Source organism: Gossypium raimondii, chromosome 12 (genome assembly GCF_025698545.1).
Source record: "Gossypium raimondii isolate GPD5lz chromosome 12, ASM2569854v1, whole genome shotgun sequence".
Classification (NCBI taxonomy): domain Eukaryota; kingdom Viridiplantae; phylum Streptophyta; class Magnoliopsida; order Malvales; family Malvaceae; genus Gossypium; species Gossypium raimondii.
Window position 1 is genome coordinate 6,880,673 of NC_068576.1, and position 72,089 is coordinate 6,952,761.

Here is a 72,089-nt window from a genome sequence, read left to right on the forward strand (position 1 = left end):
TCATAATGTAAATTCAGCATTTATAAAATTATAGTCTAGTAATTCTATACACAAATGTTTAGCTTATTAATAATATTCTTCTCTTTTCCATGAAAAACTTAATAAAATTTATTTTATTAAAATTACTCAATGGAGCTTGATTGAGATGCTTCTCCGAATCTGAAGAAAATCAACCAACTTCCAAAATGATGATGGAGGATAATATATTTATATCCATTCACTACCCCAGAGAGGGGTTAATTTAAGAAGTTTAGTTATTTCAATAATTGCTGTTTATTGAGATGAAAATCCTTCTGGGCCCATTTATGATTTGAGAATAGAATATTTGGGAAGCATATTCCAATTTTAAGACGAAGAAGAATTCCCCACATATTTGAATGGAATTGGATGCTGTGCTTTTATCTAGTTTTTGCTTTCTGCCCTTCTCCATCAATCCCATTGCCGACGTCTGGTTTTTCAAATTTTACCTCAAATATATCTTAACTTTATTAACCCATCAAGTTTATGTATATTTTAGTCTATGACTTTGTCATTTTACACTTAAATTGTTAATTAAATTAGTATGCCATTAATTTTTTTTATTTTTATTTGATATCATTGATGAGTATATTAAAACAAAACAAAACCTTACTTGAATTGCATCACATGTAATAAATAAATCAACACAATTTTCCTCCTACTTTGAATTTATCAATTAAAGTATATTACAAATAAATCATACCTCATTTTAACTTTTAATCAACTTTTTAATTAATTAAATATATTAAAATAAATGACATCGTCACTTTTACCAATCTATCATTTAAAACTTAGGGTCCATTTGTTTTCATGTAAAAGGCTTTATGAAAAATATTTTATGTATTTTCCTGTATTTATTTCACAAAACACAGCTTGGTCAACGGAAAATGTCTTACACATCAACATAAAATAAGCCTTTTTATTTTTGAAAAGCTTAAGTCCTTTTTTGAAAAAACGCTCCTATGTAGGTAATTTTATTTTTATATAAAATTAACTTAAATCAAATTTAATATTATTATATTGATAACAAAATTTATTTTTATTTTTAAAAACATTTAAAATTATTAAAATGTTAATATATAATATTATATTTTTCAATATTATTAAACATATGTATTTAATTATTTATATTTAGTCATATAATTTATTATTAATATAATTAATATAATTATCATTTTAACAAATTATTTAATATTTCAATTTTATTTTAATAATAAATTTTAAAAATAATAATTTTAAAAATATTCTTCACATATTATTGAAAATATTTCATATTAATATTTCAATAACATATATTTATTACAATTATAAATATATTAATAATAAATGTTTTGTAGTATAAATGTTAAAATATGTCATCAGTCTATTACTCTTCACAAATTTGTAATATAGTCTCTATACTTTTATTTCAAGAATTTAGTCTCTTTACTTTTCAAATTTGAAAATCAAGTCCAATTGTTGATATTGTTAAATTTTTTTGTCAATTTTGTTGATGGCACATTTTAAATAAAAAATACTCACTTGGCGTTATGTAACTAAAAATGATGTTGTAATGAACCTGAATTTAACAAAATATTTTTAATATATGCAAAAACAATGTAAAATATAAATTTATAGATATAAAATAAACTCAACTAAACAATGAAACGATAAAAAAATCTCAAATGTATGTTTGTTTCATTGAAAATAGCTTTATGAAATATTTTTAAGAAATCTATCAAATAAAATAAAATATTTTACACAAATTCATCTAAACACAAGAAAATATTAACTTTTCTAGGAAAGTAAGTGATTTTCCATAAATTATTTCTCGGAAGCCATTTTCAGTGAAACAAACAGACTCATAATTTCGCTCTTTAATTTGGGAAATTGAAACCAAATTAAAAATCTAATACAAAAATAGAATCTTCTAAAAACTTCCATTGAAAACCTTAATTCCTTCTCACTCGAGTGCGATTTGCCAATCTATTACCAGTATTGCTCTTACTATTGAAACCTTTTTTAAGAATTACAATGGTAGTTAATCCAAAAGTGAGAAAAGACAATCAAAGTAAGATTGATAGTTATTACACCTTATGTAGTTGACTTTGCGAACCTCACAGTGTCTTTCAATGAAGCTAACAACACGACGAACTTCGGGTTCACTTGTTAACCTCATGCTGGCAAACCTCTGGTTAGACATCTCCACCAAAATTACATGAACCAAATGGAGGTTCAGGGTAATTGATTGACGGTCATTCTGAAACATCTTATCCTATGACATAGCATTACCGTCACTGCCAAGAGTATCAAATCAAACTTCATTGTCAGTGGCCTTAGGGCACATAACTAAGATTGTCCCCTACTATAAAAAGGCCATGCAAATAGCTCATACATACTACATACTCATTCTTCCTTCTCTAACTATCAAACTCTTCCATAAACAAAGCTTTTCCCCAACTTTCACCTATTTTCTCTCAATTCATTCACTGCCTTCCTCCTTTGTTCACCTGACTGGTTAACAATTGGTGCGATGAACGTGGATAGATATGTCGAACCCAAGTGTCAATTATCCTCCCAGTACCAAGTTTGTTCCCATCCATGACCAAGTTATAAACCCCACTAGTTGTAACACGGGAGAAAATATCGATCAAATTAGAACAACCTAACATCTAGACCCCTTACATAAAAACTAGAATACATACCCACAAAATCAACAAAATTCATACCAAAGAAGCCCATACCAATAATTCTACCAATACCCCCATGGTATTACAGTCCTAGAATCAACATCACGCTGAAGCATCACCAACCGATCAAGGGTTTTGGCATCATCAACTTAATGGTTAACAACATTTTAACATTTAAAAGAGATTAAGAGTTATGGAGGAACAAATGTTTTCCCAACAAAATAGATATGAAGAGCAATAGAGGTTTATCCAAGAGTAAATGGGTAGACAAAGGCAAGCAGATGAAATGAATGAAAAGCTCATCGAAGAGCTAAGGGCAAATAGGAGGGATTGTGATAAAAACCCAATATGCGGAAGGGGTGAATCTATACATTTCGGTCGTGATCGTCAACATACAAACCAAGGTAATGAAAATATGATAGATGATATTAACATGGATGATAGCTATGATGAAGACTATGATGATAATTATAGCTATTCTAGTTAGAATAAATTGAAGTAGTTCACGGTACGAGAATATAGAAGAAGGATGTTCATTTGAAAGCCGAGAACAACAAGGATCCGTCTATCCAAAAACACAGGTGTGAATTTGGTTTAGGTTTTATTACTATAAATATCACAAACTGGTTCAGTTTTCAAAATTTTAATTTTTCGTAGTGCAAGAAAACTATTTTTAAACTATTTTTTCCCAACAATTCATGCTTAGAGTAATTGCGTTCATGCAGTTTTAAACGTCGATACATGCACACTATCACTTTACCATCCTACGACAACACACAACCCAAAGGGCACTACCAAAAATTTTATAGTGACCACACCACGTACAAAGGCTGCTTTTGGCATGTCACTATCCTTCATCTTTTATTGATAATATCTCGGTCTCAAATAAATCTGAGGGAAGAATAAGACATCCTTTAACTAATTGAACAGATCATCAATATGCGATAATGTATATTGGTTCTTGATTGTCAGTTTATTGAGCTGTCAATAATCAATGCAGAGTCGCATCGATTTATTTTTATTCTTAACAAATTGTACTAGAGTTTTTCCTTGAGGAAATATACTAAGACGTATAAAGCCACGGTCCAAGAGATCCTGCAATTGAAATTTTCAAATCTTTTGGCTTTATTGGAGCCATACGGTACGAAGCAATTGGCATATGAGTTGTACCTAAGTAAAGTTCAATTTAAAAATCAACCTCACGACCAGGAGGCAATCCTGGCAATTCCACAGGGAATATATTTGAGAAGTTGCATATTATCTAAATCTTGCTTATTTGGATTTCATCCAAGTTCAAGTTAATAATATAGATTAAATATGTTTCACAGTATGGATTCAGGAGTTTATGAACTCAAAATGATGAAACAATACGAGTTGAACCACTCATTATAGTGCCTTTCAATTTTACAATTACACATTTTGGGCTTTGGATAGAAAAAATTCTTTTTACGATATTCTAGGATCACACTATGCTCGGTCAACCAATCCATTTCCAAAATTAAATCAATATTACAAAACTGCATGATCAACGGATCAGCGGGAAACAATCTATTTTGGATTTCTAATGGACACCTTCTACATACTTGATCAACAAGCATAGTTCGTCTTAAAGGTCTAAAAACAAGTATCACTACCTTCAACATTTCAAGTTTCAAAATTTTTTATTTATGAAACTAGAGTATATATATAAATGCATAGTGTTAGGGTCAATTAAATCATGAACAAGTGTAGAATATAAAAGAAATTTACCTAGTACAACTTCAATAACATCATCCTCTTTTCTAGATCAAACCTTATAGGCTCGCTCAGGAACTTCAGCTTTAGAAATATTAAACTGCTGAATTAATTTCTCTTTCCTAACTACCCCTCAGATTTGGTTTACTGATAACAATCCCTCGACTTCTAACTACAGGGTTAGATCTCTGATTAACAACAAGAAGTTTGTAATAGCTCGTTTTTTAATTGTGTCAAAAACGGTGGTTTCGGAGCCCTATTTCCAATTATCGAGTTTGTAAATAATATTTACAAAGGTTAGTAAAAAGTTTAATTAAAGTTTGGTACTTTAATTTTGTCAATTGGATAGTTAATTAAGGTACAATGACTAAATTGTAAAAGTGGTAAAGGTTAATCTTTATAGATTTTTAATTGTTAAAGGACTTATTTAGTAATAAGACAATGTTTTAAATGGAAATTTTACCACTTTGGTTTATGGTGGAAGATTGGGTGATGTTTTGTGAGTACTAAAATTAAAATTTTACAAATTTTAAAACATAAAAATAAAAGAACAAATTGGACTGAAAGAGAAAACATTTATCTTTTCATCATCTAGCACTGAAATCACCATTGTTGAAAGGAAGGAAATTTACCATTGAGCTCCAAGTTTAGGTCCTTCAATTGGTGAGTTCAATTTAATTTGTTTCTTGTAATTTTTATGTTTTTGATATCCCGAAAGCTTGATTTACCTAACCTGTGTACTACTTTTCAAAACTGTTAAAGTTTTAAAAAGTTTTCATTGTTGAATACTTGAAGAAATTGGTGTTATTTTGTTAGATTTTAAGCTTAGATGTGGAAAAAGACTAGTTTGTAAAGTAAAAATGTTAGTTTTGAATATAGGGACTAAAGTCTAAATATTTCAAAATTGGTATGAAATTTATGTCATTATAAATAGTAGATGGCCTTAGAAGGTGTAATTAAGATCAATTTTGAAACTGAAGCTCAAATTCAAATGTTATAGCAATTTTGATTTTAAGGACTAAATTGAATAAAATGGAAAATAAACTTAGGGATTGTATAATAAATTAATTTTAAAAGGTTCATGCATACCATATAATGTTATAAAATTTTTATATTTATAAATTGAGTTGAATTATCATATAGATAGAGATTTAAACCAATCGAAGATAATAGCAAAAGGAAAAAAAATGCAGATTGGTCTCTAGCACATTGTTTGTTGTAGTTTTTGCCGTGTAAGTTCATAAGTAACTTACTATGTTTTTTAGTTATGTTTGATATATATTGTAATGTCTTTTAGTTTAGGTTAAATGTAATTTGGTGATTTTGACACCTAAAGATTAAATTGTAAAGTACAAAAATTATAGTTATTATGAATGAATACATCGATGGATGTGGAATGTTTATATACTTGAATGATATGTATTACTACATTACGGTAAATTGAATTATTGATATTTTGTAATAGTGCTCGTATGAACTGAATAAAGAATTAGAATACAAATGGCTTGCCATTAGGGTGCAAAAAGGAATCGGGTGTTTGATTAGAGATTTTATGATCGATAGCTTGAGATCCAACATGTGTTACTCATTCTCAGAAGCTTGTGTGAGCAACATCTAATCATTATTTATCGATGTCTTAAGATCTAGCACGTGTTGCAGATTCTATAAAGCTTGTGTGAGAAACATCAAATTATTCTTTACAGATGGCTTGAGATTCAACACTTGTTTCAAAATCTCTGAAGCTTGTGTGAGTAGCATCGAGTAAAGCTTGTATACTAACCTTGATTTGAAGCTTGTGTGATTAGCACAAATATGAAAATGATAATTAAGCGAAAATGAAATGGTTGAAAAGATTGTATATTAAATCAATTGGTATGTTTACAAAATGAGCAAAATTGAATAGCATATAAGAACATAGTATGGTTGTACTTGTATATGAATTGAGTACTATGATATTGTTTTGTCAATGAACTAACCTATTGATTATTTTGTGAAGTTGTATATGTATGTATAAGCATATAATAACATAGCACTCAATATACTTTCCATTATTTTTCTACTTTTTTTAGATTTTTCCCACTTGCGGAATGTGTCCATTGGATCAACTTGAAGACCACACTATCCCACTATCGATTCAGTAGACTTTTTCTCGATTTAAGTTCGGTTATGTAACATGTTTATAGGAGTTCACACAAGTGTTAGTTTTAAACCACTAGTTGGTCTAAATTTAACTAATGTTGATGTTTTGGATGTTGTGTCAACTTTAGTTTATGACTTGATAATAGGTTGTGATATGTGAACGGCATATATAATTGCATAGTTGAATATGTTATGGCATGGAAATGGTGTGGTTAGGTGCTTATTTGATGAATGGATGTTTTGGTTGATTGAGAAATGGTTGAATTGAAATGTTAAGTATGTTTTGAATTGGTTTTTGCAGGTTTTAAGTATGCATTTAGGCACCAATTGAGTATGTTTTGGTTTGGATATGAAACGGGTACCAAAATGGAAGATTTTGACTTATTTGGCATTAAGGTATCAATACCCTGGTAAAGGTATTGGTACTTGGTATTTTCCAATCAATTTTTCGAAAACAGAATCCCAAAATGGTATCGATACCAAACTAAAGTATTGGTACTTTATATTGGAGTACTGATACTTTACAAGGGTATTGATATGTTTTGTTTTTGTTTATTTTTTTTTGCAAAACATCAAACCTTATAACGGTGTCAATACCAAGGTATTTGTATCGATACCTAGAAGAAAGTATTAGTACTATAAACCTAATATCAATACCTTTTGATTTAAATTGATTTTTTTGAAACATTGAAACTAAAAATGGTATCGGTACCTATCAAAGGTATGGAAACCTGTTATGAAACTTTGAAAAATTTTCAATTTGGTCCTATTTCATGTTCAGATTAGCAATTGAGTTGTCATAAGCTTCTTGAGTCTTAGGAAAGTTTTTTTAGCGTATAATGACTATATTTATAAAATTTTTGAATGTTTAAATGATTTATTTACAGTGTTTCTGATGGTAGTTTCTCCGACAATAACTATAGCATCTTGTAACTCGAACCCGATATCAGGTTGGGTGAAGGGTGGTACAAATATTCTTACAATTTTTCAAGCAAAATGCTCTAGGGATCCACATTGAAGACATGCACCTGTCTTTTTCCAACATTCACTTCTATGTTTCCTCCCACAATGTTTGTAACAGCCCGTTTTCAGTGAAATCGAAACAGTGGATTTGGGATCACAAATCTGAAGTCAAAAAATTTATTTTAATATTATTTTAATATCTACAGCATGTTAGAATTATGGTATAAAAATTTTGTTAAGAAATTTTACCATTTGTATGCTCAATTTGTGAAAAAGGACTAAATCGTGTAAAATGCGAAAGTTGTGTTCTATTAGTTAAAAGTATTAAATAGCTATAGAACTTTAAAGTGGAGGTCCTTATATGGTAACTAGACCATTATTTGAGTTAGTGGATGTGCATGGCATGGTATTTATGAAAATTTTAAAGGTTGGTAATGGTAAAATGGTAAAAAGGCAATTAATGATAAAAATAAAATAAAACAAAATAGTTATCATCTTCACACATGCATGAGTTGAAAATTCCAGCAAAGAAAACAAGCTGAAAATTCTAGTAAATAAAACACCATTAGAGGAGCTTTGAGGTTTGGCCAAGCACTCCCTTGCATGGTGAGTGATTTTCGTTCCGTTTTTAATGATTTTTATGTTTCCGGGATCGTTGTAGCTTAACCTAGCTAGCCCGATGACTAATTTGCAAAATGGTTGAAAGTCTAGGGTTTTACCATGAGTATAATCTATTTGTTTTCTAAGTTTAATGGAAGAAAATGAACCCTTGTGGTTAGTTAAATAACATTTGTTAAGTGAGTTTTGATGAAATTGTTAATTAGGGGTTAAATTGGGAAATATGAAAATTATGTGTTAAATTTGTGAATTTGTGGAATACATGGGCTGCTATAAGCACATATGATATTTGGCTAGGCATAGGTGCATTTGAAATTGCATGAATTTCATTTTACGAGCCTAGGGACTAAATTGTAAAGATGTTAAAAGTATAGGGGCAAAATGGTAATTTTGTCATAACATGAATTTTTGATTGAATTGAATATATTGATGATTAAAATGGTTAAATTTAATTATATAGATCAAGAAAAACAACGTATGGAATTAGATTGGGGGAAAGATAAAGTCATAGGTTAAGCGATAGTATTTCCGTCGTACGAGTTTAAGGTAAGTCCGTGTAATTAAATTGCATATTGATATGATTTAATTAAAATGTATGTATGTGAATGGTATAACTATTATGTATAATTATCGAGCGCATAACCAACGACATATGAAGAATACCAAGCCCCGTTTGAACCTTAAAAATTTTGTAGGATATAAATGACATGTCATTAGGGTTACCGATTTCAGCTCTTATGAGCATATCGATACTCAGCTTGTATGAGCTTACTGTTATTCAGCTCGGAGGAGCTTACCGTTTATCGCTCGTATGAGCATACATGTACAAGAATTGACGGATTACAGTTCAGTACACCACATGTGTACCACCCACGTATCTAACGATATTCTAAGTGGTTCAACGGGCATAGTGTTATTACGAGATTATACAAGTTTGATACGAACTAGTACAGGTATTTACATGGAAATGGTTTATATATGATATAAGGTATAGATGCTACATGTACATGAAATTTTATTAATTGTTGAATTCATACATGATTTTCGATTATTATATGGATACATGACTAACTTAGTGAATGGTTATGTGTTAAGCTTTAGCCAAATTGAATTGAGTTATGCTTTGAGTTACTTACCTAAATTTATGTTAAAATGGTAAGTTAATTCTATATTTTACGAACTTACTAAGCTTAATTGCTTACTCTGTTTATTTTTCCGTGTTTTATAGTGCTTCAGAAGCTCACTCGGTTTTGAAGTTGTCGGAGATTGCGTCACACTATCAGACATTCATTTTGGTACTTTGGACTATTTATATTTTGGTTAAATGGCATGTATAAGTGTTTTGGATAATGTGGCCTATATGTCTTGTTGTGATAGCTATTTGATTTGGCTTGAATTTGATATATTTTGTTATGTAAATATGTAAATAGCCTTATTGTACATGATGTATGGTTTCCATGTGAATGTCTTGGATGTGAGTTGGTATTTGGTTACCAAATGGTAGACATTTATAAGTGGTATACATGTTAAGCTTTAGGCACAAAGATTTCATATATGTGTTTGACTAATTAGGTAGATTTGGAAGCATAGTTTGCATGATTGTAAATTGCCAATTGAGGTGCATATATGTATCATGATTGTGTGTGATATTATAACATGTTATGAACTTGATATTGGTTGGTTTTGAATGCCTATTTATGCCATGGTTCTATGTACATTGTTGAGCTTAGGTTGGTACCAAATTGGGTGAGAAATGTGGCTTGGAAAATGACCTATTTTTGAATACCACCGTGTCTTTGCCGTGTGTGATACACGGCCAGGTGGCACGGCCGTATGTCCCCTGATACTTTTATAGAAATCAAGTCAGTACCTTAACACGGCCTACCACACAGGCGTGTGGCTTTGCCGTTTGGCACAAGCCAATATACCCTCCAGTTTTCACACGGCCTGACACACGGGCGTGTGAGGCCATTTTGAAAGGTACACAGCCTAGCACAAGGGCATGTGTGTTGGCCGTGTAACCCAAGTCAGTGAGTTACACGGGGTCAGACACGGGCTGGGACATGGCTGTGTGTCCCTATTTTGAAGGCCCACATGGCCTGGCCACACGGGCGTGTGTCCCCTGCACTTAGAAAAATTTCAATGTTTTTCTAAAAATTCCTTGAGTACTCAGTTAAGTCCCGAACCACTTTTAATGTCTATTTGGCACATTGAGAGCTCGTATTAGGGACTATATAAATGATTTTGAAGGGTTTTTAATTTGGATGAGAAATGAATATGAAATGTATAATTGTTTGATCTTATAAGTCTGGAAATACTCCGTAAACCTGTTCTGATGTCGGATACGGGTTAGGGGTGTCATAATGTTCACATGATAGAATGATCACATTTTTTGACGGACCCTTAGTATTGCCAAAAAAAATCGTGAACTTGTTGATTTGGTCTTTTTCTGATCTATTATTCAACGGAGTTATCTCTATAACCCTCAAGACTCCTTAATTCGCTTAGGCAAATGTTGTGAACTAATGGCCCCGATTCTCTTTTTGAATGCTCAGAAATTCTCAGCAGAGGAATTGCAGCCTTTGATATATTCTGTGAAGTAACTTCCACCATTCCTTAAAGCAAATCTGCTATAATGTGAAGTACGCCCTCAACACCTCGATTCTCATGAAAAAGTCTATCCTCTTTATTCCTATATCATGTACTGATTTGATCAATACTATGTACTTCATTCATCGCTTGATTTTCATTCTCAACAATATGATCATTTTTGAGATTTTAATCATCTTTCGCATTTCTCAATTCTTCAGACATCTTTAGCTATAAAATAAATGAATTTATAATCAACTTTCAAATTTCGACTCAGACTTGACTCAACCTTGGCATTTACCTCTAGATTCAATTCTGAGCTCGATTTAGTCTGAGAATCGACTAAACCTATAGCTCTAATACTACTAAATATAACACCCCATACTTGACCTGGTCGTAGGGTCCGAGCAACAATATGTCACATTCTTTGCCAGAGAAACAAAAACCAATAATATTCAATCCAATGTTATTATTCATTTAAACATAAGTAAATCATGCCTATCAAATGATACATAATGATTTTCGGGTCTTGTACGAGCTTTCGAAAGCTCTATTGCTAACTCGGGGTCGAAATGGATCAACTTGTAAATATTATAAAAACTTTGAATTGACGTTGCGGCTTTGAGGGTTTTCTTGTCGCGACGTGACTCTTTGACTAGGGTTCGTTTTGACTTCGGGCTACGCTGTTGCAGCATAGACCCTGCTTTATTTCTCGTCGTGACGCTAGGGGTTCGTTGTCGCCACGTAACAACTTGTTACTTGCAAATTTAGTCTACTATAAGTTAAAATGACCTGAAATCACATATATGTATTTCCATACAACCCAAATCAACAACCTACCAAATTGTATCAAGTAAATATATGTGAAAATGATAGACTCCAAAACATTTCATATCAAATCTAACTTCAACTATTTATATTCCAAAAACTAACCAAAATCTCATTCAAAGGCATCACCTTTAACCTTAAGGCTTCAAACTAACTATATGAACACATCCAAACATAACTTTCTAATCATTTGAATAAGATTATATCATATACAACTTAACCATTTGAACATTTAGCTAAGTGACACCTATATACATGCTACAAGACCAAAACGAACGAACTAAACAAACTTGTTAAGTTAAAATAGACTATCTAGATGTTGACTTCACTTCCCGGGGCTTCAAGAAATACATGTACCTACACATGGAACAAACAATCGTACAAGTAATAAAGCTCAGTGGTACTTTGTAACACCCTATACCTGACTTGATTTACCAGACCCAGATATAGGATGTCATAATATAAAAATACTTAACAAAAATTTTACAATAGCGAAAACCATACTGAACATACTTCTTATTTATTTATATTCTTTCTAAGCCAAAGGATTTTAAAAGAGGTGTTTACTAAGTCCAACGGATTGTAGAAGTAGTTTAATATATTACAACTTAAACTTTGTTAAAACCCACTTAATCATGGCGTAGAGTATTGTCACCATATACCAAAAATGCCCCTATGTAGACATAATATCGCTCTTTGAACTGCCACCCTGACACATTCCTATCTTGGTCCCTCTTAATGAACTAGTTCAATTCCCAGAATCTTTATAACAAATAGACGTCTGTAAGTTCAATGGAACTTAGTGAGTTTCAACCAATATTACCTTTAAACGATGTCTGGTAGATACCTTAAAGATTTCGGGCTTCCTTTTAAACCTTGGTAGATACCTTTCTGATTCCTGGTGGATAATTATATGCCAACCTCTACACTTGACCCCCTTATACGCATTTCATCGGTTGGCGGATCACAGACTTCACACCATATTGTGGATCTTCTTTCACAATCTCTTTGAAAATAGAAGTTGGATATATTTCTCAGAATGATATGCATATAAATTATTAGGCTAGCTTTGGCGACTGTCAAAAGGCCAATCACCACGTATCATCAAGTCAATCCAGACAGTGAACTTATTGCAATGAATGCATTATTTTGGAACATCCATTAGAACCCAGATGACATCGATATAACGAGAGATTTCCCAAGTTTGGCGAACACTTACATCTACCCATAAATCTGGATATGCCAAGCTCTCTGTCCTAAAAAAGTATTATGGTGGATTCACCATTCTGGTATACTGTCAAGAACCTTTTCAGAAAATGTCGTAAAGGGATACCCAGGTCTCGCCACAAAGGGGGACTAACATCTCGCACTTAGGTGTTACAGAATTCTCCATACATATTTTCTAGATGACTCACCACAAAAGGCTTCCTAGAAAACATCGCCACTAAGGCTTTCCGAATAATACACAACATAGACCTTTCAGATAATTTGCCACAGAGGCTTTACAAATAACTCGCTGCAAAGGCTAGGTTTAGTTTGCCACCAAAGTACTACATAAAACTATCATGTTTGGTGATATGGAGTTGCTTAAACTCAACGTTGGCTAAGGTTTACCCATCATCGCCTAGGGACACGGAGAAACCCTAGTAGGAAAATGCGGCTTTTCTGCCATTTCTAAAATCTGCCATGGCCATGGTCTTTCCACATATTCGCCATGCTAGCCTTTTTTCGTGTTTACTATTCCAGTCAACCTCATGTTTATAGTCCCGACGGACTACAGTCTTGTCATATTGGCTTTCGTGTTTACTGTCCTGGGGGACATCATCAAACCTCAATTGTAGGGTCCATAATCACATCATATATTTTCTCGACACTCCGTCCAAACTCCCTTATCACCAACCATACATTGTCATGCATCACTCTTTTAACATAATGGACACATTTACACATATTTCACACATACCCTTAATGGAATCATACTTCCCAACAAATAATTTCTCATACATGCCTACGACACATCGTAATTTTCATGCAGTATATCGTGCACTTTAGTATATACATACAGATGCTTCATAGAAAACACATAGACATACATACATACTTTAACTCCTCAAGAAGATATGCTCATTTATATGGACATCGACCATACAAAGAATCATCATAAGATAATGTGCAAGAGACGGGTCTAAAAACTCACTAGAGACCTACCTTTACCTCAGTCTGGAGCTTCTATTTCAATTGTCCTTACCAATCCAGCAATAGCACCTACTTAAAAGATCATAGACTTTCTATTAGAATCCTCACTTATAGATAGTTTACTATCGTTTCAACTACATGCGACCCCCATGTAGGGCCTTCCACTCACACCCTACTATTCTTACATCTTTTAACATCTTTACTCTTTAACAATCATAACATATAAAACTATAAGACTTAATAGAAGGTTGAATCATTCACTGATTAAACGAAATCTTAGTTCTACCTTAACGAAGAAGAAGAGAACATTTAGGTTAAAAAGAAATACCAGAACATCTAGCAGAAAGAAAAACCACTTAGAATGTCCTCCTTCTTTCACTTTTTATACTCTCAGTCCCTCTAATTTTCCTACCAAATCCAAGGGTAGGTAAAAGAAAATTCGGCGAAGATCTACGCTACTACTTGACTAGTTATGGGAAGGATCAAATCAATCAAATTAACTCTCAACTAATCCAATTACAAGAACCCATGGTGCTTAAGAAAACTGAGCATACTATACCCTGGTGATGACTCGCGTATGGCGTGCTCTTAAGGACAATTAAGTCTTTTATGGCTTCCTTATACACTTGGTAAGCTCTTCATGCTCAGCCAAAACTCTAGGGCGTATTCTTTCCTCACTTGAAGACGCCATGTGATGAAATCCTTAAATACCACTAACGGGCGGATACTTTAACGCTAGTTTGCACCAATACTCTAATTTGTAAGCAAGTCAGCAGGGTGGTGAGTTGTGCTACCATGGTGCGCCAAAACAGTTAACATGCATGCCTGACTTATAACATAAATTAACTTTTAGAACATGCTATGATACTTATAATCCTAATGCCTACTAATACATATTAGATATTGTAGCATAAGCATATAATCAATGACCTAAGAAAGTATACAATTATCAACGCAAACTAATTTAACTATTTTGGTAAAAGAATGATAAAATCCAATTGCATATACAAAAATCTATCTTAAAGCCTTTAGCTTTCAATACCAACTCACAATTTAAAACATTCTTAATCCATTCATTATGACATTCAATATCAAGTTCATTTCATACCAAAATTCGTTTAACATATAGTCCAAATCTCATTATGGAGTCTATCAACTCCTTCATACTCATTTCGCTACTACATTCTATTATTAACCTATTTATTACATTTCTAAGCTTTCTAATTCCAATTATAATTGTTGGGAATCAACCCGATTAAGCAATGGACAAGTAAAAAATAGTGGAAGAAATTGAGAAATTGAACACATAAATTTAATATGGAAAAACCCCTCTAAAGAGGATAAAAAAACGCTAGCAAAGATAATTTTAATATAATGGCAAAAGAACGTGAATATAAAAAGATGGAGATAAAAACTAAACCCTGAAAATAAAGAACCCTCAAAATGTAAACACAAAATTCTCCAAAAATGTTATGAATTCTAATATTTTAATGGGTGTCTTTTCTAAGGTTGTAAAAGAATCTATTTATAGGCTAAATTCGAAGGTCAAATAATTATAAAATAATCTAGACTAATTAGTGTTCGACTGAAACAAATAAACAAAGTTTAACTAGGAGATTATCTCTCAAATTTGACTGAAATATAAGTCATACTCAACAAATCTCCACCTTGACTCGTATTTCCACAACGCCATCTTTCTGAAATCCTGCCACGGGCCTATCTTAAACTATGCAGGGAATTAATTGAGTCGAATTTGTGCTTAGAAGCTAGAGTGTGAACTGCCAAACCAAAACTAACCCGGGTATGTTTTTCACGAACACAATTCCCTAACTTTTTAAAACCTATATCCAATAGAGAACCACTCTTCAACGAAATGATCATAATTTTTTCCCTCCTATGACCAAGTTGTCTTCGCTCCAAATGAGTTTACTTCAATTCCGTAACAGACGAGGGACATCCGATTTCACCAGTCACTATAGAACCTTCTAAAATATAAAGACTGTCGGTCTTTTTACCTTTTAATAAAACGAGATCCCCATGAGACACCTTAATGTCACTCAACTCGATATTGATTCTATAACCTTTTGAGTCTAAAATACTTAATGAGATTAGATTCTTTTATAAATCAAGTACGTACCTAACATCTAAGAGTGCCCTAATCATCCTATTATGCATCCTAATTTTAACAGTAGCAATATTGATTACCTTAGTGGATGAATCGTTTCCTATGTCCAAAACTTCACCTTCAACTGAACTGTATGTGGAGAACCATTCTTTGTTGGGACAAATGTGGAAAGAACATCTCGAATCTAGGATGCACTCGGAACTAAGCTTGGAGCTATCGCTCCTTGACACTAACAAGAAATCATCACCGCTTTCGTCGGCCAAATTAACACCAGCTACATTATCCTCATTACTCTCAACAACCCTTTTATCTCACAGTTTATAACAATCTTCTTTGCGTGACCTAACTTCTGACAATAGTGACACCTTTTGTCTCTCTTGATGCTACTAAAATGGGAGCTTGCTATCTGTCTTACTATCTGAACCAAGCTCATTGTTGAGCTTGTCTTCACTCAACAAATGACCCTTCACTTCCTCGAACGAGAGTTTGTCTCTGTCATAAATTAGGGTCTCCCTAAAAGACTTGAATGAAAAGGGTAAAGAGCACAATAATAACACAGTTTGATCTTCATCGTCAATCTTAACCTCAACATTCTTTAAATCATTCAGAAGAGTAATAAATTAACTAATATGATCTATAAGAAACTCACATTAATTCATGCGAAATGTAAATAGAAGTTGTTTCAACACTAAACGGTTAGGAAGAGACTTAGTCGCATAAAGAGTTTCTAACCTTTTCCACAACGCGAATAATGTTTTCTTCATCAATACCTCATACAATACCCTATTCACGAAGGACAACTGGATTGCAGTCAATGCCTTTTCATCAAGCTCTTCCTATTCTATCTAATCTAGATTCTCAGGCTTTTTCCCAATAATGATTTTTTTCAAACCAATCTGAACTAGAATTGTCATCATCCGAACTTTCCACAGATTAAAATTTGTGACACCATCGAACTTCTCAATGTCAAACCTTGTTGCTGTCATCTCTGAACGGATTGATCTACAAAAATTAAACTAGCTCTGATACCACTTGTTGGGGATCGACCCGTTTAAGCAACGAACAAGTAAAAAATAGCAGAAGAAATTGATAAATTAAACACACAAATTTAACGTGAAAAATCCTTCCAAAGAGGATAAAAAACTATGGGTAAAGTTAATTTTACTATAATGGAAAAAGAACGAAGAGTACAAAAAAATTAAACCCCAAAACCCGAAAACAAAAAACACTCAAAACGTAAACACAAAATTCTCTAAAAGTGTTATAACTTCTAATCTTTTAATGGGTGTCTTTTCTAAAGTTGTAAAAGAGACTATTTATAGGCTAAATTCATAGGTGAAATAATAATAAAATAATCTAGACTAATAAGAGTTCGACTGAAACAAATAAATATAGTTTAACTGAGAGATTATCTCTCAAATTTGACTGTAATATGAGTCCTACTCAACAATAATATTATGCCGGATGAAACTCTAGTAAAACAGACTCGGATACACGAGTTAGTACACCACACTAGACAACTTGTATGAGCTTAAACTACACACACCAGGGCAGTGAAGTTCAAAGCCCGAAGGCATCATATGCAAATACATCCCTCCACCACACTATATTATACTTGATGATCCACAACAAATGTTAGATCATGGTATAACCTATAATGATCTCCGTATAATCACATATCCTGTACAAACGCGCATAAAACCCTATTGGCATGCCAATCGTATCCTAAAATTTAACTAAGTTTACATGGGCATCAATTATATATATAAGTATTTTCATACCTGTAATCATTTAACTCGCATATTCATACCTTATGTTCGGTCACATATGCATTTTCGTACCTCGTACATTATTCTATCGCATGACAATTATTTTGCAATTTAGTACACATATCGTTTCTCGGTCGAATTCATAATCACAATCCCATTTCATCATCAAACACACATATTTCATATTATAAGATACATGTCAATATAATTTTCATATCACAAATCATAATTTTTAGTACTTCATATCATTTCCCATTTTATTCATTTTAGTCCTCTATCTCGATGTTCTATATCAAATTCAATCGAAACGTTCCATAGTATCATAATAGACTCACATCAATGATTCAAAAATCAATAAATATGCATATAAAATAAAACATTTCTATCCCAAATCATAAAGTACAAATTGAGGTTTCGCGCGTCACTCGTCAACAAATTTCGCTTTTCCTTTCCCTCTTGACGGTTCGGTGTCGTCGTTAGCTACGAATAATCACAAAACATATTTTACAATCATTTTCTAGAAAAATCAAAATTAAATGCCACTTTATAAAGATTTTTCAATTTATTCAATTTAGTCCCAAAAAAATTAGGACAAGCTTAACTTTCAATTTAGGGCCTCAAATTAAATTTTGATTTCACCAAAACTCATTAGAGACCTATTTTCCACCCCTAAAAATATTACATGACATTTTTGCATTTCATTCAATTTGGTCTCTAATATATGAAACTAACAATTAAGTCTTACAATTTAGTCCTTTTTTATATACTAAGCTTAACTTCTATCAATTTCACACCTAAATCTTCAAGAAATCAACAATGAAAACTTTCAAAACTTTAATAGTTTTAAAAATTGATACATGGGCTAGCTAAATCAAGCTCTCATAATCTCAAATCTATAAAAATTAGAAGAAAATGACTCGAAATTCTCAGCTAATTGTATGGCTGAATACTGCAAAACCCTAAGTTTTTTTTCTTTTTCTTCTTTGGTTGCTACGATTTTTAGGGAAGAAGATGACCACCTTTAATCTTTCTTCCCACTTTATTTTCTATTTATATTATTTTTAAGCTTTAATTAATTTTTAGTTAACAAATTTAATTAAATTTTCTTTTAATTTATTTATTACTAAACCAAGTTAATTATTATCATCATTTTTATCACCCATTAATGCATGTTACCTTTGGTTTATTTACTATTTTGATCCTTTGGATAATTGTTATCTAGTTCCCCGAGCCTTTTTCTAGTTAAAAATTTATAGCTATTAAACTTTTACGATTTAATCCCTATGCTTAATTAATCACAATTTCAGCTAAATTACTTATCCAAAATTCAATTCGTCTATACACTAACTCTATAAATATCCTTATTTAATATTTATGGACTCAGCTTATGAAAATGGGGTCTCGAAATCGCATTTTCTAACATCACTAGAAATCGGGTCGTTACAGATATAGTAGAGGATTCCATGTTACTCACAATTAAACTCCCAACACCAGTCTTTTTGTGAGCAACAGTCTTACATTTTTTCTACTATTATTGATCCTTAGTAAGGATAGGAGGTCTTTGATTTATAAGTTTACCTCCTAAAGCCTTGAGACTCTAACTCATTGACTCATTAATAGTTTAGTCTAAATTTACTAAAGTTTGTGACCTAGAGAAATTTGAGTTCTTGGAGGAATGAGAGTAGTAGCACTACTCATAATAACAGTGTCAAAGTTCACAGAAGTACCTTCGTTACCTTATACATACGAACCTTCACCTTTGCATAGTAAATGAACAATTATTATAAAAACTTGACAATTCAATAAACAAGACAAAACAACACACACCAAAACTACCACTAGAAGACCAGTTAAGAGTTTCAAGGAGAGCATAAAAAAAATCACAGCCTGATGAAACACTCAAGGGACGAATCTTTGTCCTACATTCCTCACTTTTATTACTCATCTTTAATGTGAGTGATTCACTTTGATATAATAGTTTGCTTACTTAGAAAATACAAAAACTTGCCAAAGTAAATACAAAAAATTAGAAAGTTCGAATAATACCTCTAATATTAAAGTCTGTATTAGAGTCTGCATGAGATTCATAGTCCATCATATCCCCACTTGATGGACCCTCGCTAACAGAAGGAAGAGAACGTGCATCTTTCTTCCTATTTTTGTAAACCTCCAAAGTAAGCCCTTCACTTTCACCAGAAGGTTATTGGGCAACGTCAATAAATTTTACCCATTGAATAGTCTCAGTAACCTTTGCAACCCTAGTCAACTTCGCAACATTAGTTCCCGTTGTAGCTTTTGGAACCCTCACAGTAGCACTACTACTTTCTCCTTTGTTACTTTTGATTGTCCAATTTGCGCTCAAGATAGAAAGAAAAACAAGACAACCAATCCTTAGGTTCTTTACTCAATTCTAGAAGAATATTTTTCTTTACACTATTATCCTCATATGGACAAGCTTCGTTACATGGATTATTCTATCGAGTTGAGCTTCGCCAATGGTATTGACATCCACATCATCCTAGCCATTAGGACTTTTTTTCATCAAGAAAAATCACCAAATGTTCCTTAAGCTATGGACTTGCTCATATCTTATGGGAAAACTTGTTTGTAATCTATTCAATTGGGCCTCTTATATTTCATTTAATGAATAGAGATCCCAAGTACTTTTTCGCTGGAGGGTTTCACCTAGGCTAAAGGGAAACGAAACTCTCCACCAAAACTTTTTTGATCTTGATGTATTTATCCCTCATCAAACGAATATTAATTGTGGTGTTATCAACGAAAACTTTTCCCTTCTTCAAATAGTGAACATTATCAAACCCTTTTGATTACTTTCATTGGAAGAAGTTAATATATATATATCCTCCTGAACATATTCACAGAGGCTTCTTCTACATGTAGTCGACAATCTAAGAAATATGCCATTAATGTCCACCACAAAAAGCCCATCAATTACACAGGAGCTACCCCACATGAATTCAACATATAAAAAAGGGGTTTAAAGGCAAATGAAAACCTGTTTCAAACACAAATAGGGGTAACATAAACCAACTATTTTTGTCTTGTGGTTGTTCATCTCACTCAATCAATGGTTTCCCTTTACAATATCAAACTTGTATTTGAAATTATTGAAACATGTAATTCCCCTACATTCTAATAGTTTCCACGTTTTGTCTAACGATGTAAAGCACTCAAATTCCTCACTCTTAGTGAGAGCGCAAACATCCTAGGGGCTATATTTCACTAATGGTAAAATAAAATTAACAACAATATAAAAAAAGTAAGAATAATGGAGACCTACCAAATAAAATTGCACTAAAAGAACAAATGAAAGAAATTGCAAAAACCAGACAACTTAAAAAATAAACAATGAAATAAACTACAAACCCTTATCCCTATTTATAGGTTAAAACCAAACTCTAAAAATTTTTCAAAAATTATTAAGTAAGTTATCACGCACTCATGCACGCACTGTTTCCAGTATACAAGAAGCTACTCCAATAAGAAATTAACACGTGCATCCAAATATTAATGTGACGACGATTTCATTTGGAACCTAATAAGTATGTCGTAATATATCATGCGTTTCAAAAAACTTTATAATTAAATATATGTTCATATATATAGATGAACCTATTTACCCTGCTATAAATTCAACAAGCTTAAAACTTTTACACATTTGAAATTCAAATTTCAAGTTTCAAAAATTGAAAGTGAATCTCCCTAAAACCTTCACCTTTTACACCTATTGTGTGACCCTCCCCAACAAGCTCGCGAAGGTCACTTTATAAGCTTCTCTCACCTAAGGGGGCAATTGTTATACCTTATGTAGCGGACATCGTGGACCTCACAGTATGCCTCACAAACTTGATGGTGTATCCATAAGAGAACCTGATATATGTCTCCCAATGAAGCTAACAACATGGCGAACTTTGAGTTCATTTGAAAACTTCATGCTGGCGAACCTTAGGTTAGACATCTCTATTAAGATTACATGGACCACATGGAGGCTCACGGTAATTTATTTTCAGACGTTCTAAAACATCTTATCCTAGGACAAGCATTATCGTCACTACCAAGAGTATCAAATTAGACTTCATTATTAGTGATTAGGACACATAGCTAAGTTTGTCCCCCACTATAAAGGGCTATGCAAACAACTTATACACACTATATACTCACTCTTCCTTCTCCAACTATCACACTCTTCCATAAACAAAGCTCTTTTCTAATTTTCACCTCTCTTCCCTCAATTCATTCATTGTCTTCCTCCCTTGTTCACCTCATTGGTTAACAATAATATTTTTTTCTCAATTATTTTTTTAGTGGAGAAAAAATGGTCAACTGATTAGGTAAAATGAATAACAGTTTGAAATGAGTGATCTTTAAAATACAAAATCTGAAATTTTGTGTGAGGGAGGAAAAAAATTGAGGGTGAATTATTTTTTCCACACCAATGCAGTGACAATAACAGCGACGACGACCTTATTTGCTCTTTTCATTGAAGAGAGAAACACAATGGCGAGTCGAAGCATATGAAGCTTTCTTCTTCTTCTTTTCCTTCTTCTTCTTCTTCTCATTCTTCTAATCTAGGGATTTTGAAAAATTAAAAGGAAAATTAATTAATAAAAAATTAAAAGGAAAATTAATTAATTAAAAGTTAAAATGATAGGTTTAATCAATTAAAAGTTGTTTATTATTATTATATTTTAATAATAAAAAATTCAAATAAATTCAAATTAGTAAGAAAGTTATATAATTTGTATTTATTTTACGTGGTGTAACTTGATTGAAGCCTTTTTGTTCTTTACATCCATAATACACTTATCAAACTCTTAACCTGTTTGTGAAGTCCAAAAAGCTCCACTGACAGTGTATCAAATAATTATATATATAGCGTGAATATTTGGTACATTAGCAGTGTACTTCTTTTTATTCCACAAGTAGTCTTAAAAAATTAACATATATATCTATCTTTTTAAATATATATTTTAATATTTTATTATATCTCTATAGGACACTTGTTAACCCTTGACCCCACTTGTGGAGTTTAAAACTCTACTGTCAATGTACGAAATATATATTTATATATATATATAGTTAGTATTTTGTCCACTATCAATATTTTGTCCATTGTCAGTGGAGTTTTTTTAACTCCACTAACAATGAATGAAATAATTTCTCGTATATATTATATTATATTATATTACAAGGTTGTATTTAAAAATGGAAATAAACAAGTAGGTTTACTGCTTGCCTTTTAAATTACATATGGAAATAAACAAGCAGATTTTGTGGAATGGCACACTAACACAGAAGTTCCAACCGGCTAGGGGAGTACGTCAAGGATGTCCACTACACCTTACCTATTCGTTTTATGCATGGAATGACTCGGCCATAATATGCACTTGAGTATCAATTCTGGAGATTGGAAGCCTATTCACTTATCCCGATCAGCTCCTCCCCTATCTCACCTATTTTTTTGTAAATGATCTGATTTTGTTTGGCCAAGCAGAAGAGGATCAATGATCTGATTTTGTTTGGCCAAGCAAAAGAGGATCAAGCCACAATAATTAAGAGAATCCTAGATAGTTTCTGTGTTTTTTTTGGGGCACAAGATCAATGCTAATAAAAATAATATTTGTTTCTTGGATGGAGTAAGTAAGAATATAAGGGATAGATTCTATAGTATTCTTGGCTTTAGAAAAGTCTAAAATCTTGGGAAATATTTGGGTGTGCCTTTATTCCATGACAGAGTAACAAATAACACTTTGTGGTTTGTTGTTGATAAGGTTCAGAGCAAATTGTAATGTTAGGATGCACGATCGTTATCTCTTGCTGGTAGGGCCACTTTAGCTCAACCGGTCATTTTAGCAATTCCCAGTTACTTCATGTAGTCAATGACGATACCCGAAGGTTTGTGTGAGGAAATTGGGCGTATGGTACGTCAATTTGTTTGGGGAACTTCGAGTAGTGGCAGGAAAATGTCTCTGGTTAGTTAGGAAGATGTCTACCAACCTAAAGATCGTGGAGGTGTTAGTTTTCAGAAGTTTCAAGATCATAACACGTATTTTATAATGAAGCTGGGGTTCAAAATTGTGACAGATTCTAAAGCTCTCTGGATCCAAATTCTCTGAGCTAAATATGGGGTTATTAAAGGTCTGTCCAACTCATTATCGTGTAGCAGATGTTCTTTTTTGTGGAGAGCCCTTACAAAGGTATGGCACCTTATTTGTGAGAATCTACTTTGGTCTGTGGGATATGGGAAAAGTGTCAGATGTTGGTAGGACCCGTGGGTAGCAAGTGTGGGGCCTCTTGTTCATATGATTCTTGGTCACATGTATCTTGATTTGGGTAGTGCTTTGAGTGATATGGTTCTTGGTAATGGCACTTGGAATCTGGAGTTGTTTTGACTTTAGTTGCTTGAGGTGATAATTCGTAAGATTACAAGGGTTCCCCCACCGCATTTGGCAGTGGGTACTAATAGAATTATATGGGGAGATACCTCGATAGGCTTTTTTTCTATTAAAAGCGCTTATAGAACACTTCAGGAATCGTCTTGGAAACTGAAGGAAGGTGTGTGGCGCTTTTCTGGGAAGTTTCAAGGACCCCAAAGGGTTAGATTCTTCATTTGGCTCGAGCATTGTTTAGTGTGGGGGTTTATGGAGACATTTCAGAAGACATATTGCATGCTATCAGGGATTGTAATGCTGCGTGAAACATTTGGAATCTTTTAATTCCTATTGATCAACAAGAAATTTTTTTATTCCGAAAATTTGCAGGACTGGCTCACCTCAAACTTGCAGAACCGTCATAATTTTTGTTTTGGTGAGGTTGATTGGCAATGTTTCTTTGGGATTATAATTTGGCTTATCTGGAAGAATCGTAACCTCTTCATATTCCAAGGTATTTCTTGGAGTAATGCTGAGTCCATCAAAGTTTCATATAGTTGGGCCAAGCATTTTGCCAATTCTGGTAGAAACCTAACTTGTTTGACTCAGATTCTACCTTCTTGCACACAGTTGGTTGGGAACTGGGCGTGTTTATATACTGATGGCTCTGTCATATATGAGAGTGATTCTGCTACTGTAGGGGGAACTGTGAGAAATAGATTTAATAGATTCTTGGGGAGTTACTCTGTGTTTGAGGCTGAACTTTGGGGAATCTTAGATGGTTTGAGTGTTTTAATTAAACGGGGTTATGATCACGTGATTATTCAACTAATAGTCTTGAAGCAGCTACGATTTTTCAAAAGAGACCTACAAAAAGACCTAACTCGGCCTTGATAAAGAGGATTTTTCAGTTGCTGACATAGTTTAATCATTGGAGTATTTTGTATATTTCTAGAGAAGGCAATTGAGAGACTAATAGGTAGGGGTGAGCAAAACTCGATTCAACTCGAAAAAATCGAAAAAAAATTCAAATTTCGAGTTAAACGAATCGAGTTATTCGAGTTAATTGAGTTATTCGAATCAACTCGAATTTTTTTTTTCAAATTTCGAGTTCGAATCGAGTTGAGTTTTCGAATTCGAATAACTTGAATAATTCGAATATCAAACTATAATATTTTACATTTTTACCCCAAACTCCCAAACTTTTTTACTTTTCCCTCAAAACTTTTACTCCTTCACACTTCCCCCCAAAACTTTTACTCCCTTCCCCTCCCAACCCCCCAACATCCATTTCCCACCAAAATTTTACTCTCCTATTTACTTTTCTCAAAATTTTACTCTCAAAAACTCTCAAAACCTTTTATTTTCCCCCAAAATTTTTAGTCTCTCTCACTTTTCCCCTAAAACTTTTATTCCCTTCCCATCCCACCTCCCATCTACCCCAAACCCTCCCCCCTCCAATTTTTTTTAATATTTTCCCTCCAAAATTTTACTCCCTCCTATTTACTTTCCTTCAAACTTTTATTCCCCAAAACTTTTTATTTTCCCCCTAAACTTTTACTTCTCACCTTTACTCTCAAATAAAAATCAAAATTATCCAAAAAATCACTAAACATAAATAGTAATAATTTTATTTATATCTACTATTTTTATTATTAAATTAAATATCACATTTTATATTATTTATATTATTGAATTGTTTAGTCATATTGAATATTTATATTAAAATTGAATTATTAGTTGTGCCATAAAATATTCGTGTTAAAATTTTATATTGGTATCAATTTCACATTTTATTTTTAAAATAACTTTTATTAAAAATCATATTTTTACATTTATATATTTTTAATTCCAAAATATATAGTGACAAGAATCAAGATAATTGAAACAACTAAGCAAGTAAAGAAGCTAACCAATATATAAAAAATTAATAAATAAATTATGAGGTGATGAAAATTAATAAAAAATTTGATTAAGGTGGACAAATTTTATTACGATGGGTGACAGTGGTTACAAGGACCCAAAATTATTTTTTAAAATTTAACTTGAACAAATATATTCGATTCGATTCGAATTCTATCTCACTCGACTCGATTCGAGAAAACTTCAAATAAAGTTAGGATGATAAAATGAGATTCGAAAACTCGATTAACTCAAAAATTTTCGATTCGATTCGATTCGATCGAATGCTCACCCCTACTAATAGGTTGGTCAAGCTGACACATTGGGGAAGCTACGAGGTGCGAATTTTTGAAGTATCCCCACTTAGGGGATTGGGTTAATGTTTGTAATCCATATTTCCATATTTTGTTTTTATTCTTCAAATTCACCAAAAAAAATTACATATTACCTTTTAAATTATATTAGATAATTTACTTTAAATATTATTTTTTAATAATAAAATTATTTTTATTTCGGTTAATTATAATTGTTTTCATATTTTTATTTGTTTGTTAGTACAAGTTTGTTAGTAAAACATTGCAAATCTATTCATTATAACCACTCTAATATAATATCTTTCAAATCCAAACCTTTTAAATTTATTTTAATAATTGACCTCTCAATTTATTATAATAATTTGGGTTAATATAATATTTTTTCTTGAACTTGACACTTTTTCTTATTTGATATCTAAACTTAACACTTTTTCTTAAATTAGTATTTAATCTTTTTAGAGTTTAATTTTGGTACCTAAACTTGACTCTTTTTTTAATTTGGTACCTAATCTTTTTTGTTCGATTTGATACTTGTCAAATGTTTTACAAATTACTCCAATATACTAAAAAGTTTCTTTTACAAGGTAGCAAAAATAATCAATTTATGACCAACATGTGATGAAGATATGATATCTTTTGTATTTTTTATGTTCAATTACTTTTAGTTTTATTTATTTAATTAATTATTTTATTAATTGAAAATAATGAATTTTTAAAATTGGGTTTTAATTTTTTCTTATTTAATATTAATTAGTTAAGCATAGCTCAATAATTTTTTTAAACATGAATTTCCTCTAATATTGACAATATTTTTATAGCATAAAAAATTTTAACGCGTTAGTATCTTGTGTAATTTGTATAACATTTAATAAATTTAAGTACCAAATTAGAAAAAATGCAAAGTTTTGGTACCAAATTGGGCAAAGAAAATGTAGATACCAAATTAAGAAAAAAATGTCAAGTTCAGACACCAAATATTATATTAAGCCTAATAAATTGAATATAATATTTTAAAATTCATAATAAAACATATATTTTATATACTATATCATAGATTTTTATGTTAAAATTAAGTTTATATTATTTTTTAAAATAATTATATTAATGAGTTATGGGTTATTTACTGTTATTCACATACTAAAAAAAGCTTGAATTGGAAGAAATAAGGTGCTGAGTTATGCAAATTACTTAGAATAATATATTATAGATATAACATCAAATGTAAGCATAAGAAACGTGTTCAGCAGAACAATAGTGAAAAGAAAACAAAAACCAAAGCCAAGTACAACTAGTCTACTATCCTTTCTGATTTTTTTTTGGACGATTAAAGTCTACTACTTTCTAAGGCTTAAGCGCAGTAGTTTTTCTCAATCTAAAAAAAAAAGCTGGCCTAGAGTTTTAGCTGTTACCGTTGAAAGAAAAGTATACTGACAACCTGCAAAAACAAAACAGAATCTCTTGTATCTGTGTTTGAAGTTAGAGTTGTTCAAGGCAAAACCGACTTTGGGTTTTTGAATTGATTATCTTAGACTCAGTTCTGCTCAAAAGGGTAGGTATGTTAAATATTTTTTTACTTCGGCTTCCATTTGTTCTTGGTGATAGATGATCCTGTGGTCGAAATTCGGGTTGACCCCACCTTTGGGAGTCTTCTTTTTGCAGTTATGAATGTTCAGGAAGAAAAAGAGTAATAATTGGATGTCCTTTTAATCATTCTCTCTTTTTTCTTTTTTTTTTTTGCTTAACTATGTATGTGATCTATCCCTGTTGCTGCTCTGTTCTTCATTCGGTTGCTGGGTTTCACTTTTACTGAATGTTTCTTCATTTTTGGTATATAGATGATGTCTCCAAGACTTAACTTCTGGTCTATTATTTTAGATTCCTTAGTGCGGGGTTTAAACTTTGAAGTTGTGCCACTTAATCTGAGATTTTTAATTCCTTTTCAGCCTTTGGAGATCCTCTCAGTTCCAAGATATTATATTTTGGTTAGATATCGGGTATCGGATTTGTCTTTTTCTGTTGTTTATCGTGATTAATATTTCTGGTTTCAATTGGTTTGCAGGATTTTGGTGGCGGCTTCTAATTCTCAGTCGGGTTTTTCATGGATTTCAAGTGAAGATTAGATTTGAAGTGCTGGGTTCGTTTCCTGCAAAATAAAATTGGGATTTTCAAATTGAGTTGTATCGGCATCAATCCAGCGGATACTGAGCAAGCTCTAAGTACTTGTTCATAGCTTGAGAATTTATATTGATTCAGTATGAAAATGACTTCAAGAATTGAGATGGATGAAGATAATGACAACAGGGGAAGCATGTGGGATTTGGATCAGAAGCTTGATCAGCCAATGGATGAGGAGGCCGGGAGGCTTAGAAACATGTACAAGGAGAAGGTATGTTTCAATTGTTATTTTCCATTTTGAATTCCTCTCTGTTTATGTCTTTCTTGTCTACATACAAGGTTTGTTTTGAAGCTAATTGAAATAAAGTAGCTCTTGATTCATGTTAATCCGACATTACCATTTTAGGGAAGCTGATTTTATAGCCCTTTCTTTGCATCAAATTGTAGTTCCCAATTCACTCTCACTCTTCTATGCATTTCAAGTGTTTGTCTGAGATGAGATAAATGCAGTCTAGTGTGTATGAATTTCAATTTGCTTTAAATAAATGGGTTTTAATGAGATTATACTTCTTTTGTTATTTGGATCAGTTGTAGTTTCTGATATGGTTTCAATTCCCTATAGAAATCCTCTGCATTATTGCTTCTGCGGCTTGCATTCCAAAGCCTTGGAGTGGTTTATGGTGACTTGGGCACTTCTCCCCTTTATGTTTTCTACAATACATTTCCTGGTAAAATTGAAGACCCAGAGGATGTTGTTGGAGCTCTTTCATTGATTATATACTCCCTTACTCTTATACCGCTCCTCAAGTATGTGTTTGTTGTTTGTAAAGCAAATGACAATGGTCAAGGTGAGCTGATATCCGTGGATGGGGATATGTATGTTATAATTTAATCTGAGACATGATTTTGATAAACAAAATACTTCTTGATGCATCACAGCATGCAGAACCATAGGCTTTAACAATTATTTCTTTCTTTCTTTATCCAAGTGCACTTCAATGCTACTAACACTAAATTCATATACTTATCTTTAATTCCTGAGAATGGATCTTTCTCTTTCTGATGTTCACGAGGCACCATTGGAGTCACACTCATCCTTGTTGTCATGCAGGTGGGACATTTGCTCTATATTCATTGCTCTGTAGACATGCGAAAATAAAAACCATTCCTAATCAACACAGGACTGATGAGGAGCTAACAACTTATAGTCGTTCTACATTTCACGAACAATCATTTGCTGCTAAAACAAAGAGATGGCTGGAGAGACATGTGTCAAGGAAGAATGCGCTTCTTATTCTTGTCCTGGTTGGTACATGTATGGTCATTGGTGATGGAATACTCACTCCGGCAATATCAGGTATTTTGTTTATACTCTCTCATGCTTGAACTCCAATGACTATATAAAAGGATCAATATACCTGACGTTTCTTGTTGTCTTCTTCCTGTTTGTTTCATGCTCAAGAAGAATTAAAAAAGAAAAAATCTCTACATACATTGACCCTGTTTTATAAGAAAATCGATGGAATTTTAGTTACTGCATTATTTTATTTGTCAATTGTTCTTAATTAGTAGCATGAAGGTCTTCCTATATTCTGAAAACTGATTATGCATTTTTTATCAAACCCATCAGATGAAATTTTTCTTATCCACTTGATCTGTTACTTATTAGTGGAACCATTTGGAGAATAGATGGAAGAATTACATTTCAGAATTTTACCCTGTTAAAGTCTCCATTATGGTTGATATTAAAAAATTTGATACACAGAATAGGTGTGCCTTTTGGAGATATACATATAACCAATCTAGTTGAGTGAAATGACATGGACTGTCTTGCCTGCTATTCTCACAAAAAAATATTTATTTAAAATCTAAGGATAGCTCAACTCTAATCAAGTTTTTTCTTAAATGCAAAAAGTTAATGGAGTCCTAATTTATATCTGATAAGTTTTCAGAGACTGATACATTTTACATGAGCAAGCTCATAGAGAACCATGAATTTTGGCAAACACCTTTTGAACTCATCCTCAATGTTCCCTTCCACTATTTCTTGAAAAATGCCGTTTCTCTATCTAATTTAGAAATATTTACTTTGATACTTATTACTTAATGCCAAAACTTGGAAGACTTGCTTATTGAGGCTACCATGCCTACTAAAGCTGAGATAAAAGTATATATTCCAGATGTCATTAACCACCTGCCTTACCATTTATTACCATTGTTTTTTTTTTATCAGTATTATATCTTTAAACCAATTTTACTCTCTGGAAGTTGTGTAAAGTATTGTTGATATGCTAATGTCAGCACACGACTTTGTCCGCTATCTTTGGCAGTTCTTTCAGCTGCTGGGGGAATCAAAGTGGACCATCCAAGCATGAGCAATGGTATCTCCTTACTGTTCTTTGAACTCAGTCTACAATATTTAGCCACCCTTTTATAATGCCACTATTTATTTTCTTTGTCCATTATGCAGGTGTTGTTGTGGTTGTGGCTGTTGTAATATTAGTAGGTTTATTTAGCTTGCAGCACTATGGTACAGATAAAGTTAGCTGGCTCTTTGCCCCAATTGTGCTTGTTTGGTTTCTTGTAATTGGAGGCATCGGCATTTATAATATTTGGAAGTACGACAGCAGTGTTTTGAAAGCATTTTCACCTGTATACATCTACCGGTATTTTAGAAGGGGAGGGAAAGATGGATGGACCTCCCTGGGGGGTATTATGCTTAGCATCACAGGTAAACTTACTATCATATCTCTATATCCCAACTATTTTCTTTATCAATTTTAACCTCATAAACTTGCAGCAAAGCTGGTGACATTATTTTGATGACTAATGAATCATTACAGGTACAGAGGCACTTTTTGCAGATCTATCTCATTTTCCAGTTGCAGCTGTGCAACTTGCTTTTACTGTAGTTGTATTTCCTTGCCTTCTCCTAGCGTATTCTGGACAAGCAGCCTACCTTATGAGTAACAGGGACCATGTGGTCGATGCATTTTATCGCTCTATCCCTGGTTTGTTCTTATATCTATTTTATGGTCATTTTAAATCCGTCTGATATGGTACTCAGTTGTCTCGTTAATGTGGTAAGTGTCTATTTGCAGATTCTAATTGCTTGTTTAAAATGCAGACAGCATATATTGGCCGGTTTTCATTATTGCTACTGCTGCCGCTATAGTTGCAAGTCAGGCTACAATAACAGCAACCTTTTCAATTATCAAACAAGCCCTCGCGCTTGGTTGTTTTCCTAGAGTGAAGGTTGTACATACATCAAAGAAGTTCCTTGGCCAGATATATGTTCCAGATATTAATTGGATCCTCATGATCCTTTGCATTGCTGTTACTGCTGGATTCAAGAACCAAAACCAAATTGGAAATGCTTATGGTAAGTTCATCCCTGCTTACTTTTATCAAAGTTTCTTAATGCATTTTAGCTTCTTGGGTAAACTTGTGGGATCATTTCAATTTATGTATGTTGTAGCTGAGAAAGAGTTGCCCTCAATTGTATCATAATTTATATTACTGCAGGGACAGCTGTGGTGATTGTCATGTTGGTAACCACGTTACTTATGACTTTAATCATGATTTTGGTTTGGCGATGTCATTGGATTCTTGTCCTCCTCTTCACTGGCTTGTCCTTGGTTGTAGAGTGCACATACTTTTCTGCTGTACTCTTCAAGGTTGATCAAGGTGGGTGGGTTCCTCTTGTTATTGCTGCAGCCTTTTTGCTCATAATGTATGTTTGGCATTATGGTACACTGAAGCGATATGAGTTTGAGATGCATAGTAAGGTTTCGATGGCATGGATTCTTGGGCTTGGCCCTAGTTTAGGGCTCGTTCGAGTTCCTGGAATTGGATTAGTATACACTGAATTAGCAAGTGGTGTGCCTCACATTTTCTCCCACTTCATAACTAACCTACCTGCGATCCATTCTGTTGTTGTTTTCGTCTGTGTGAAATACCTTCCTGTCTACACTGTTCCAGAAGAAGAAAGATTCCTTGTAAAACGGATTGGACCGAAGAATTTCCACATGTTTCGCTGTGTTGCTAGGTATGGCTACAAAGACCTTCACAAGAAAGATGATGAGTTTGAGAAAAAGCTATTTGATAGCCTCTTCTTATTTGTGCGGCTCGAGTCAATGATGGAAGGGTGTTCGGATTCTGATGAATATAGCTTGTACGGGCAGCAAACGGAGAGGTCAAGAGAAGGTCTGTTGAACAACAATGGCAATGGCAACACAATTACTTCCTATGCAGATACCACAATTTCATCAGTGGATTCAATTGTGCCCGTGAAATCTCCGATGCAGGGGAGCATGACGGTGAGATCGTCAGAGCACGTAAGTAGCCAGACGGAGACAGATGAGTTAGAATTTTTGAATAGCTGTAGGGATGCAGGGGTGGTACACATTCTGGGAAACACAGTGGTGAGGGCAAGAAGGGAATCAAGATTTTACAAGAAAATAGCAATCGATTATGTATATGCATTTCTTAGGAAGATATGTAGGGAACATAGTGTGATATTCAATGTTCCTCATGAGAGTCTGTTGAACGTAGGGCAGGTATTTTATGTGTAAGTGTAAGTGCAAGTGCTTATTTTTGCTGATTTAATAATAAATAAAAAAAGGAGTAAATTACATTTTAATCTATTCATTCGACTCCACCCCAAGTAGATTTCATTGAAATCCTTTCTTAGTGGGCAGTTGTTACAAATCCAAGTATTTTGATGTCAACTCAAATAAACCTCAAAATTGGATTTTAATTTTCATGAGAGTTATCTTGGTCTCAGGTTTTAGAAAATTCTGAAAGATTTGTTTTCACAAAAATGTTCAGATTTTGAAAAGAAGAAAAACAATTTCTGAAATATTTGAGTTTTTTTAGAAATTAAGTGTCGAAAAAGATGTGTTAGAAATTTTAAGTTACAAAATTGTTTGATATATCACTTAAAATTAATTACGGAATATAATTAGATTTACTTGTTATTTTTTACATTTTTCTATAGAAAATTATCAAACTTGTGTACAAAGTTAAATTATTGAAAATATTAATTTTCAATTGATTTAATTTTCCAATGGTAAATCAAACAAGGCCTTAGTACTTTAACAAAATTTTCAAATGCGGTACCTATAGTTTCAACTTGTCCAATGTGGTACTTATACTTTTATTCCGCAACTCAGTATCTCACTTAACCGGTGTTAATTCCTAACACAAATTGACATGTGGACCAATGGAGGAGTGCCACATGGCACTATTTGTCAGAAAAAGTTCAAAATGAGGGACCTACAAACAATTATACTTTTTTAAATTTAACATTTATTTTCCTTTTCTTATAATTTAATTACAAAACGAAGCATTCATTTAATAACCCAATTGAGGCTTCCTTTGGATTCATCGCGCACACAATGCGTTGGAATCTTTCAGTATAATTTTGTCTTAGTTTTTAATCTCACTGCACCACAGTTATTTGGATGGTTGTTTGGGACACTTGCAGTGACATAAACGTGCTGCACTGGATAGAGATTTCTTGATGGTGCTAAAAGAACCAGTCCACTTACTTAGCTTTCTAAAATACAAAGCAAATTTAGGGTGAGTTTGGATAGGTGATTGAGTGTGGTGCAGTGCGGTGCGTTTAGCTTACTTTTTGTCTCACGCTACAATATCGCTACAGTATCTAATCTCACCGCCGCCACTGTTTTTACACTAATCGCAGGTAAACTTACCGTCATCCAAACCCAGGTGATACGTTTACCTACGGTTAATGTAAAAAAAAGCGGTGGCGGTGAGATTAGATACTGTAGCATGAGACAAAAAGTAAGTTAAACGCACCGCATCACATTGCACACACAAATTTGGATTCATGTGGTCAGATTATAATGCGAAAAGACAACTTATATTAGTAGATAATTTAAGCAGTCCATGGTCTTATCGAAACTAAGTAAATCGATTGAAAGATTATTATGTCATCTATCAAGTCCAGTTGATAAAATGTCTTGTCTTGAACATCAAAGCGAAATACTTTCAAAAGATAGAGACCTAGATTTTATTGTCTGAATTAACAATACATCGGACAAGACCCAATTTGAATTTATCCTATATCTGTTTATTAATTTATTCACTTGTGACATTTATAGTGTGACATATCATAATCCTGAGTAGATGATGGACTATATATGCATGACGTATACTTTAATGTAAGTAAAAGTTTGAGTTCAAATAAATAAAGAATCGAAAACTTGTGCATTAGGTATACGACTTTTGCATGATGTGGCATCATTCCACAACAATGGAATTCATAACCTACTAAAGGATAAAATATATCCTCTCATTGGTATTACATGATTGATGAAAAAAAAAAACATGACCATGAGTCATTAGTCATAAGACATATTTTACTTACTATGTGTTAGTAATTGACTTTTTCCTATCGAAAGATATAATGGAAACCATGAGATAAAATAGGATCATACTAGGAGAACGAATTTTATTCAAAGAGATTAAGGATATCCTATAAGGGTAACACACTTATGATAAGGTCATTGGACGAGTACTTAAAAAAATAGCTTTCATAATGGTATATAATAAGAGACAAGTCAGTCATGGTACTATAGTGGAATGACTTCATGATTAAATAAGTTGCAATTAATAGGTGAAGAGTCGTAACTTAATTACAAATTATTTGAGCTCTAATTATATATGTCCAATTAGTCATTACACTAACTCGAGATAACTCAAAATGAATTGCATATAGAATTGATGGATTGGGGAATGAATGAAATCAATAAGTATAGATAACATGTATCATTATCCGTAGTGAATGTGTTTTCTCACTAAATATAAAAATAATTTAAAAATTAATTTAATTTCATCAAATTATTATTTAATTAATTGTAATTAAATAATTAAAATTGGAAGTGAAAATTAAATTAATTAGAGTCATATATTTGTTAAATAAGGTAATTAAATTAATTTTCTCAATTCTAATATAGTATAGTAATCATGACTTAAATAGAAATAGATTTGGGTTGAGAAATTTATTTATTTAAGTTAATTAATTAAATTAATTAAATAATTAATATTTTGGGTAATATAAAATATTTAATGGGTTAGATAAATTATAACTATTGGATAACACAAGTAGACCTAGTTACTTGGTAGGGGCGACAAACCCTAGTATTTTACTAAGGGTGTCGCGACCCCTTGTATTCCAATTCTATTAGAACATTGTATTTCTATTAAAATATTTTTTTAATTAAACCTTATTCGAAAGAACTCTTGTATCATTTCTCTGTAAAAAGGAACTATGAGTTAACCTATGGACATACGTAATATACACTTTTTGAGCATTGATATTCTTTCGAAAAATAGTGACAATTTATTTTAGAGAATAAATTCAATTTTTCGTAAGAAAACTCATAGTTTTCGGTTAATAGAGAGAATTAACTTTTCCATTAAAATTTAAGTAAATTTTCATTCTGTGTATTGGTTTGATTCGTTTGAGCCCACATTCAAAGTGATTCGAGGTTCAAAGATAGCGAAAAAGATCGATCGGTTGAAAGTCGGGAAATGACTTAGATCGCCTTCGCACAAATCACAAGTATAATTTAGGTTAAAGATTATTACAATAAATATCACAATGGGACCAATTTGAAGAAAAAATTTAAACCTCTGGTGTGCCTAAAAATATTATTTTCTAAACCGATTTTCCAACAATTGAAATTAGACTATTAATTTGAGATAAGAAGTGACATTCTTAGATTATATACATGTTTTGGATTATTATATATGTGAATGAATGCATGAAATATTTTATAAAGTAATTTTATCGAATGTTGTGATTTCTAGAAATTAGATCGCTTGTAATTTAGGATTTTCCATAAATTTTAGGTTTATAATTAGATCGGGACTATCATCTTCCGAAAGTTAATTTTAATTTTATTTTATTTTATTTTTAATTTAATTTTATTTTATTTTATTTTTGTAAAATTTAATTTTTAATTTAATTTTATTTTTGTAAACTTAAAAAAAATTCATGTAAGCCGAAAATAAACTAGAAATTTTTGTAAGCTAAATTTTTTAGCGAATCAGAGAAATTAAGTGATCGACAACATGACCGAAACCAAGCGAGACAACGCAAACCCGACGGAACCAATGGCGGAGAAGATCGACCGGTTAAAGCTGGGAAAAAACCTAGACCGCCTTCGCACAAAGTATAGGTATAATTTTAGTTAAAGTTTATTACTATAAATATCACAAAATGTTTCATTTTAAGAAAAAAATTCAACTTCTATTGTGCCAAAAAATACTATTTCTAAACCAATTTTTTCAACTATTATTATCAAAGCCATGTTGTGCTACGTTTATAATATAAACCGATATTAAATTTTCAGTCTTTCTCTTATTGTTTGATTAAATTGAGATAAGAAGTGTCATTTTTAGATTGTATCTAAGTTCAATGACTAAAAGAGAAAAAAAATTTAAATGGAGGGCTAAAATAACTTTTTTGTAAAGTTGGAAGGGCAAACTAGACCTGATCATGGGTCGGGCCACCCGCCCAAGCTCGAAGGCCCGCTCGAAAAGTGGGAGGGTTTGGACAAAAATATATGCCCGAAAAATAGGCTTGTACAAAAAATAAAGCCCATTTTCTAAACAGTCTAGGCCTCGAGTAAGATTTTTTGGCCCGACTCGAATTTGCCTAAATTTTTTCACTGTTATTTTGTTGTTGTTGTTGCCATTTTGCTATTATATTACTACTATTTTGTTGTTATTGTTTGGACATTGCATAACTTTTGTTTTCTTATTAATTTTACTACTATTTTAGAGACATTTGTTTGTTAAGTTGCAACTATCTTAGTGTTATTTAAGTATAAATACTTTTTTTAATGTATTTTCAATTTGTTGTGAAACATTTATTTGAATGTTTTTAGTGTATTTTGATGTATTATATTTTTTAAATTTATTTTTTTATAAAAAAATTTAATGTGGGTCCGGCCAAGCCAGGCTTGGGTTTAGCATTTTTTATCTGAGTCAGGCTTGACAAAATTTTAAGCCTATTTTTCGGGTCAAGTCGAGCCCGAGCCTAAAAACGGGCATAAAATTTTGCATTGGCCCAATTTGAACCCAGCCCGACCCATGACTCGGTCTAGGACAAACAAGTCATTATGTCTTTTATTTACTTGTTTATTTAATTAGGCTATAAGCTAGAGTTTGTAAAGATTCCTTTAGGAGATCACAAATTGATGGATATAAATATGGTAAACTACACCCAAGGTCACTCTAAAATAGGACAAATCCTATTTTAGTCACTTTAAATTTTTTTTCTCAATTTAGTTATTCTAATTAAGATATTGTTCGAATTAGTCATTACTGTTAAACATTTTGTTACTCCATGTTATAAGGAACAGAGAAAAGAAAATATATGAGAATAGAAGGGGGAGAAATTACTTGTATTTCATCTTTTTAGTTAGTGTATTTATAGTCAAATCTAGGGGTGAGCATTCGATCGAATCGAATCGAAAATTTTCGAGTTAATCAAGTTTTCGAATCTCATTTTATCATCCTAACTTTATTTGAAGTTTTCTCGAATCGAGTCGAGTGAGATGGAATTCGAATCGAATCGAATCGAATATATTTATTCGAGTTAAATTTTAAAAAAAAATTTTGGGTCCTTGTAACCACTGTCACCCATCGTAATAAAATTTGTCCACCTTAATCAAAATTTTTTTTAACTTTCATCACCTCATAATTTAATTATTAATTTTTATATCTTGGTTAGCTTCTTTGCTTGCTTAGTTGTTTCAATTATCTTGATTCTTGTCACTATGTATTTTGGAATTAAAAATATATTAAATGTAAAAATATGATTTTTAATAAAAGTTATTTTAAAAATAAAATGTGAAATTGATACCAATATAAAATTTTAATACTGAATATTTTATGGCATAATTAATAATTAAATTTTAATATAAATATTCAATATGACTAAACAATTCAATAATATAAATAATATAAAATGTGAAATTTAATTTAATAATATAAATAGTAGATATAAATAAAATTATTACTATTTATGTTTAGTGATTTTTTTTGGATAATTTTGATTTTTTTATTTGATTGTAAAGGGTGAGAGGTAAAAGTTTAGGGGGAAAATAAAAAGTTTTGGGGAATAAAAGTTTGAGGGAAAGTAAATAGGGGGAGTAAAATTTTGGAGGAAAAAGATTAAAAAAAATTTGGAGGGGGGAGGGTTTGGGGTAGATGAAAGGTGGGATGGGAAGGGAAAAAAAGTTTTAGGGAAAAAGTGGGAGGGAGTAAAAATTTTGGGGGAAAATAAAAGGTTTTGAGGGTTTTTGGGAGTAAAATTTTGAGAAAAAGTAAATGGGAGAGTAAAATTTTGGTGGGAAATGAATTTTGGGTAGATTGGGGGGTTGGGAGGGGAGGGGAGTAAAAATTTTGGGGGGAAAGTGGGAAGGAATAAAATTTTTGAGGGAAAAGTAAAAAGGTTTGGGAAAGTTTGGGGTAAAAATGTAAAATATTATAGTTTGATATTCGAATTATTCGAATTATTCGAGTTATTCGAATTCAAAAACTCAACTTGATTCAAACTCGAAATTTGAAAAAAAAATTCAAGTTGATTCGAATAACTCAATTAACTCGAATAACTCGATTCGTTTAACTCGAAATTCAAATTTTTTTTCGATTTTTTCGAGTCGAATCGAGTTTTGCTCACCCATAGACAAATCTATACAGTCTAAATAAGGAAAAAATAAATTAAAACCCTAAAATCAATCCTAAGAATATGTAACACTCTCCCTCAAGTTGGAGCATAGATATTGGTCATGCCCAACTTGTTACATAGATAGTCAACCCTATTCCCATTAAGTGCCTTTGTGAACATATCAACAACTTGTTCTCATGTCTTTACATAACCCATGGAAATTGTCTTATCCAAAATTTTCTCTCGAATAAAGTGACAATCAATTCAATGTGTTTGATTCTTTCATGATAAATTGAATTTGAGGCTATATGAAGAGTTGTTTGATTATCGCATAAGAGCTTTCTTGGTGACAAATGCTCTAACCCAATTTCAATTGACAGATGTCGTATACACATGATTTCACATGTGGAATTGTGCCATAGCCCTATACTCTGATTCTGCGCTAGATCGAGATACAATATTCTGCTTCTTACTCTTCCATGATAGTAAGTTTTCACCAACAAAAACTAACCGCCTCCCGACGTGCGTGTAACACCCCTAACCTGTGTTCGTCGCCGGACTAGGGTTACGAGGCATTACCGTACAAGACACAGTTCAGTACGGCCATTTATCACTTTTCATGCATCAAAGAATAACTATTCATTTATAACATTATCAAACTCAAATATCCACAATTCACTTATACTAAATTCGATTACATGAATCATAAAGCCAATCCAATTCAGTTGTACTTTACTAATCATGAATCACAATTAAGCATACTTCAAAATTCAACCATTACAATTTGATTACCAATTCTAAATTTTGAATCAAGCTAACATACATCAAAAACTCAATTGAACATGTTCCATAATTATAAAATTCGAACTAAAATTGTATACATCAAAGCCATGTTCACGCACTTACTAATTAAATTATAATCAAGCATATATCCTTACTCTTCATATACGTAAAATATATCAATTACATAATTTCATTAGCTAAATATCAAACATTTCATTTCATTACTTTTGTATATGCACATAATGAAACCAATCGAATCAATATATACAACTTAATGTCCATTCACGATACTACATTAGCAACATTACAATATAATCGAACATACTTTTAATGTCATTATAATATACGATTTTACCCTAAATACAAAAACCATTTCTATGTATATCTACCGAACCAATATTAACCTAATTCATTAAATATTTCATAACCATACCAATTTCACATGTTATACATATTAATCTATATTTAAACTTCCATGCGGCATAATAGGTATGCCTATATAATACACATAAACAAGCATCTCCATTTAACACATTCAATTATGATTATTACCAATTTTAAACACTAGTGCCGAAACAATTCATACCAAAGTACCTATCTGTCATATACCAAATTATTTAACCTCATATATGGCACATTTTAAAACTCAAATATTAAACCTAACCTTTTGATCTTTCATTACCGAACCGCAAACAAAGCATATCAACCAAAACAATCATATAACATATTCAATATTTGCTTCCACCAACTGTACCTAGCTAGCCAACCATTCAAGCATAATATATGTACATACTTTGCTATTATAACCGAATCAAAACAAACAATACATAATCGAATATTTAATCATCATTTTACCTCATTACTAAGCCGAATTATAGAATCATCCACAAAGGCATAACATACCATGTATCAAGCTTATCAAAGATGAACTAATCATAAGCTATTCATAACATTACTCAATCAAGACATATAACCAAAATACTATACTTACCAGCCATTAAACATTCTAACCAAAATGAGTTTATACCATGGCCGAATATACACAACACTAGCATCATGATCAAGCCATTTTTGCATGGCTATATATATACAATTATCAAAACCAAACATAATAAAACTAGTCTATACATGCCATATGTTCAAATTTCTAAGCTTTCAAAATACCGAGATTGAGATCGATAGTGTGATAGACTTCCTTGACGATCCCCGAGCTCGTAACTAGCTTCTAAATATAATAAACAATGAATGAACAAATACACAGTAAGCTTAAATAGCTTAGTAAGTTGTAAGCAAATAGTTTTCAAAGTACACAAACAAACTATACAAGTAGGCTGAATTTTACAAATCTTGTACACATACATATATACTCATATATAAGTAATTCATTCATATTTTCATGCTATACATAATACTTACCTTTATTTTCAACTTCGTATAATTCAAAAATACCTGAAATTGTTCAATTCAAACACACATTCGGTTTTGCCATATAATTTCCCGATATACCATTTAGATTCAAAGAAAAGATGCTCGGATTGCTCAAAAGCTCGTACAACGCCAACGTCCCAGAAGTGGTCTTACATGTAATCAAATAATCATGCCACTGTCCCAGACAGGGTCTTACACATAATCATATACAACGCCAATGTCCCAAACATGGTCTTACACGTAAATCTCAAATCGATGCCAACTTCCCAGACGTGGTCTTACACGATATCACATTTCAGCATTCCTGTGATTCGTATGGTTATCGGATGTCGTAAATTAATCGAATTAAACTCGTAATTAATTTTCCTATGTTAAATACAATTCAGCATTGTAGTATACATATATAAATACATTTCGATTCAGCTATGTATAAATTAAATACATTAAACTTAACATCAATTATTCACTTACAAACTTACCTCGGACAAAGACGAACGATACGGAATGACTACTCGACCACTTTTGATTTCCACTATTCCAAATCCGATTTCTTCTTTTCTTGATCTAATTCAATAAAAATTTGGCTTGTTTATTCACATATCCATTCAAATTCATCCAAAAACACATAAATGGGAAAATTGCATTTTAGCCCCTAACATTTCACATTTTTTCAATTTAGTCCCTATTTTAAAACAACTCAAAATATTTAAAATTCCAATATACCCTAGTTAGACCAAATCTACCTTAGGTCTCTAGCAACCCAATTTTATCATTTATTTCACATTTTGACCCCTCAATTTACAAAATTTACAATTTAATCCTTAATACACATTTTTACTAAAAATCACTTAATTAAACATAATAATCTATCAACAAAGATTTATTTTTCATCATCAAACCACAAAAATCTCAAGCTATCAACAATGGAAAATCACAAAATCCACAACCAATTCAAGAATTCAAGCATGGGTTAGCTAGTATTCGAAGCAACGATATCAAAAACGTAAAAATTATCAAAAATCGAGCAAAGAACATACCCAATTTAAAGCTTCAAAGTGTCGAACCTAAAACAAAAAAAAATGGCTTCTTTCTTCTTCAAGTTTCGGCAAAAACAAAGATGAAAGCATGGCCATTTTGTGTTTTATTTAATTTAATTACATTTATTATACATTTACCATTATATAACTTTAATAATTAACTATCCATGTCCATAAAAGTCCACTCATAATTATAATGGTATAATATCAACATAAGGACCCCACATTATAAAATCCATAACAATATAGCACTTTAACAAATAATATGCAACTTTTTCATTTTATGCGATTAAGCCCCTTTTATCAAATTAAGCACACAAACGGATAAATTTAATCACGAAAATTTCACACATGTCAATTCACATACTATAAGCATGAAAAATAATATTAAAATATTTTTTTGACTCAGATTTGTGGTCCCAAAACTATTGTCCGACTAGGGTCTAAATCGGGCTATTACGGTGCGAATGTCGAGACTGTAAATATTGCAACTAAAGATATGAATTAGGCGGTGCCCGCAAGTATATGGGTCAGGTTTTAATATAGTTTGTTTACAACTAAACACTTAGTAAGTATTCCGAGGATCGTACCCAGGGATTGTTATTTGGAGAAAGTTATTATTAAGTTAATTACTGAAAATAATTACTAATCTATTAGACTCACAAATTACTAATGTAAATTCCAAAGCAAGATAATAATGATAAACTAATTAAATTAAACTAAAACTAAATATGCCCATAGGTTAAGCTATTGGCTTATCATATTCTTAGTTTCAACTACGCGAGCTACTTTAGACTAGATCCAATTACGATACCTGAATATTAATTAACTTCCAGTTTAGGGATTTAACTAATTAGCTAGTAATTAACCTAGTTATTCCCTCCCAACCTCTAACTAAACTAACTAGTCAGCATAATCTACTTATCTCCCGACCTTACAAATTATATTGGGATAGATTAAGGGATTCTTGGTAGACTTATCTCTGGACCTCATCCTACCTGTGTTACTTCCTGGGGTCATCAATCCTAGGGTTTACGTACTCTTAATATAATCCAACCAATCCAAATTAAACCCTATCCTTCAGTTAATTAATTATGTTAAAACAGTTGAAACATGCGAGATATGTATAAAGCATAAACTTATTCTAATATTTACACAAACATTCAATTAACATAGTTAAGGAAAAAGATATAAATAATAGAATAAAAGAAGAGATGGAGAATACTCATGGATTAATCGATGCAAAATCACGGTTCCGGAACAATCTCTGCCCGCTACAGTCTCACTTAAGTAAACATAAAAGAAACTAAAGCAAAAATGAAAAGCAAAAGAAAGTCAGAAATCTAATATGTGTAATTTGTTCAACTCCCCTTTAATCTAGTTATAATTTGTTTATATAGACAAAAATAAAAAATACTAAAGTGCTCATTTATTTATAATGAAAATTAGGGTTTTAAGTTGTAAAAGACCCCTAATTGCCCCTTAAAAATCTCAACCGACGCGTACATGAATTTTTTGCCACACAGAAGCGGTGTTGCAACATCCGAATCTTATGTTGCAACATCTAATCGGTGTTGCGGCATCCGGTTACTGGTGCTACAACATTTGTAGTAGTTCTGTCCCAAAACTTTGTTTTTCTTCTGTCTTCGATGTTGCAACATCATTTCCAGTCCGAATGTGTACTTTTAGCTACCGATCCATGCTACATAGCCACATAACCTATTTAGATATCAAAACATTGTAAAAACAATAGAAAAACATAATTTACTAAATCAAATGATAAAAACATAAATAGATACTAAAATGTCTTGATTTAGCTTATTAAACATACTAAAGTCAGTGAAAAGGGATGTAAATAATAGCCTAGATCGTGGCAGATCAAAAACACAACACCCAGTAGTAGATCTTCGATCTGTTAGATTTGGTACCCTAAGTGTAGTATATTCATTTGTAAACTTGTATTTTTTTTTTTGAATAGATTGATTAATAAAATGATTCATGAATTACATTAATATTCTTTATACAATGCCCTCATGTGGTTTTTGCACACAAAGTAAAATAGAAACAAATATCAGTTCACTGGTTGTTTAATGTTTAAAATAATACTAAGCGGTATTATATGGTCGGATCGTATACAGAAATACAACTTATATTAGTAGAAAAACCTAAATATGTCCTTAGTCTAATTGGAAATGAGCAAACTGATCGAAAGATTAATATGTCCTCTATCAAGTTCAATTGGAAAAATATTTTGTCTTGAGTATCAGAGCGGATGACTCCTAGAAGATGGAGACATAGATGTGACTAACTGGACTGATTGTACATCGGATTAGACCCAAACAAAATAGATCCTGAATCTTTTTATGGATTTATTCACTTGTGACGTTTATAGTGTGACATGCTTTAATCCTGAGTGGATGATGGACTATGTATGCGTGACTCATATACTTTGATGTAAGTAAAAGCCTGATGTCAAATAGATAAGGAATCAAAAGCTAATGCGTAACCCAGGATAAGGTTAAATGATATCCTCTCATTGGCATTACAAGATAGATGAAAAGTAAATGTGGTCGCGGGTCGTTTGTTTTTTTTATGAATGACTTAATTACTTTTTGATAGTAATTGAGTTCTCATGAAAGAAGATGTAATGATTACCATGAGATAAAATAAGATCATATTGGGAGAATAGATTTATCCCCAAGAGATTAAGGATATCTTATGAGAGTAACACACTTGTGACAAGGTCATTAGACAAGCACTAATCGAGTAGCTTTCATATTGGTATGTCATTAGGGAGAGCTCATTCACGATACTATAGTGGAATGACTTTGTGACTAAATAAGTTTATACTTAATAGACAAAAAGCTATAACTTAATTATAAATCATTTGATCCCTAATCACATATGTTTAATTGGTTCCTCCACTAGCTCCTTGAAACTAGAAATGAATTGCATGTTGAATCAAATGAACATAAATTGATAGAAATGGTAAAGTTAAAGAAATGAAAAACATTCAGAAATGAATGTGGTTTTCTCACTAAGTATGAAAATGACCTAATAATTAATTTATGGTTTTTTGAATTATTATTTAATTAATTAATTATATAATTGAAGTTCAAAAATAGAATTAAACTAATTGGTCATTGTGAATCATTGAATGTAGAAATGTTAAATATATTCTCTCATAGATTATTTTACAATAATGTTGTCATGATTTTAACAGAATCAAAATTGAGTTGAGAAAAATATTTAATTGGGAAATTAATTAATTTATTAAAATTAATTTATTATGTTTATTTTTGGAAATAAAAAAACATGTATTGGGTTGGATTGAATTATAAAGTATAGGGTTAAAAGTCCACGAAACATTTATAATTGGACCAGATATGGGAGAAGCCCAAAAGCCCTTCATGTTGGATACATAGGACGACAAAACTTAGTATATTTAATTAGGGTTGTCGCCCCTCTCTCTCCTAGTTCAACTAGGAAGTTATTTTCTATTAAATAAACTTCAATTAACTCAACAAGGGTTTCATTAATTCTCCCTATAAATAGATGACACCGATAGGGCTAAATACACAATAAGTTTTACACAACTTTGAGATATTGTTATTCTACCGATTATAGTGAGAATTTAATTTCTAAGTATAAATTCTGTTTTCCAGAATAACAATTCTACTAGTTTCTATTAAAGAGAGAATTTTACTTTCTCATTAAAAGTAAAGTAAATAATTTCTAGTTTTGTGTTTGATTCGAATTTGTTCAAGTCCACACTCGAAACAGTTCGTGGTACGTGAAGAAGGTCATTTGGTTGAAAACCGAAAACAACAAGGATCCTTCTATCCCAAAGCACAGGTGCAATTTCAAGAAAATTTTTATTGTAATAAATATCACAAACCAACTCAGTTTTCAAATTTTTAATTTTTTGCTATGCAAGAAAACCTTTTTCGAACCAGATTTTTTCCAAATCATATTCACATATATTCATATTTGATACCATTTCATAAATATCATTTTAACTCATTATCAATTATCGAGTTCATACTTTATAACCCCTAATAACCAGACTCAGACTCAGGATGGATACACGGATTGCCTAACCAACACACCAATTTGGCACCTAGTGCCTCATCAGAACGTTCGAAGCATAAGTTTGTGCACAACACTCATCAATATAACTGAAGTAAAATGTGTGCCTAGCACTAATCAGTATAACTAAAGTAAAATGTGTGCCCAACACTCATCGAAACATCAGAAATAATATGCGTCCAGCGCTCGTCGGTATATAATCAAGTATAATGTGTGCATAGCACTCGTCAGAAGGTTCGAAGTAATATGTGCCTAGTGCTCATCAATATATAATTGAAGCAAAATGTGTGCCCTGCACTCATTGAACATCCAAAATAATATGCACCTAACACTTATCGGTATATAACCGAAATACAATTTGAACTCGATCTAATTCTATGACATGTGAATTATATCTGACTCTTCTCAAACCGTTAATAGTGTACCAATGTGCAATTACATTATTCAATCTCATACATATATCATTTCTCATTTAATTTCATAATCACATTTCAATCCGTCATCAATTCACAACTTTCTCATATCACATAACATGTTTCAATCCATTTTCATATCACATATTATGTATCAATTAAATCATGTTACTTTCTATTTTGTTCAATTCAATCCAATATCAATCACAATGAATTAATTTATACAACAATCATGTACTCACCTCGATACTCAATCATTCAATTAACATGAATATGAAAACACATATATTGATCTCGAATCATAAAAGTACAAATTGAATGCTTATTTCACTTGTCGACGACTCTTGTTTTTCCTTTCCCTCTCGACGGCCTAGTGTCGTCCTTAGCTACATATGATAATTTAAAAAATAAACAATATCAAATTTCATCCAATTCACATTCAAATACAAAACCAAGCATATTTTACATTTTTTTTCAATTTAGTCTTTATACGCAGGATATGCATATCTTTTGATATTTAGCATCAAATTAAAATCCAATTTCAAATTATTTCATTAGGGACCTTATATTTTCTATTCATAGCATAATTTCATGATATATTTTCAATTTATTCCCTAATGTCACAAAGTTAACTATCAATCTTATTTAGCTTTACAATTTAGTTCTTATCATGATATAAATTTAATTTCTATCAATTTCAAGCCTAATTAATCAATTTCTCAACAATGGCAACTTGCTAAAAACTCAACAATTGAAAAAATTGTTACATAGGCTAACTAAATCAAACTCCCATGATCATAAATCTATAAAAAATTACATAAAAAATAGCTTGGTTACCTTTAGATTTTAGCTTGGCCGAATGTATTGAGGGAGCTTGAAGCTTTCTTTATTTCTAAATAATGGTGGACAATGAGAAGAATGAAGATGATGTCAATATATACTTTCTTTCTTTTTTTCTTTTATACATGGGTTAACCTTTATTTAATTAATTAACTAAAAATAATTAAGCCTAATCTAATAATAATTTAATCTAAGTGGGTTGTAACATCATCATCATCCGCTAGCTCATGCCAAAAATTAGTTTATTAACCTTTTTGGCCCTTTAGATAATTGCTATCTAGGTCTTCAAACATTTTCTTAATTAAAACTATACAACAATTGAACTTTTACAATTAGTCCTTGAATTCAAAATTAACTACTTTTTCGGCTAAATTATTTAATCGAACTTTATTATATTTTCATATTAACTTCATAAATATTTTTATTTTATATTTATGGACTAGTTTACAGAAATGGAGCTCCAAAATTACATTTTTCAACTCTACTGAAATTTGGGTCGTTACAGCACTTCGTCACAAGATCTTGTAAAAGTCAATGATTGAGAAAAAACGAGATGGTGCAATTTAGGTCACGGGTAAGTTTACTGACAAATATTAAATTAAAGGTTAGGTTAGGTAAATTTAATATCAATGATAAGGTGATGGATGAAGTTAGGTTAATACTTCTAGAACCAAAAAACTTTATAGGTGGATCCATCAACAATAGTAACAGGAGGTGAACTTTTTAACTCAAAGGTAGAAAAAAGGTTGGGATACCTGTCATGTAATTTGTAGCTCTTGAATCTATGAACCAATTTAGATGAAGAGGAAATAAACCATGTATTAGATTTACCTGAATCTGCAAATGAAGAAAAGGAAGTCATTATATGACGAAAGGTAGTGAAACCCGCAAAAGACAATCTCAAAACAGTGCTCAAACAGTGTTGAACAATACCCGTGAATAGTACCCAAATAGTACTTGTGAATAGTACCAAAACAATAAGAAAAAAACCCAAAGCACCCTCAAACCACCTTTGATTGATAACCCGACCACTGGGCTTTGGTCAGAATCTTGAGTCGAAGTCAGAGTCAAAGTATGGTGACAAGAAGACCACTCACACCCCCCTTGCTATTTGGGTGGTGCGTTAGCCCAACACGCAGCGATTCAAGCCACCAAGAACTACATATCATCTGTTGACATGGTAGCGTTCCTCCCCGTGCCAACGGTGTAGACTAAAAATCCCCTTAAAAATAACCCACAAAAAATACCTAATCCCTTTGATATTCAAGCAAAAAAACGAACACATAAACCTGAATCGAAAAGCTCTGATACCATGTTATCGGGAACAGAGAAAAGAAAATATTCGAGAATAGAATGAAGAGAAATTACTTGAATTTCATCTCTTTAGATAGTGTGTTTATATACAAGTCTATATAGTATAAATAAGGAAAGAAAATAAATTAAAATGCTAAATTCAATCCTAAGAATATGTAACAATTCACTTGCGGATTGTTGATGTGGCACATTAGCCAATTGAATGTTGACACGTGATACTTTTTTTTTTACTTTTAGCTAAAGTTCAAGGACCTACTTGTAAATATTCTAATCATATATTTTTTTCCCTTTCTCTTCTCTTTGTAGTTCAGAAATGGAAAAACTAGAACTGATCCCACGAAGACACTATGCACATTCATTTATTCAAAGCCAAGGCCAAATATCAGTTATGTATTAGCAGAACTGAAGGAATGCATTGCTTTAGAAATGGGTGTTGGAAGAAATGATCCTTGGGTCCACTTTGGAGATGGAGACAGATGTGGTTCCCATCGCTAGATAGTGAGGTCTTTTGGTCCAAAATTCGCTGCAACTGTACTTTCTTAAAAACAAATTAGTGGTGTGCTATAAGCCTATAATTAGCGTCTTTTATCATCCAATTCTTGGTATGCATATGTTCACAAAATCATTCCTTAAAGTAAGGCGTATGATTTTTAATTTTTATGTTTCATGCATGTTTTGTAAAAGGATTTAAAGAAGAATTCTCATTGTCTTGCCGAAGAATTCTGTTTTCTATATTTTAAAATAATAAACCAATATTGCTTAATATATTTATCTACATAATCACATTCTGATTTGCTTTACCGAATAAATGAATGTGTATAGTTTCTCCATTTATAAGCCACATAGAGGAGAAAGGAAGAAAAATAAATGTTTTGAAATAATTACAAAGACTCTTAAACATTAGTAAAAAAAATGTTACATGTTATCATTCAATTGGTTAATGTGTCACATCAAGTAATCTGTTAATGAATTAATAAAATTTTAGTGACTAATTCAAATAATTATCTTAATTAAAGTGACTAAATTGAGAAAAATTAGAATAACTAAAATAAGATAAACTCTATTTTAAAGTGACCTTGAATGTAGTTTAACCTTACAAATATTTTGCTTCTGGATTTGAAACGGTGGAGGATAATTTTTGTTAAAAGTTAAATCTTTCAAATTTTTAAGATCATGATAATAAATATTTGGTTAAAATATGTGCTTATTTTTACAGAATTTGAGATTTAATCCTTATACTTAAAATTTTAAAATTAATTTTTTAATTTAAAAATATTAATCCAATAATTATCTTTGTTAGTAATTTCTGTCTAATAATATATATATATATATATATATATATATATATTTGTTAATGCTTCCATCAAAATTTGTGAATTTCATGCGTTTAATTTTGTCAATATTTACCACGTTGACAAAATCAAAATTTTGGCATTTTGAAATATTGGACAAAAACAATTTTTTCCAAGATCGATCAAGATAAAATTCTAAATCTGAGCTCACTCAGCCTATATTTAAAAATATATGTTATTTTATATATAAAATAAAAATATATTATATCAAATACATTAAAATATTAAAATATATTTCTCAACAAATTAAAAATACATTAAGAAAAAAATTTATACTTAAATAACAGTAAGATAGTTGCAACTTAGTAAGCAAATGCCTCTAAAATAGTAGCAAAATTAATAATAAAACAAGAATTTTACAATATCCAAATAATAACAAAATAGTAACAATATAATAGCAAAATTGTATCAAAACAAAATCAAAATTGCAGCAAACAGCAACAAAACAACAATAAATAGTAATGGAAAATATCTTACAAGGCTCGACCCGTTTAAAAAAAGAACTTTATTTTTTGTCCAAGCTCATTTGTTGGGTCCATATTTTTATCGTAATCCTTCCACTTCTTGAGCGGGCCTTTGCGGCTTGACAAGTGACCCAACTCATGATCAGGTCTAATCATACGAGGGTAGCCTAATTAAAATACTAGGTCACAAATTTTGATAAAAAATGCTACAATATAGATTTTTTTAATTATAAAAATAGGACTTAATTTTTTAAGTAGGACTAAATTTTAAAATTTATTAAAGTAGGATATTGTAACCTAAATATTTTTGTTTTAGGAAATGGAAGATACACGAAATGGGTATTGCATGTCTTCAAAACGGCGCAGAATTTATTTTTCAAAATAGAAATATTAAAATTTAGCTTTACAAATTATCTTATTTTACTTTTCAATAATAGGCGAACTCACTCGAGATTTTAGAGTAAATATCTTCAAAGGTTAATAATTTTCTAGTACTTAAATATTGGAATAAATAATTCAGAACAGAAAAGATGGAAATAATAGATGTTGTAAGACTTAAGTATATATAAATAGGAAATGTGAGAGTGGTAATCGTGTAATCATACTTTCCAACTCAAAAACTCAACTACCAATTGCCGTGGGAGATAAAACACATGCTTCAACTTTTCTGAATAGAAGGTGAACAGATAATTTGTGGCAGACTCAACAGAACAGACTTTAGAATTTGCGTAAACTCATTAGGCCAAGATTTTATACCTTTTATTCGGCTGAATGATGGGGCAGGCCAATAGTTAGCTACACTGAACACTGACAAAGCAAAAAAACACATTTGTATTGAACTTTAGTTACAAGCAAGCACCAAAATGGATATTGAGAGTGACACAAATAATAAGAGCTTTACATATAAACATATTTTTTTTGACTTGCAAAACACAATCATATCATATATCACAGGCCCCCTCTCAAACTCAATGGGAGATCCTCCTCCCTTACCCTTCATATAAAATAATACACGCGTTTATGGAGTATGTAAAAGAACATATACTATCATAATGTCATTAATGAGTGCATCTAGCATCAAAATAAGGGGATTATTTGAGAAACATTTTACTTGGATGCTTGGTTCTGCATCTGATGACCCTGTGGTTTTGTCTGGCATGCTGATGACATGATTCGTAAGCGTCTAGCAATCTCTGTGAATGAAGGTCGAACCACAGGATCCGGAGCCCAACACTGCTCCATTAGTAGCTTCCATTCTGGGTCACAGTAGCTTGGTACGGGTGGCCTGAGCGTGTTGCTAACGATGCCTCCTGCATGGAAATGAGGTAATCAAAACCACTAACTACCATGATAACATAGTCAATTCACCATGAATGTGCACAGGAATGTGTTCAATACTTTCTCCATGCTACTATAGTTTATTACATAAGACTGACACCAGCAAAAGTAAATGGATTTAAACTATCCACATGAAAATTGATAAATTTAACAGAAGAAATTTTATGAAAAATAAGAAATTCAAGGCAGCAACCTAAAAAAAAAAAAAATTATGGTAAGGGACCCTCCAGCAGAACTTAATATGGAAAAGAACTGAAACATATGACAAAGTAAAAGCACGTGTAGCAAAAAGGAAACAGCAATTGAGATTTCACACCTATTATTGCTCCATAATGCATATTGGCATACGGTTCCTCGCCAGTAAGAATCTCCCATAGAACAATACCAAATGAGAACACATCGACCTGCAAATGACAAAATACAGGCAAGTAATATTTGCATAAAGACCATGTGCTCCTTGCTTAGTGGATGGTGGAGGTGGACTTCTAGGAAGAAACCTAGATTTGAGGCATGGATCTGTTATGTAAATTTTATACAAATAAAGCCTTACAAACCTCCCATTTCATTGTAGACAACTTGAGATAATGGAGAGTACATAACTTGCTTAAAACCAACTTGTTAAAAGCCATCCAAAATAATATGACAAAAGGTAGTCCCTTCTTTGAAGCATAATAATAAATTTGTTGCCAGCATATGCAGGATTGCAGTAAAACCAGATATGAACTAAGATCTAAACAAACTTAATCTAAGCTCTGAAACAAGATCATCGTACCTTTTCAGAAACCTTGCTACTACTGCCATTCAACAGCTCTGGGGCCATCCATGGAAGAGTTCCCCTCACACCACCAGTAACCAAGGTATTCCTTTTTATCTTTGACAACCCGAAGTCCCCAACCTGCACAGACATCATCATCTTTATTTAAACTTAGGTTTGAATTGGAAGCCAATATGTACCTATCATACAAGAAGAGACACGTAACTGGGAGACAAACACCATAAAATTTACAAATTTATACATAACAAGATCACTCAAATTACCTTGCAAATTGGCCGTACAGGATCTTTCAAGTTGACAAGCAGGTTGTCACATTTTAAATCAAAATGCACAATGTTTTTTGAATGTAAATATTCCATCCCAAATGCTGCATCCATGGCAATAATGAGTCGCTTACGACGATCAAGTTGCCTAGACAATTAGAAAAACTTTTAAAGTAAAAAAAGAAGTACATAACAGGAAAAAGTTCTCCGGAGCAATGGAGTAGTACATTCTAGAAATAACCATATTTAAAAATATTACCTGTCTTTGCTAAGCAAGACATGTCTAAGAGAGCCATTCACCATGAACTCTGTGACAGTGGCTAGTGTTCCTCCAGGTCCATCTTGCACCACACCATAAAAGGCCACTACATTGGGGTGGTGAAGCTTTGAAAGGATGTCAGCTTCACGCCAGAACTCCACAGTCTGAAAAATATTTAATGTTGATTATTAGTAATGATATTAGACGAAGTGTAAAAAGTATCAATCTCCATTGATGATGCACAGAATGCCAAGAAACAACAGGAAAACTCACCAATCTCTCTTGCTCAGATGAACGACCAGTGAAACAGATTTTTTTTATTCGCTTGATGGCAACATCTGTTCCTCTCCATTTTCCGTGGTAGACAGTCCCAAACGTACCCGAACCCAACTCCCTTAGCTCTTCCAGATCTACATTTTTAATGATCTGCCATGACATTTGATGAAATTAGCCAACATGGAGATAGAAATAGTGACCAACTTTGTTCAATAATATTGGGATTAGAGGCACAAAATGCAGAACAATTCAACCTAGCAGCATACTGAAAAACATTTTTCACCAAGCCTGTATTCAACTCATCAGCAAAAACTGAGATGAGGAAGTGATAGAAGAAGATATCACAGTGGTAAATACCATCCGAGGTGATATAATTGGCAGCATGCTGGCCCAGGCAAGGAGATAAAGACAGCTATTTTTAAAATGATATGCCTACAATCAGTGTGTAACACCTAGAAAGTGATCATTAGCAGCTGCATTTCTGCCATTGGCAATGAGGTTCAACAAATTCTGGCTAAGCTTTATTAAAGTAGGAAATTTTAGAAAACATAAAGGTAGCATTTGGAAACTTGGATTTAAAAATTTAGATTTGGATTTCAAAAATAGTAAAAATTAAGTGCTAAAAACATACAAATGTAGCATTCATGATTATTTCTCATACCCACTGATTTGTTGGATGCCTATTTAGTAGTGATTTTGAAATTCTTCAGGAATTTTTGAATTTCACAAACTCATGCTTTTTATACTATCCAAATATATATACTGAAACCCAACTAATTTATTCACAAGGTATGCATTTCATTGTAACAATTTATACAGCAAACGAAATCCAAATCCAAATTTTCAAATTCATGTTCCCAAACATAACAAAAAGCAAATTTAAAATTCACCAGCTCTTTCTATACTAAGACATTAGATAATTTAGTATGCAAGATATACCTGCAATGTGCTTATATCAAATTCTCCATGGCAATGATCCACAAGAGGTACACCAGTATTCTGAATATCCAATTTCCCATCCTTGAAGTCAGAAAAAATTTAGAAAATGAGGGCAAATGTGAAAATTATCTTCAGAAGCTAAGGGATATAAATCAAACTGGCACTAGTACCTCAAACTCAGATTCAGGTACTTGAAGGCTTTGCCCAGCTTGTACACTTTCATCACCCTCGAGTGGAGACTTCTTGTATTCTGAGCCTATATCCAAGTTGTTAGTAGCAGCAACAGAAACTGACTCTTGCCTAATGTCCTCATCAAAACTGATGTCTGGCTTAATTTGAGCTAAGGCAACTCCACCAGCAGATTTCAAAGGTGGATAGCTATAATCAATTGGAGCCCCAACTTCAATATTTGTAAGTGGAGATGAGAAACCCAGATGATCCTGATCCATGAGGGAAACATCCTTTCTAACAAACTCATCTTGAGCCAAATTACGAAAGTATGACCAATGCTTAGGTTCATGATTCTCCATGTTTAAGCTCAGTCCAGCTCCATCACCAGAGAATGGACTGATATCATAGAGGTTCTGGGACATTCTTGCTTTTGAGAATATATCAGACAGAAGGTCACGGGGAAACCGGTCGTTAATATCAATAAGTATGTCTCCATGCTCAGAGCTGCATACAGAAGCAGCAGGCGGTACAGTGGAAGTTGCTCTAGTTGGGTTCTCTGCCCACACCAAAGGTTGGTTATGCCCCTTAGTGTGATTTCCTGCATTCTTGTTTTCATCCTTCTCAATTCGCTCAAAATCAGACGGCTTCAAAGAAGGATCATCAAGGTGCTTAACAGAAGTTCTTTGCCCTGCTGTGGGATGATTTAACCCAACTGCTGCTTCATCAACAGTGCTCTTAACTGAGACTTGTTTCAATTCAGATTTCTCCTTAGTTGACTCAAGCCCCTCCTCAGAAATATTAGAGATGATTTTATCAGCAAAACCTTTGTAATTTTCAAATTCAGCAAGCCCATCCATAACAGTCCGAGGATTTTTAGACCTCGGATTTGCAGATTGGACAGACTGATCAGCTTGAGGAGACAAATTCCCATCATGAATCTTGTCAACTGCTTCTCTAATTATTTGGGAAGGATCAGAATGTGCTTGAGACATTAGAAACTGAGACCCAAAAGAATCATCAGACTTTGATAAACGGTTCATTTCTGCCTGCTCCCTAGGGATTCTCTCTGAATGGAAAACTCGCTGTGGAATCACAGATGGCTCAAGGCAGCTAAAGTCATTTGGATCAGCCTCAGAACCACCAGCACCAGATGTAAAAGGCCCGCTAGCTGTGTAAAAGTGGTCATCTTCAACATTCTTTCTCCCTTCAGTTACAACTTCAGGCAAAACTACGTTCTGAACAGCTTCCTGGGTCTTTTTGAAATTTTTTGCAGGAAATGAAGATGAGACAGTGTCTGGCACTGACATGGTAACAGATGCTTCCTCACTGAAAATATGGTTTGCAACAGAACTGTCATGTGCATTTGAAGGGACACTGTACTCTTTCTCAGATATCCGAACCTTTTCAGTTTCACTGATCTTAGGGAGAGATGCATCTCTTTTCATTTTTGGCTCCTTTGTTGGAGGAGCTTTGTCTAGGGAACGTACCTTTTCAGGTTCAGCAATTTTTGGGGCTGAGCTATCTCTTTTTAGTTTCACCTCTTTTATAGATACTTCTGGATCTTGTACTTGAAAGCCCATATCAGCCAAACCCACCTGGGGGGTCACATGCCCCTGGACCGGCATCGAGACTAAACTTTCTCCAGGCATCACATAGTTAGAAGGTTGAGAACCATAACTATACTGCAATGGAGGAGACAAAGGAACATTACTCTTCCCATCCATCTGGGGAGTGGAAGACTGGCTAACTTCTCCATGACGCATTTTTGCCTCTGAACATGGCTGTGAACTAGATTCATAAGTGTTAGATGAACTCACCAAAACAGGTTGAGAAGATTGTAGGGTTGATGAAGGTGCATGAGAAGATTGGACTGTTGATGAAGGTGCATGAGCTGTCAAAGAAGCAGAACCAGTAGCAGCTGCTTCACTTACAGTTCGACCAGCCTCCCTTACAATGTTCAAACCAAGTAACTCATCCAAATTATTCTCGGAAGCACTTGCTGCAATTGAGTTTTTTCTAGATCCTAGGTCCATGCCATTGACAGCAACAACATATTGCATCTCAGAATCAGTCTCTACACTGCCCAAGCCATACTGAGCATCATCCAAATCACTACTAGAGAAAAGGAATATCCTGGGTTTCTGGGGTCCTCCTTCTTCTAGCACATTACATTCCTCCATCATGTTCTGCAGATCCTCATCACAAGATACAGAGACCAATGCATCAAGATCCTCACCAGGCAACTGATACTTTATTGTATGGGCTTGGTCATAAATTGCTAACATTTTTTGAACAAGCTCTTGAAAGGAAATATCCCTGCTTAATCTAATCATACGTGTTTCCCCCCCAACATATCTAAGTTTCCTATCACGGGGACGTGGTAAAATTTTACCACCAAAGCTGCAGAGGAACTTCACCTTAGTAGAGGAGCTAAGCGATGCATTTCTGGATACAAAACCTTGATGCCCCTGACTAATGTCATTCCTTGAAGAGGACTGAGAAACTGACCGCATGGAATCATAATAGCTTTTTTCTTCATGCACAGAAGGGGACTTTCTCTCAAACTCCTGGGGACAGGGTTTTTCTACCGTATTCAGCATAGAGATATCATAGCCACTTTCAGAACCTGTATGAGAAATTCCCAGAATGCCTTTTAGATCCATATAAAGAGGTCCACTGTTAGGATCACCATAAGCATTCTGAACAAAATGCTGCCGGGGATTTACCCTTTCCCGCATAAATTCCAGAGCAAACTCCTCACCTGTCTGAATGGAGTAATTCAAAACCGGTCTGGCTCCAACCGTCATACTATAATCAGGAGGTCGGATGTTAGTATTAATATTACTAGATGGATCATGGAAAAATCTTTGGTTTGCAGACTCAAGAGTCTCATTTCCAGCTTCCATATTATTGTATCGAATTTGTTCATGGTTCTTCTGTTGATCCATTAAGCCTTTTCCTAGATTTCTCTCCATTTAGATAAAATTTTCCAGGAAAAAAAACCAAGGCAATATGCCATGATTATCACAGCTACTACAATATCAGCACATGCATTCTGCCATAGCCAACAGCAAAGTTTGCATTGCAAAGACCTTAACTTGAACCTGAAAGGTTGTATGAGAATTCACTATTAGTTATTGAGAGAAAAGCACACAACTCAATTCAATCTGTAGCCACTTGCACCGTTTTATAATGAAAAAACTAGCACTGCCATTCCACTACAATAGACTATTTTAAGAAACAACACCGTCCACACTAATAAATAACCAATTTGTTTAAAAGACAATAACCTCACAAACAAGGTCAATCAAGTATTGCATTATTATATTGATGCGCATAAATGGAATTAAATACAAACCACAACTTAGAAAGAGCACAATATTTTTTAAGATAAATGAACCCAGTCTAATTTTTCGGGAGGAGTAATTCTTGTACTTGAATCATACCATATATTTAGCACAAATACCCTAAATTTAATTGAGAACCTCATAATAGAATTTTTGAAGTTAATTTTCTATTTGGATTCTCACCTTCTAACAACTTTCAATAAAACTTTTAACGCAACAGAGAACAGAATTGAAGCTGTAAAAAACATTTCAACTGAATCATACATCTGAGACATTTTCTTGGGGGGGGGAGGTTAAACAAAAGAATTGAAGATACAAAGCAGTAGTTATAATGCATCTGAAGCAAATCTAGAACCCTAAACATGAATTATAAATAACGCTCCAGATTCCAAGACAAATATGCGAAGGAAATGGTGCAGATCAAACAAACATTCCACGAAACTACTTAAATCAATCCCACAAAGTGTGATCCCATACAAGGCAAATCCAATTTGAATACCGACTTACTTAAATCCATGATAAAACAAATAATTTATATGGTTGAAATGACAACATCGAAATTAACTAGTAATAATAACATGCAGGGAGAGTAGTCAGTCTAATCTTTAAAAAAAAAAAACAAAGAACTCAAAATATTCTCTCCAGCACTGATCAGGCACTAAAAAAAAAAAAAAAACTATACTTCTGTACAAATAGAACCATCACCATGCCTATAACCAAATCGAAATATAAATTCGAATCGGAACTGAAAACCATAAACAGATTGAAGGCTATAAACTTTACTAAAATCTCACACTAATCCATAAAATAAATAAATAAATAAAAGAGTATGTTTACCTCAAGAAGGGAAAGCTGTGAACTTTTAAGCAGCAAAGGAGAAGATTATTGACTTTCTCTCTCTAAAATTCGCTCATTTTCTCCGTCGAAGATTGTGATTAGAGAGCCGTCTCTCTTTCTCCCTCTATCATGTCCTTTTTCTTTTTTATTTTTTCTTATATGTTGGTTATTTATTTTTCTTTTGTATTTTTCTAGATCTATAAAATTTTGCCTCTTTACGACCTTTTCGACACGGCAATCATTATTTTTTTAATCTTTTCTTTTCCCTTCTTTTAACTTTCTTTAATTTATAATTTGCTTGAAAACGTCGGCAATTTGGCCCTCGACGCACGGGGTGACCGCGTAGAATGCACGGAGCACTGGTTTGTGCATGTTCTTCTAGGTGGGTCCCGCGTTGAGAGACGGACGGTTATGGGTTGGTGAGACTGAAATTGGTCACTGCTGTGCGAATAATTTATGATTTCGATTATCTTAATTTTATTTTTTTTTTAAATTAAATTTTGGTGTTTTAAAAAAGATTTGTCATTTAAATAATTCTTTGATATTTTAATTTTCAGACTCTTTTTATTTTTAGTTTTAGTTTTATCATAGTGCTAAACTCTCCAAAATCAGTTTCGACGGCCGCTACTGAAATGGAGAGTAAAGTAGGCCGTGTTTTTCAAGCTTTGCTTTATGGGCTCATTTACCCCAGGCCAAATCCTGTGGGCTAAGGTTTATCGATCGCCAAGTCCGGCAAATGTTCAGATTACACAAGCTTTGCTGACGACTCACTCATGGTTGGTATTCTTTTCTTTATTTTATGTTGAAACTAAGGTGTTCATGGTAAGTAATCCTCTCGCTGCCGGTATTTGTTAGAAAGATAAATGGTTCGTCATGGAATGTGTTTCATTCTTATGGATAGAGATTGAACTCTTGACCTCATAGTTAACGGATAAAGTGAGCAAACATCTCATCTCATAATTTTCCTTTTCTTTTTTCATATCTAGTTTATTTATTCAATTTTTTTTCTTGCCATTTTAGAATAAATCGTTTTTAAGTTTTAATCTTTAAGGTTCATAATAAAATCTTTGGGTTTTGATTCTAATTAACTGGATTTTTAGAGTTTTATTAATATCAAAATTAAAATCGAACCCACGTAGAAGGATTATGCGATGGAATTCAATTGATATATGAGAATTAATGTGTAACAGTCCGTTTTCTAGTGTTGTCGAAAACAGTAGTTTTGGGACCACAATTCTAACGTGTCAATCAGTAGATATTAATTATTTAATATTTACAAAGTCATTAGTGTCGTGTTAAATTATAGTTAAGTAATTTTAATGTTTAAGTGGTTAATTAATTAAAAAGAACTAAATTGTAAAAGCTTAAAAAGTTAGTTCTAATAGTTAAAGCTGTTAAATGGCTATTAATTGTGAGTGGGTGGAATTGTAAAGTAAATAAACCATATAAGATATTAGTGGACAAATATGGACTAAATTTTGGTTAGTTGTTAAGTTCATATTAAATGGTAAATTAGTAAATTGGAAATTAAAATAACATAAACTAAAGACAAAACAAAAATCTATCATCTTTCTTATTCTTTGCCGAAAATGGAGAAGAGAATAGCCATGGTAGAAGTTTGAATATTCGGCCCTTTGATGTGTTTGCATGTTAGTGCATTTTCATCCCTTTTTTATTAATTTTATATTTTTAGAATTATTTTAGCTTAATCTAGCTAACTCGGGGTTTAATTTGTAAAAATGTTAAAAGTTTTGGAAGATGCCATTGATGAGTTTATTGAGTTTTTGAAGTTTAATGGTGGATTACTATGCTTGGGTGTTAAATAGAAAATTTTGGTTAAGTGATTTTGTATGATTTTTAGGTTAGGGATTTAATTGAAAATAAATTAAAATAAGCATAGTTTTCTTAGAAAAATTTCAGCATGTGTGGTTGGTATGTGGGTATAATTGAATTCAACACATGGATTTTATGACTAATTGTGAAAATAGTGGGCAAATTTTAGTATTTTTATAAATAAAGCCTTAACCTGGCCTAAAGGGCTTAAGTTTAATAGTTGGTAATCAAATAATAGAATGGGTCTGCTGGTTTAGTGGTTAAATGGAGTGTTTGATTGCATGAGGTCTTGAGTTCGAATTCATGCTGGAGCGTAAGCATTATTTTTGTGCAGTGATGGACGAGTATTTCGGCAGAGTGGGATTCTAGAGCGGTTCTAGGTTAGTAGGATTAGTGGGAGGAAATTTAGGGATGTGGGGTAGCTGTTGATATCATCTAAGTTTCTATTTGGTTTTTTATTTTTCCCAAATTTCGGCATTCTTCTCTTTTCCCTAATTTTTCTATCGTCCTCTTCTTCTTTGTTGTTCCCCTTTTTACCCATCACCATCAACATCAGCTTCACGGATCATCTCATCAACTTCCTCATCTGTAAGCTTCTCCCCGAGATTTGTCATGCTTATCGAATTTTTGCTCCCTAGTCCACCCTCTCTGTTTGATTTTTCTACTAGCATACTTTCCAGCCAGCAATTGTATCTAACTGTCTCTATTTTATCGTTTCTTAGCTAGTTCCTAAGAAGGATTGTTTTGGCTCTCTTGGTTTAGGCAAAAATTAGAAATCAGTTGAGACTTCACAAGCAATTTGAGCGTTAGAAATTTCGATTCGTTGCCGGTAAATGTTTAGGTTCGTTATCGATTTTGATGTAGACAATTTTCAGTTGTGAGTTTTTGTTAGTGATCTAAATTTGGCTCTAATTATTGATTTTTAGGTCTTGGAGTACTTGAGAGCGTATTTGCAGTGAAACGACACCAAGTGTGTACCCGAAACACAAAAATAAAAGATTCGGCGAAAAGCCGAAATTGCTTGCTGTTTGGACAACAGCGTAGGCTAAATTTGAAAAATCACCATAAATTCTGGAAATTGAATTAGAGGATGGAAAAAATATATGGGATTAAAGATAGTTGAGTCTAGTTTCCCATAGAAGAAACGAAGTAAGCAAAAGAATTTCATATTAGAGATATTTGAATTTTAGTGAGACAGGGTCAGAATGATTTCGGAATCCCCTTTCCTAACTTTGGAAAATTATTAAAAATTGTATAAAAATAATTATGTGTTAAAATTTATATGTTTAAAATTTTGAATGAGTCTACTTTCAAGAGAAACAAACGGGAACATAATCCAAATTCTGTTCCAGAAGATAATTAACTTTTAGTGAAGAAAGGTCAAAACTATTAGACAGCAGAACAAGGGAAACTTTAAAGAATAAACTGTACTTATTGGCTAAACCAATAATTCTGAAAATTTTATGGTAAGAAGATATGTGAGTCTGGTTTTAGGAAAAATTTGCAGATCTTAATTCGGAATTCTGTAGCTTAATATACAAATAATTTAGTAACAGTGACTCAAGTAGACAACTTTAAAAGATCATATAAGTAAATAGTGGAAACACATATGAACAATTAACTAGCATGGGTTACATTAAAATGGATCGCGAGGCCAAGGTCAATTTGGGACATGTGGGCCACACGGGTAGCCTAAGTCGACTGTGAACCTACTGTAGGGTCGATAAGTTTACCTAGACCCCTAACTGACTGAAATGACTGTATGACTGAGATGATTAAGCATAATGATGTCCCACTGATTTGATACTGTATGCCCTGTTTACATGCGTGATATTATGTTATAGCATGTTATATTTGTATATTGCATTGCATTGGGTTAGGGAATTATATTGTTCAAAGGAAGTGTACTGAAAGGCCTCGAGCCTAATTTACTGGCAGCTCAGCTGCAAACTACTGTCTAGTGCTGCATTCGGTACTACTTGGAGTGTAGGGATGGGTGGGTTGATATATCCTCACATGGAGTGTAGGGTTGGATGGAGATGGTGTGTAGAGGCTGGATGGGTAGGATTTTTGTGACTACATATCTGTTACTGCTATTGATACTGTCATGGGCTAAAGCCCTACTGCATGACTATTTTTGTACTGAGATGGGCTAAGGCCCAAACCGGACTGATACTGATACCGAAAAGGGCTTAAGCCCAGACTGTGATTATCTGTTTACTGTCTGTACATTTGTATGGGATTACACACTGAGTTTACGTAAACTCACCCCTTCTGTTTAGTCTATACAGGTAATCCCCAGATATAGGCGGATCGGTGCAGCGGAGGACTTAATGGTGGCCACACGACTTCGTTTACACTGTTTACTACCTATTCACGATTTTACTTTTATTTGAGAGTATTTTGCTGTAATTATGGCCTTTACGAATTTTGGTTTAAAATTTGGATTTTATACGATTTTATGATTTAAATATGCTAGTGTTAGGTAAAACTCAGGTTTTCAAATGAAATTAATGTTTTATCAAAAATACCAAGAATAAGCAAACTGTTTAAAAGCTTTCGCAATAAAAATAAAAATAAAAATAAAAATAAAAATAAAAAACTTTTTGAAATTGAATAATGATTTGTAAATGAATAATGTTTTGAAAATGAACGACAAGGCTTGAAGTTAACATAAGATAATAAAAAATGGTTAAATAGAAAAGAAGATTTAGCGACGACATATTTTTTGAAAAGCACTACCATGTGACATCGTCAGATTCAGCCATAACATCTAGGCTGGGTTTGGGGTGTTACATTTAGTGGTATCAGAGTCAGGTTGCAAAAATCGGCTGTGGATGTGGGTTTTTAAGACTTGATTTCTGAGAAATGATTTCTAAATGTTTTTACTGAAAGTGTGGTACACCGAGTCTCCGGCTCTGATCTAGTAAGCTTTCTGAAACTGAGAATTGTTTAAACTGAAACTGTCCTTTATAGTATATCCTGAAACTGCTATAGATAGTATATACTGAGACTACTATAGATAGACTATACTGAAAACACTTAAAATAGTGTATACTGAGACTGTAGAAAACTAGACATTGATTAACACTACGATGGATGAAAAAACTTTACACTTCTGATACTGTTTTTAAAAAAATATCTATTAATAAACACTGGAACTGTAAACTGATGCATAAAACTGTTAATACTGATAAAACGCAATTAGACAATGAGGACCAAATGTACTCGAGCACGGGGTACTAGAGGCCAAGGTAAAGGCTTTAAAGGGGCTCGAGCTGTGTCCCCATCATCAGGCAGTCTGCCAAATTTGGATACGAGTGAGACGCCAATGTCGCCTGCTACTGAGACTAGGTCTCAAGATCGCATGGCTGGGGATGATGCATTGTCCCAGGCTATGCTAAGGATTTTGGAGAGGGTCGCTGGGCCCAATACTGGATTTGAGGGACGAGGGTCGGTTTTGGAATGACTCTGGTCCAATGGAGCTGAGCTCTTCATGGGTGTCACTAGGGTCACCCTAATGTGACCGAGCATGAGGCCGAGTTTTTGAGACTGAACCGCTATGTGCGAGGTATGGTGGTATCTGAGTATGAGTGATGTGTCCACTTTAAGGATGGCTTCAAAGATAATTTAAGAGTTTTGATAGCCCCGCAACGGGAGTGAGATCTTTCTGCCCTAGTCGAGAAGGTAAAAATCACCGAGGAGGATATAAAGATAGTCATGATCGGAGAACGTCGGAACTACTTATCTAATGTGATCTCTGCACTGGTGGCGGAGAAGTTGGTTCGTAAGGGATGTGAGGCATTCTTGGCCTATGTAAGTGTTTCGGATTCTAGGGACTCTACAGTTAAGGATATCAGAACGGTAAAGGATGTTTCAGACGTCTTTCCTACTGAGCTATCTAGTTTACCTCTGAATCGTGAAGTGGAGTTTGGGATAGAGCTCCTTCCTGGTATAACTTCGGTGTCCATCTCTCCCTATAGAATGGCACCGAAGGAGCTTGTGGAGCTTAAGGCTTAGATTCAAGAGCTTTTAGATCGTGGGTTTATCTGCTCTAGTGTGTCTCTGTGAAGAGCATCGGTTCTGTTTGAAAAGAAAAAGGATAGATCCATGCGTATGTGCATCGACTACAGGCAACTGAATAAATTGACCATTAAGAATAAGTACCCCCTACCGAGGATAGATGATCTGTTTCACCAGTTCCGAGGAGCTTCGGTTTTCGCTATGATTGACCTTCGATCTGGATATCATCAATTAAGGGTTAAGGAGACTGATGTTCATAAGACGGCGTTTAGGACTCGTTATGTCACTACGAGTTTCTAGTGATGCCATTCAGACTGACTAATGCATTGACAGATTTTATAGATTTAATGAATTGAGTGTTCCAGCCTTATCTGGATCGATTTGTGGTGGTATTCATCAATGACATACCGGTTTACTCGAGGACTGAGGATGAGCATGATGAGCACATTCGAATCGTTCTTCAGACTTTAAGGGAAAAACAGCTCTATGCTAAGTTTAGTAAGTGCGAGTTCTGGCTGCGTGAGGAGACATTTTTTGGTCATATAGTTTCGACTAAGGGGATTCAAGTTGATCCTCGAAAGATTGAGGCCGTGTTGGAGTAAAAGCTGCCTAGGAACGTGTCTAAGATCCGCAGTTTTTTGGGACAGGCAGGATATTATCGATGATTTCTAGAGGGTTTTTCATTGATTGCAGCACCCTTGACTAAGCTACTACGTAAGGGTGTGCCGTTTAACTGGACTGATGCACACCAAGAGAGCTTTGAGAAGTTTAAAACTGTATGACTGATGCCCCTGTTCTAATACAGCCAGAGTCTGGAAATGAGTGTAGGGTTGGACGGAGATGGTGTGTAGAGGCTGGATGAGTAGGATTTTTGTGACTGCATATCTGTTAATGCTACTAATACTGTCATGGGCTAAAGCCCTACTACATGATTGTTTTTGTACTGAGATGGGCTAAGGCCCAAACTGGACTGATACTAATACCGAAAAGGGCTTAAGCCCAGACTGTGATTATCTGTTTATTGTCTGTACATTTGTATAGGGATTACACACTGAGTTTACGTAAACTCACCCCTTCTATTTAATCTGTACAGGTAATCCCCAGATATAGGAAGATCAGTGCAGCAGATGACTCAGTGGTGGCCACACGACTTCTTTTACACTGTTTACTACCTATTCATGATTTTACTTTTATTTGGGATTATTTTGCTGTAATTATGGCCTTTACGAATTTTGGTTTAAAATTTGGATTTTATACGCTTTTATGATTTAAATATGCTAGTGTTAGGTAAAACTCGGGTTTTCAAATGAACTTAATGTTTTATCAAAAATACCACGAATAAGCAAACTGTTTAAAAGTTTCCGCAATAAAAATAAAAATAAAAATAAATGTTTTGAAATTGAATAACGATTTGTAAATGAATAATGTTTTGAAAACGAACGACACGATTTGAAGTTAACATAAGATAATAAAAAAATGGTTAAATAGAAAAGAGGATTTAGCAACGACATATTTTTCGAAAAGCACTACCATGTGACATCGTCAGATTCGACCATAATATCTAGGCCGGGTTTGGGCTGTTACACTGACAATCGGACTGGGTATTGAGTGTTACAGTGAAGTTAAACTTCCTTAAGGAGGTGGAAGGGTTAGTGTCACGACACAAAGGCTCCTGTGTCACGACCTTGTCTACAGTAGAAGTCCTTTTTGATGTTTGGCGTCAATCACCTCCCTACACAAGATCAAATCAATCATTAGACTTTCAATGGAACAATATTTCTAATTTGGATCTCAAAAGTAAAATAAATGCAATAAAACTAACTTCTAACGTAATACCTAATAAGTAAAGAAAAGCAATAAAAAAATGTAACACCCCTTACCCGAGACCGTTTCCGGAGTCGAGCACGAGGCATTACTTAGCTTATCTTACCAATTCGGAGCATAAAAACTAGGTTTGAAAATTTATTTCACTATTTACAGCAAATCTGTCCAATCGCGCAGCAGTTACTAAATTAATTATAACTTGAGCTACAGAACTCGAAATTTAATTCCGTAAATTTTACCTGAAACTAGACTCATATATCTACTCACCATAAAATTTTTAGAATTTTTTGTTCATCCAATTAGTACAGTTTATTAGTTAAAGTCTCCCCTGTTTCACCATTCGACTATTCTGACCTCTTGTTACTTAAAATAAGTTTTCTCACTGTAGGATTTTCATATGAAGTTCTTACTTGTTTCTACAGAAAATAAACTCAATGATAAATCTATACATATAAACTATAACTCATAACCATTTTTGTACAATTTTTAATGATTTTCTAAACTCAAAACAGGGGACACCAAAAACTGTTCTGACCCTGTCTCACGAAAATTCACATATCTTAAAATATAAAATTCCTTTCGCTACACCGTTATTTTTAAATGAAAATAGACTCAACAAGATTTAATTCCATATATCATTCAACCTCTAATTCATTTTATACTATCTTGGGTGATTTTTCAAAGTCACGTCACTGTGCTGCCTGAATTCTGTTTCTTTGCAAAATTTTATCCTTTCATGATTTCCATGCATAATTTATCACCTAATCTTTCATAACAACAAACACCTTCATCCTTAACCATTTTAATGACCATACATCATCAAATACTTACACATCACTCATTAGCAAAATCATCATTACAAACATACAAAATAACTAAATCCCTATACATGCCATAACTCAAACGTGATTCGATATAAAATACCGAAGCGATTGTGGTTGATAGTGTGGACGATCTCCGACTTCTTTAGGATCCTTGAAGTAGCTTTGCAATACTATAAGAGAAAGAGAAATAAAAGAAGTAAGCATAAAGCTTAGTAAGTTTACTAGCAAATAAATAACAATATTTAACTTAAATAATTAAACTCAATGTCTATATCTCTAGTTTACTCTTTAGTTAATCTCATACTAGTTCTCTTACTTGTTTACTTAGAATACTTGTGTGCATAACTTACTCAATCCTTGCTGCATCGTTGAACATCAATTGATAGTATAATAAGTTCTTAAGTCTTACAACTTACAGAGCTTGCCATTTATGCTTTAAACCGAACTTTCATGAACATGATTCATTTACAAGCCCGTTGAGCTACATTGGAATAATAAGGATACTCGGGTCTCTTCGATAATAACATGCCAAAGCCATGTCCTGACATGGTCTTACATGGGATGTTCTCATGTTAGTGCCCATGCCATGTCCCGACATGGTCTTATAGGGACCTCTCATCTCTAGTACAACGCCATGTCCTGCACATGGTCTTACATGGGACCTCTCGTCTCGGTGCCCATGCCATGTCCTGACATGGTCTTCTGAGGACCTCTTATGATCTTAAGGATGCCAATGCCATGTCCAGACATGGTCTTACATGGGATCTCTTTACCCAAATGTCATGACATTCAGTATCCAAGACCATCCTTATGTATCAACGGGACTTTTAAATTTTAATTCTCTATCATTTCATGCTTAGATCATCATCAAATAAATTCATAAAATAAATTCATAGTTGCTGGAAAATAACAGCATTGATAATAAATATGGAAATATTGCATTTATTTACAGTAAACTTACCTCGGTACCAATTATAGCCAAATTCACCAACTTAGTCTTCAACTTTATTCTTCCCTTTGTCTAACCTCGAGTTTCGTACTTCTTGATCTAAAATAGTAAATTTAACTTATTTAATAATCACATTCATCAAAACAGCCCTCGACTCTAACTTTTCAAAATTACAATTTTGCCCTAAACTTTTACATAATTACATTTTTGCCCCAAGGCTCGGAAATTAAACTTCATCTCTTATTCTTATGTTTTATAACATTCTGAACATTTTTCCTTCTATGGCAACATCAAATTCCCACTCTAACATGTACTTATGAACATTAGGTATTTTTACCGATTATGTCGTTTTACTCGTTTGCACTTAAAATCGCTTAGCAAAAGTTGTTTAACATAATTTCTAGCTTCATATTCTATCATAAAACATCAAAATAAACACTTTTCACCTATGGGTATTTTTCCAAATATAAACCCTAGGTTAAATTATTGCTAGAATAAGCTAAATTAAGCTACGGGATCTCAAAACGTAAAGAACATTAAAAACGGGGCTTGGGATCACTTACTATGGAGCTTGGAAGCTTGAAAACCCTAACTATGGCTTCCCCCCTTGCTGATTTCGTTCATATGAAGAAGATGAGCATAATTTGTCATCTTTTTCCTTTTAATTCATTTTAATTACTAGATTACCAAATTGCCCCTAACTTAAAAATTTTCTATTTCACTTATCTCATGTCCATTTTTGTCTACCAAGTTACCAATGGTATAATTACCATATAAGGACCTCCAATTTAAAGTTTCATAACAATTGGACACCTCTAACATGTAGAACTCAACTTTTGCACTTTTACAATTTAGTCCTTTTGACTAAATTGAGTGCCCAAACGTCGAAATTTTCGAACGAAATTTTCACGAAATCATTTTGTGAAATTGTAGACCATAAAAATATAAGAAAAATAAAATTTTTCTCATCGGATTTGTGGTCCCGAAACCACTGTTCCGATAACCTCAAATTTGGGCCATTACAAAAAACTTCATAAAATACTTGAGAACCAGATTTTTAAGTGTCAAAAGATCTTAATTTGATGTATAGAAATACGGCAGATCAAACTCCCCCACACTTACGTCTTTGCTTGTCCTCAAGAAAACACAAGAAACATGCATAAGATGACCCTTGGAATATGTTGAACAATAAGAAGCATGACAATCGAATATTGAATTTGTACAGGACATATCTCACATGTAACTTAATATTGATGTTTATCTAACTTAAGTACTCCTAAAGAATATCTACCTAGTTCACTAAGTTAAATAACTAACAATCTTAGAAGGAATGTAAATGAATAAATACTCGATTATGTTATCCATCAACATAAACTATATATGTAATACCTCGAAAATTACTACAAGAAGAAAGTAAGATAATATCCTTGATATAGTAAAATAATGAAATAAAGTGAGAAAAGTTTTGTTGCCCAAGAGTAAATACTTAAAATTTGAGGGGTTAAAGTATAAATCGAAAAATTTGAAGGACCAATAGTGTAAGTATTTAAGGGTGGAATAATCTAGAAACTAAGGAAAATGGATGAATTAGGACCAAATTGAAAAGGTGAAGAATTTTGAAGAACTAAATTGTAATTTTACCAAATTAAGTGATGACTCAAGGATGGAATTTCAAAAGATTATAAAGGGCAAAATGGTCAAATAGAGAGAGAATTCTAGAAGGTAATGATGATGTTTGTGATATTTTAATTAATTAATTAGATAAATGTTATTTAATTAATATTTTATTAAGATTTTTAGTATTATTTTATTATTAAATGATTAATATAAAAGGGAAGAAACATGATGAAAAAATATCATCTTTCCATGCAACCAACGTTAGAAGAGAAGAGAAGAAAGAAAGTTTTGATTTCTTTACAATTTGGTTCTTTCACCAAAAATTCACTATTTTCACCTAGAAATCAAAAGAATTTCTATAGCTTCCAAGAGAGAAAAATAATAAGGAGACAATGGGGAGCTAGAATGTCAAGTTAGATTCAAGAAATAGAAGCCGGAGGAGAGAGAAAATCAAGTTAAAGATTGAAATCAATAGCATAAGGTAAGAACATCAAGATTTCAATATATTTTTAAGTTTGTTATTGTTGAAAAGTATGGAAATGATGTTATAGTAGAGTTTTCTTAAATAAAGTCTTATGTTCTTGATATATTAGTGAAGGAAATAAGTGAAAATGATGGGAAATATTATAGATAAAAGGGAATAAGGAGTTATAAATTTAGTAATCAACATATTGCACTAAAACAGTTTTACACAGCAGCAGTAGGTTAAATTTGAAAAATCACCATAAATTGTGGAAATTGAATTAGAGGATGAAAAAATATGGAATTAAATATTATTAAGTCTAGTTTCTCATAGAAGAAACGGTGTAAGTAATGGAATTGTAAATCATGAAATATAATAAATTTTGTGAGACAATGTCAGAATGAATTCGGGTTCCCTGTTCTGAATTTGGAAAATCATAAAAACTTAATAAAAATAATTAGAGGCTTAAATTTATATTTTAAAATCCTGAATGAGTCTATTTTCAATAGAAACAAATATAAACATCATCCAAATTCTGTACAAAGAGATAATTAATTTTTGTGAAGAGGAGTCGGAACTGTCAAACATTGAAACATGGGAAACTTTAAAGAATAAACTGTACTTATTGGATAAACCAAAATTCTGAAAATTTTATGGTAATAAGATATGTGAGTCTAGTTTTGTAGGAATTTAACGGATCTTAATTCAGAGTTCCTTAGCTCAAGATATAAATAATTTAGTGACTATGACTCAAGTGGACAGCTTTGAATTAATATATAAATAAATGATGGAATTATAGATAATGTTACATATAAGCATATTATACATTAAGGATGTGGAATGGAGAGGAGGAGGAGGAAAATAAATGATTATTCAACTAGCATGAGTTTTCGTTAAAATGGTCAATTTGCATGTTTTAGGTTCAAGGACTAAATTGAATAAAAGTAATATTTTAAGGGTAAATTGGTAAAATGTCAAAAAGTGACCAAATTGCATGAAATGAATTGTTTTATTATTTAAATTAATAAATTGAATGAAATATTAATTTAGATCATGATTGGGTGGAAATTCAAGGAAAATAGAAAATTACCAAAATGTCCTCAATTTTTGGTATTTCGCAATTTAGTCCGGTAAGTTCGTAACTTGAATTATATTCTTAAATGCTTGAAATGTATGTTATTGATGTGAATATGATTTGAACGTTCATTGTATGAAAATTGATGAAACATTGATATATTTGATAAAAAGGGGAATAATGCATTGATTGGATGTATGAATGTTTATCACACTATCCATTAATTCTATCAGTAATTTTGGATGTTTTGATTCTGGTTATAATGACATGTAGAGTTGAATTGGCCAACGTTAGCTCATTAATGTTTTGATTTTGATTGATTTTAAATATGAATGCTTGTTGAAATGAAATGTCTGTAAATTAATTTGTAAACTCCGGTAATGCTCTATAACCCTATTTTGGAAATGGATACGGGTTAGGGGTGTTACAATATAGATACATGGTAAACACAAAATGTGAATCAAAATAATTAAATTA

At 32.7% G+C, this 72,089-nt stretch overlaps 2 protein-coding genes across 9 annotated transcripts; one reads left to right on the forward strand and one right to left on the reverse strand.

Annotated features, from left to right (window-relative positions):
* Window positions 1-27,502: 27,502 nt before the first annotated feature.
* LOC105763067 (potassium transporter 11) lies at window positions 27,503-33,017 on the forward strand. 4 transcript variants are annotated; one of them, XM_012581121.2, is made up of 10 exons: window positions 27,965-28,083; window positions 28,200-28,238; window positions 28,316-28,642; window positions 28,994-29,219; window positions 29,483-29,728; window positions 30,702-30,752; window positions 30,842-31,102; window positions 31,215-31,382; window positions 31,499-31,753; window positions 31,897-33,017. In XM_012581121.2, the coding sequence occupies exons 3-10, from the start codon at window positions 28,511-28,513 to the stop codon at window positions 32,943-32,945; spliced, it is 2,388 nt and encodes a 795-aa protein (XP_012436575.1). In that variant the 5' UTR covers window positions 27,965-28,083; window positions 28,200-28,238; window positions 28,316-28,510; the 3' UTR covers window positions 32,946-33,017. The 4 variants fall into 4 exon arrangements, with proteins under 4 accessions (XP_012436576.1, XP_012436573.1, XP_012436577.1 ...); XM_012581122.2 differs by lacking the exons at window positions 27,965-28,083; window positions 28,200-28,238 and adding an exon at window positions 27,503-27,809; XM_012581119.2 differs by lacking the exons at window positions 27,965-28,083; window positions 28,200-28,238 and adding an exon at window positions 27,503-27,805.
* A 17,624-nt stretch (window positions 33,018-50,641) lies between these two features.
* LOC105763069 (uncharacterized) lies at window positions 50,642-59,171 on the reverse strand. 5 transcript variants are annotated; one of them, XM_052625151.1, is made up of 11 exons: window positions 59,005-59,171; window positions 54,820-57,924; window positions 54,650-54,730; window positions 53,708-53,860; window positions 53,435-53,598; window positions 53,176-53,323; window positions 52,910-53,032; window positions 52,454-52,541; window positions 51,911-52,109; window positions 51,556-51,606; window positions 50,642-50,917 (listed from the first exon to the last, which is right to left on the reverse strand). In XM_052625151.1, exons 2-10 carry the CDS (start codon window positions 57,793-57,795, stop codon window positions 51,591-51,593), a joined length of 3,948 nt encoding a protein of 1,315 aa, XP_052481111.1. In that variant the 5' UTR covers window positions 57,796-57,924; window positions 59,005-59,171; the 3' UTR covers window positions 50,642-50,917; window positions 51,556-51,590. The 5 variants fall into 5 exon arrangements, with proteins under 5 accessions (XP_052481111.1, XP_052481110.1, XP_052481109.1 ...); XM_052625150.1 differs by having other exon boundaries at window positions 50,642-50,947; XM_052625149.1 differs by having other exon boundaries at window positions 50,642-50,966.
* Window positions 59,172-72,089: the final 12,918 nt, after the last annotated feature.

What these genes read in the sequence shown, in the direction of transcription:
- LOC105763067 (XM_012581122.2), top strand. Translation starts at nt 28,511, where the DNA reads ATGAAAATGACTTCAAGAATTGAGATGGATGAAGATAATGACAACAGG. An exon ending in TATTATGCTTAGCATCACAG is followed by an intron (nt 31,103 to 31,214) that starts GTAAACTTACTA and finishes GAATCATTACAG; the next exon opens with GTACAGAGGCACTTTTTGCA. An exon ending in ATTTTATCGCTCTATCCCTG is followed by an intron (nt 31,383 to 31,498) that starts GTTTGTTCTTAT and finishes TTTAAAATGCAG; the next exon opens with ACAGCATATATTGGCCGGTT.
- LOC105763069 (XM_052625151.1), bottom strand. Translation starts at nt 57,795, where the DNA reads ATGGAGAGAAATCTAGGAAAAGGCTTAATGGATCAACAGAAGAACCAT. An exon ending in TACCTGAATCTGAGTTTGAG is followed by an intron (nt 54,731 to 54,819) that starts GTACTAGTGCCA and finishes TCTGACTTCAAG; the next exon opens with GATGGGAAATTGGATATTCA. An exon ending in CATCTGAGCAAGAGAGATTG is followed by an intron (nt 53,599 to 53,707) that starts GTGAGTTTTCCT and finishes AATATTTTTCAG; the next exon opens with ACTGTGGAGTTCTGGCGTGA.